Genomic DNA, 57,301 nt, shown 5'->3' with positions numbered 1-57,301 from the left:
CTTAGGGGCGGGTTTGGGTCGTAACAAGGCGCTAATCTTTTCACTTAGTGTAAATAGATTTTGCAGTTTCTAAGCGCTAATCTTTTAACTTCAAGTGATACTTCAACGCACACTATTACAGTGCGTGAAATTTTGCTCCATCCACTCCCATCAGTTGGGTAAAGAGCAAAACACTGCTTATACTGGCTACTCATCTTACACTTAATGAGTAACTCATTTAAGCTCGCATTTCTTGGATAACGTGACTCTTGAATGTTGCTTTATCCAATGATGCAACATTATTACAAGTAAAATTACAGAGTCAATCCGCGCAGCTCAATAGTCAAGATCATATCTAGATCTATTGAGGGCTTACTCATTTTACAACTCCAAACTCACCAATCAAAACTACTTAGCATGCCGCTAACCATAGCACACACATCATTTTTTATTGTGCCAAACAAGGTAACATAACCACGTCGACTTTGAGTCATGTTTTCTTACTTTGGCTCAATTAAGATCTGACCTAAAATCTCTAAGACTTTCTGCTCATCTAAAGAATAGGATTACATTGTTCACATTTGAACATCTCTACTAAGTCTAGGTCAACCAAATTAACTTCCATACGCTAAGTCAATTTAGAGGGAAATTTGCATTCGGATTAATTTGATTAGCATAATATAATTTTGCTGCAAAAATCTAAATTAAATAGTAATAATATTACACAAGTCGCAAGATCGAAAATCCACTATGCTCATAATCATCTCTTGTTCCACAGGAGACAATTATCCAAAATTTAATTTAATTCATGTGCAAAATATTAGTTTTCGAGGGTAAATATACAAAGATTTCTCTCAACCAAACAACCTCCCACTGACTATGGCATGTCTTAAGTATGATAAAATATTCTAATTCCATACAATAGCATCTTGATGTAGATTCACAATCAACTCACGCTATGTTACATTTAATAATGGAATTTAAATAAAAATAATTAATCATGTTATTCTAATCACAACATATTAGAAACTCTAGGCAAAAAATAACAATATGTGGTGTTTAATATTCAGATTATGTCATAACAGAAAGCATATCACTTCTGAAATTTTATGGTATTTTTAGGAATTTTAAACAATAATTAAACACACAAAAAATCAGAAATAAATATTCCAGATTCTGGGAAAATGCAACAATCATACCAGTAAATACTAAACCATCATAGTAGTCTACAGTAAAAATTTCAGCCCCAGAAACTTAGTCATGCAACACGAGAAACATTTTAAAGCAGAAATATTGAATTATTATTTCAAGAAAAATATTTTTTATTTTCATAAAATTTTGAAAATTTTAAAATAGATAAAAAAAAATGTAATTCTGAGTCTAACAGTACCAACCACACTTAAAACAAAGCTATAACGAATTACTTATGACCATTTAAAGGAATTTCGAATTTAAAAAAAAAAAACAAAGAGAACCTTAGCATCCAACAGCCAAGCCGGCGCGGAAAATGGTGTAGCTCGGCTCGGCCAGCGCGTGACAGCACACATGGTGCGTGCGTGAAATGCTCGCCTGGCTCGTAATGATGCGTGGCAGCACATGGGAAGCGCACCTGGCGCGGGATGGTGAGTGGCATCACGTGGGAAGCATGCCTAGCGCGTGATGACGCATAGCAGTGCGTGGCTGCGACTGACGATGTCATCTGGCGCGTGCGGCTCACGCGTCGCCTTCCGGGTGTTTTCTAGTCCAATTTTGGTACTGTGGAACTCCATTTTCCAAAATAAAAATAATGGTGGTCTCAAAAATAACATTTAACAAACACAAATAATGAGGTGTGTCACACACTCTCTCTCTAATGAGAGTGGAAGTGCAGAAACTCTGCACTTCATCTTCTTCCTTAAGCCATCAAGAAACCAAAACAAACCCAATTTAGGGTTTGATTTTTCTCATCAACCGTAAGTCCAAATCTAACAAATAATATATGGTTTCGAAGGTCTTGAAATAAGGATTCTAAAAATGTAAGATTTGTAGAATATAATTAAAGCATGTAAAACCATCATGCATGTAAAGTTTTGGGAATATAAAATGAATCTCTATTTTTCTTAAAATCTAACCGTTAGATTTTCATGAAACTTTGCAGATATGTTCTACATGAAATGTACTACAACATATGTAATTTTCAAGTTGATTGGAGAAAGTTCAAAAAAATATTAATTTGTCATGCATATATCATGTATATATATATATATATAATTATATACATATTTTAATGCACAAAAAACAAGCACGAAAATACCCATTTATGGCTCTGATACCAATGTAAGATATATATATATATAACGCAGCGGGTAAAAGGATTCAAACCATACCTTAAGTGATAGAATCCGAAACGAAGAACCTTGTGGATAAATCACCTGCTTCACAACCACGAACTAAGAACACCCAGCAATGGAGTGACACCACAGTATGAGTATTACGCACTCTATTCACAGTGCAAAGGCTTGATCGATTTTCATATGGGAGAGAGTTAGAGAGAGAGTATGGAAAAAAAAGTTATGGGTAAAAAACATATAATGTATCTGATGTCCTCTATATTTTTATTTTTATTTTTGATATATAATCAAATATATAACCTATCTATCCATTTATCAATATCTCCTAAGGATAGGATAGATGTAGATAGATAGAGGGTTATCCTAACAAATAGGATAATTAGGAAATCAAATTCAAATTACATGGGTAATTTGAATGGGCCATGGGTCATGCCACAAGGGCGCCCAAATCCGGATCCAATACCCGGCCCAATTTCAAACATGTATTTAAACAAACCTCAGTAGGTGTATTTGTAATTTACCCATAATGCATCTATAATATTCCAATTAATTTGAATTATCTTTCACTATTTCTCACCTAATTTATAAACCAAACATAAAAAAGTCATCTTTCTTATCCAAACACGGAGTGTTAGCGTACATGTATTTACTTTACAACAACTTTCAAGACTACCATTGCAGGCGTTAAAAATGTTTGACGGTGAAAGAAAAAAAAGGGCAAAAGGAATATAAGACGAAGACATAAGCAGACAAAAAACAAAACAACCTCCTCTAATAATATATATTCTATGGAAACCGGTTTTCCAAATATCGAAATATTTACCACTCCAGTAATGTTAACACCAAATATTTCAAGCAAACTAGGGAATGTGGTGCCACTGATGTCTTCAATTATGAAGCATGGTACACTTAAAGAACTTGTATTAGCAGTTTATGCTGCAACAAGCTTCTTGGAACCGTGTCATCATAGTCGTGCTTGCTTGGAACTAGGTACAAAGGCAACCCAGAATACTCAGTCGGCGCAAAAACGAACAATGGTTGCACATCTTTCCACATGTTCGTTCTTAATGCTGTTGGAATTCATGATTTTTATAGGCTTATTTTGGCCCAAATTTGAGTGGGGTCCATACGTCCTTTGGGGTAAGTCCAAAGAGGTGACGTGTTCCTTGTCGCATAGCAAGTCACACGGTGCAAATGGTTCGTCAAGACCAATTATGAGTGAATGGGAAGTTGATATCGTTTTCAGGTTCGTGGAATGGATAATTAAATAAGTAAATATGGGTTTCCTTGAAATGGATTGTCCCACATTAAAACTTGAAGAGAACTTATATGTATATATAAGTTTTAGGTGGCAACACTTGGGTTGGGCCCCAAGGGTCACCCCAAGTTTGTAGAAGGGAGAAATTATGGACAAAGTGAACTTTAGCTCAAACCACCACACATGCACTGCCGCCGCCACTGCCGACCGTCCGACCGGCCGAGCCATGTCGGGCGTGGGTGTGGGTTGTGGGTTAGGTCGGTTCTAACATTAATTTTTTGGACAAAATTTATTTGAATTTTTCCAAAAATTCTTGCGAGAAAATTATTTTTTAAACAAAATTATTTCAATTTTTTTCGTCAAATTTGAATTCAAATTTTCTATCCAATCAAACCTCCTTCGGTCCAATTTCCAATAGATTTGAAACTGCACAGTTCAAACAGATTCAAACAGTTCCAGCAGTTCGGACAAATCAAACAATTCCAGCAGATCTATTCAAATTTGAACTGCACCTGTTCAATTCGAAATTGTATATGTTCCGTTTGAATTTCATACCTATTCGGCCCTATAAATACCAGTCCATTTCCAGCAGTCAAGGCATTCCGAATTCCAGCAGTCAAGGCATTCCGAAAATCAATTTATTGCCGTCATTTTGCTCTCTTGCATAGATATATTCTTCATATTATTTTAGGAAAAAAATTCAGAGAGTAAAGAACACAGATTTTGTTCGTCGTACAAATTGTTTGGACTGCTACTACAATCTGTGTAGATCATTGTATCCTGAGAGATAGACGCACTTTATCCATAAGCACCAAAGTGGGGCGAATCTGTCTTAAGGACAGAGGGTCACACACTTGACTTGATCTATTTTCGTACTTATTCATTTTGGTAAAATAAATTCTGTAAGTAATTTATTTTTATTTGTTTGATTAGTTTCAAGTTATTTATTTTACACAGAAGATTGTTCCAACAATTTTAAGACAAATTCGAATTATTCTGTTTAAACAGAATTTTTCGTTTGTTTACTTTTCTTCTTTTCTTCTTACAAAAATTAATTTTCTGTGCGTTTACAAAATAATATTCTAGTTGGAAAAATAAATAGTAGTAATATACTGTTTGACAAATAGTAGTGATATACTGTTTATTTTCTTTGACAACTAGTAGTAATATACTGGTAGTCATTAACAATTCAGAATATTTATTTGTGAAGTCAGCCAGAAATTAATTTTGGTTTTTAGAAATAATTTCTGAGTTTTCATTAATTAAAATTCTGCTTTCAATATTTTAATTTTTAAAGTGCTACAGAAATATTTTTCTATGTGGAATTAATTTGTTTAAATAAATATTTTGTTTTCAAATTAATTGGAAATAAAAGTTACAATTCTTGTTTCTTTTATTTTTACATAATTAAATTCTGTGATTTTGGTTTAATTTTCTGTGTAGTATAAAATTCTAATTATAATTTTGTTTAATAATTTAGATTCCGTGGCTACTGAAACTAATGCTCAAACTAGTACTACTATGGTGGCTGCAATTGCTCCAACCCCCTCTCCTGTTGTGACTGTGCTAGTCAATCATGGTGAAAAGCCAGAGAAGTTCTTAGGAACTGATTTTAAGAGATGGTAGCAGAAAATGTTGTTCTATCTTACTACTCTCAACCTGGCACGTTTTCTCCATGAGGATCCTCCTACTCTAAAAGAAGATGAAATCGACCGGCAAGTGGTTGTTGCGGTCGATGCCTGGAAACATGCTGATTTCCTTTACTGGAACTTCATCTTGAATGGACTTGACAACACATTATACAACGTCTACAGTCCTATCAAGAAGGCAAAGAAACTTTGGAAGTCTTTGGAGAAAAAATTTAAGACAGAAGATGCTAGCTCGAAGAAATTCTTAGTAGGCAAATTTCTGGAGTTTGTGATGGTTGATTCTAAGACTATGATCAGCCAAGTTCAAGATCTCCAACTCATTTTGCATAACATTCATGCAGAAGGCATGTCTCTCAGTGAATCCTTCCAAGTTGCTGCCTTAATTGAAAAATTACCACAAGGCTAGAAGGAATTCAAGAACTACCTCAAACACAAGCACAAAGAAATGACTTTGAAAGAATTGATTGTGCGTTTGAGGATTGAGGAGGACAACCGCAATTTAGAGAGGCGGGCTGGTAAGCATCCAATTGAGTCTAAGGCAAATGTGGTGGAACATGCTCTAAATGCAAAAAAACGAAAGTTTTCTGGAGAAAGTTCCTCACAAGGCTCTAAAGGAGGGGAAACTAAAAAGTACAAATTCAATAGCAAATGTTATATTGTGACAAAAATGGACATTGGGCCAAAGATTGACGTAGCAAGCGCAAAGGCAAAGGAAGATCAAGTAAGAAGCTTGCTCAAGCCAATATGATCGAAGTGGACAAAATTTTCAATGGTGTTAAGGACATAAATATTTCTGCAGTTGTTTCCAAGGCAAACTTTGTTGGAAATCCCAAAGAATGATGGGTGGACACTGGTGCTACTCGCCACATCTGTGTCGACAAAAAGATGTTCACATCTTATTCAGTGGTGCACAATGGTGAACAACTTTTTATGGACAATTCTTCGACTTCTAAAGTTGAAGGACAAGAAAAGATTATTTTAAAGATGCCATCTAGAAAGAAACTCACTCTCAACAATGTGCTGTATATACCAGACATTCGCAAGAATCTAGTCGCCGAATCTCTGTTGAGTAAAAATGGGTTTAGGCTAGTTTTTGAAAGTGACAAGTTTGTACTTACCAAAAACGGGATGTATGTAGGAAAAGGTTACATGTTTGATGGCCTTTTTAAACTAAATGTAATGACTATTGTCCCCTCTATTATTAATAAAAATATATCTTCTTCTTACTTGCTTGAGTCTTCAAATTTGTGGCATGATAGACTAGGACATGTTAATTATGGATCTTTGTATAGATTAATTAGTATGGAATGTTTACCTAAATTTGACATTGATTTAAATCATAAATGTGAAATTTGTGTTAAGGCAAAATTAACTAAAACTCATTTTCATTCAATTGAACGAAGTACGGAGCTACTTGAATTAATTCATAGTGGCATTTGTGATTTTAAATCAATTAAAACTAGAGGTGGGAAAAAATATTTTATCATTTTCATAAATGACTATACTAGATATAGTTATGTTTATTTAATTCGAACTAAGGATGAAGCTTTGGAAACTTTCATTCAATTTAAGAATGAATATAGCGATCCCGGGTTTACCCTTGTTGGACAGTGATCCGGACATGTGTCCGTGGATGTTGGTAGTTGTTTATTATTTTGTTTACATCCTTTTTACTTCGTAATTGAGTTATAGGATGTGTTGGGCTGGTTTGTTACAGGTTGGTTGAGTTTAGAAACCAAAACTAGTTGCCCAGGTTTTGGCCTGTACGCTCGAGCGGGGGTTTTGGCGCTCGAGCGGAGATTACACCCATTCAGTATTTTCCTGTGCAGCGTTGTACGCTCGAGCGTGGTATTGGCCACTCGAGCGGGGTTGTCTGAGTGCCGCTCGAGCGTAGAGTTGGAAGCTCGAGCGGAGGCCTGGTTCTGTATAGATGCTGGGAGAGTGCATCCGGCGCTCGAGCGGAAGTTTGGACGCTCGAGCGGGAGTCTGTGAGTGACGCTCGAGCGGGGTGTTTTACGCTCGAGCGGGAGACTGGGTTTAAGTCCCGAATTTGTGACTTTTCAAATCACTTTTTACTTTCTCTTCTCTCTCTTACTTTTCCAAAATCACCATTGTTGAGCCTCTCACTCTAGAACTCTACCTTCTCTCTAGGTTTTGATCTAGTAGGAGTGATTTGTTCACCTTTGGCCTTTACAAAAAAGTTGTTGATCGTCGAGGGCTACATTTTAATCTGAAAATCTCGGGTTTTGGAGCACGTCGAGTTTTGTCGTCTTCTCCTTTGGGACTCCGAATTTGAGGTAGGGATATCCTACTCCTCTCTATGGATTTTGTCTTTAAATTTTGGCATTTTGAGATGTTGGGGTTGATTTGGTAATTTTGTAAAAGTTGGGGGCTTTTGTGTAATTTTACAAAAGTTGGGGTTTTATTCATAATAAACCTAAATGCATGTTTGGCATAGAGAAATGGAATAAATGTTAAGTCATTGATGAAAATGGGACCTAAGGGTTGAAATGTTAATTATGGGAATTGACCTAATTACATTGTTTAATTAATTGGGATAATTAATTGTGAGGAATGAGGAAATGAAATGTTGATTGAATATCCATTGTGCATTTATTTTTTGTTTAGAAATAACTGCTTTGGGCTATCGGTGGAGGATAGTCGTGATTGTTGTAGACAATGCATGATGATTAGGCAAACTGAAACTAATCAAGGGAATGTGTCATGGAACTTGACGGTTGATAGAATACATTAATTGTATGTATTGGGTGATTGTATATAGAACCAATGTGTTTGTATACGTTATGTGTAGAGGAGGAGATAGGGGATGTACTCCGCGGTTTAGGGGAAGATAGGGGATGTACCTCTAAACCGGATAGTGTTGGGAGAAGATAGGGGATGAACTCCGTAGATACAGCTCATATGCTTGTCTAGAGAAGTGAAGATAGAGCTTATATGCTTATCTTTGTGAAATGTGGATATAGCTCATATGCTTATCTGTGGATATTGTGGTTATACATATCTGTTGTAGAATGTGGATATAGCTTATGTGCTTATCTGAGAATGTCGATATTGTTGTTATACATATCTGTTGAGAATGTGGTTAGTGCTTATATGCCTATCCGTTGAAAAAGGGAATATGAAAGGAAACTTGGACTCATAAGTCGTATGACATAAATACGTGATTTATATGATTGTATCAGAGTTGGCCATCTATCAATTGCTAATATTTTAGTCATTGTTCATGGTTGGTTTAGTATATTTCTACTGGGCTGTGGCTCACCCTATATGGGAATATCATTTTCAGGTGCAGGTAGCATGCCACCTCCAAGGACATAGCTGGGAGGCTAGAGGCGGACATACTTTTGTCGCTTAACTTTTGATGTATTACATGTAACTTCAAGCCAAGGGCTTAATGTGTAAACGAGTTAGTACCCTTTTGTTGTAACCAAGTGTTAACTTGGAAAGCTGTAAGCCCGTAGGGCATTTTGTTTTGATGTTAACATGTAATACCCATGTAAACGGAACTCTAATGTATAAAAGAATGTGCTTAGTTTATATATAAATGCATGTCTTATCTGATGGGTTAATGTTGTTATTTTGAGGGCGTTACAACTTGGTATCAGAGCGTACCGGGTTCGAATACTTTGGGTACGTGGGAAGTGATTAGGATCACAATGGGTTTGTCTCGCTTGATAGAGATTTAGATGTAGTACCATATGCTATGTGCTTATTTGATAACATGCTTATGTGACTATGTGGGTATGGGATTTAATTTCTGGGATGTTGATTGGATCCTTAGGTTTCTGGGAGTCTTGTTGGAAAAGCACTTGATCAATGCTATTTCTAACCGGAACTCTGGTAACGCCTCGGGACTATCATTATCCGGAAATGAAATTCGTAAGTGCTTATGTGTTTATGTGCTTACGTGGAGTGAATTACAGTTGTCCATGCATTAGGACGTGAGTGTTTAGTTTCGGCACATTTGTGAATATGCTAACGTTCTGTGTTACCTTTATTAGGATGTCAGGACGAGGAAGAGGTGCTAGGCGTGGTAGACCTGCGAGGCAGGGGGTACCGTTACAGGGTGAGATTCCGGCAGTACAGGAGGGAGTTGGTCAGGCCAATGTGGCTGAGCCAGTGGGTCAGCAGGCTATGGGTGCCTTGGCCAGAGAGATAGCAGGAGCTTTAGGTATTCTTAGAGCTGGGAATCAGGCAGCTGAGGCAAGGCCTTCTTTCTTAAAGAGGGAATTTTTCCGGTCTAATCCGGATGAGTTTATCGGGGATCCGAAGGAGCCACTGAAGGCTGTTGAGTGGCTAGAGCAAATGAGTAAGACGTTCGAGATGCTTGGCATCGAGGACGGAGCACTGAAAGTGACCTTGGCATCCTTCCAGCTGAAGGGAGATGCGGGTCAATGGTGGAAGTACGAGAAGGCACGTGTTGGTGGTACTTGGGAGGCGTTTATAAATGCTTTTCAGGAGAGGTTTTTGTCTACAGCAGCTAGGGAGAAGCTGAGGGATCAGTTTAGCCGGCTTAATCAGCAGGGCTTGTCAGTGGCCGAGTTTGAGGCTACTTTTACCAGTCTGTCCAGGTTCGCACCTGAACTGGTGGCGTCTGAGGAACGCCGTTGCTATGAGTTTGAGCGGAAGTTGAGGCGGGGCCTCAAGTTGAGGGTTGGTGGGTCTTATATCCGAGAGTATAGACACCTAGTAGACGCTGCAGCTCATATGGAGCTCATGATGCAGGAGGAGGATGAGGGGCAGAGAGGCTCCAAGAGGAGCCAAGATAGTCAGGGTGATGGCAGGAGGCAGAGGGGTTCTAACCCTCAGCAGTCGCAGGGTGGTGTTGCTAGATCGACCTTCCCAGTGCCGAGTGCAGGCTCCGGGAGAGGTGGTCAGGGGGATTTCACCTGTTACAAGTGTGGCCAGCTGGGTCACAAGGTTTCTGTTTGCCCGCAGAAGGGTGGGGGTCAGAGAGCTGCTTCTTCTTCAGCTAGACCGCAGAGTCAGAGTTTGGGCAGGGGGCAGCCCTTGTCTTGTTATCAGTGTGGACAGCCTGGACACCTGAAGAGGTTTTGCCCACAGTTGAGTGCCACTTCGGGAGCGTCTGGTTCTAGGCAGACGCAAGGTTTTCAGCCAGCTCAGTCTGTGAAGGCCTCGAGGGCCAATCCGGGAGCTTCGTCATCCCAGTCTGTGCAGCAGTCTTTTGCTCCGAGAGGTGAGCAGGTAGACCAGGGGCCTACGGGGCGCGTGTATGCTGTTACCGCACAGGATTTAGTACCAGCTCCATCAGTAGTGAGAGGTACTTTTCTGTTTTGCAACTCGGTTGCTAATGTGTTGATAGACACGGGTGCATCTCATTCTTTTGTATCTGCTGCATTTGTATCTGTTTTGGAATTGGAGTTAGCACAGTTAGCATCTCCTATTTGTGTGGTATCGCCTTTGGGTGGTGAGTTGATCCTGAAACAGGGTGTTAGAGGATGTGACATTGAGGTCGCCGACTATAGGCTTCCTTTTCCGTTTGTTGTCATGCCCATGAAGGGTTTTGATGTTATTTTGGGTATGGACTGGTTATCGTCATACCGGGCTGTTATTGATTGCTACCGCCAGAGGGTCACGTTATGTACCTTGAGCGGGGAGTGGTTCCATTTCTTGGGAGACTGGGTTGGTAGTGTTTTGCCACCGGGGTATGATTCGCGAGGGCGAAGTGAGCTTAGTGGTCTACTTGCTAGCTTTGAGAGTAGTGAGTGTGTTGAGACTCTGATTGTGTTGCCGAGGGTGGTTTATGAGTATTCGGATGTCTTTCCCGAAGATCTTGTTAGTTTGCCACCTCACCGAGAGATAGAGTTCTCTATTGATTTAGTGCCCGGCACGGCGCCGATTTCTATGGCACCTTACCGTTTTGCTCCAGCAGAGTTGGTTGAGTTGAGAGTTCAGCTCCAGGAATTGCTAGATAAGGGCTTTGTTCGCCCTAGTGTTTCGCCGTGGGGAGCACCGGCCCTCTTTGTTAAAAAGAAAGATGGTGCCTTGAGATTGTGTATTGACTACCGGAAGTTGAATCGGGCTACGGTTAAGAATAAGTATCCTATGCCCCGTATAGATGATTTGTTTGACCAGTTGAAGGGTTCCCGTTGTTTCTCTAAGATAGACTTGAGATCGGGTTACCACCAGTTGAGGGTCAAGGAGGAGGATGTTCCTAAAACGGCATTCCGTACGCGGTATGGCCATTATGAGTTTCTGGTGATGCCATTTGGGCTTACCAATGCACCGGCAGTCTTTATGGACTTGATGAACCGGATTTTCCGAGAGTTCTTAGACCGATTTGTGGTCGTCTTCGTGGACGACATTCTTATCTATTCGCCTTCAGAGGAGGAGCACGAGGGACACTTGAGAGTGGTGCTTGAGTTGCTTAGAGCCCATAGGCTGTATGCCAAGTTTGGGAAGTGTGAGTTCTGGCTGAGAGAAGTCAAATTCTTAGGCCACGTGGCATCCGGGGAAGGGGTGTCTGTTGATACATCCAAGGTTGAGGCAGTGCAAGATTGGGCACAGCCTAAGAGTGTGTTTGAGATCCGCAGTTTTCTGGGATTAGCTGGGTATTACCGTCGGTTTGTGAAAGATTTCTCCAGGTTAGCATCACCGTTGACTAGACTGACTCGGAAAGGAGTCAAGTTTGTGTGGAGTGAGACTTGTGAAAAGTCGTTCCAAGAGTTGAAAGTTAGATTGACCACCGCTCCGGTGTTGATTATTCCGGAGAGAGGGTTGGGTTATGCAGTTTATTGTGATGCCTCACGAGAGGGTTTGGATTGTGTGTTGATGCAAGAAGGGAAAGTGGTAGCTTATGGCTCACGTCAGTTGAAAATACACGAGAAGAATTACCCCACACACAACCTAGAGTTAGTGGCTGTGATCTTTGCCTTGAAAATCTGGAGGCATTACCTTTATGGTGAGAGGTTCGAGGTATTCTCGGATCATAAGAGTTTGAAGTATCTGTTTACCCAGAGAGACTTGAATTTGAGGCAGATGAGATGGATGGAGTTCATCGAGGACTATGATTTTGAGTTGCATTATCATCCGGGAAAGGCCAATGTTGTGGCCGATACCCTTAGTAGGAAGACCATTAGTGATGTAGCTTGTATAGCCATCCGAGAATGGGAGATGTTGGGAGCACTTGGCGAGTTTGATTTGCTACTGGGCGAATCTGTTGAGGCTGCGGCCTTGTTTTCTGTTGTTGCGCAGCCTACTCTTGTGACTAGAGTGTTAGGGGCACAGAGAGGTGACCTTGAGGTAGAGTCCCTCCGAGAGACGATCTCCAGTGGGAAAGTTGAGAAGGGTTTGACGGTGTATCCCGACCTGAGTGTGAGATACCGAGACCGTTTGTTTGTACCGGAGGCTTGCCGTGAGGAAGTACTTCAAGAGTTTCATCATTCGCGCCTTGCGGTGCATCCGGGAGGTACTAAGATGTACCAGGATTTGGGTCGCCAGTTTTGGTGACGGGGTATGAAGAGAGATGTGGCTGTTTTCGTGTCGAAGTGCCTTACTTGCCAGCAAGTGAAGGCCGAGCATCAGAGGCCAGTGGGTTTGTTATAACCCTTGCCTATTGCCGAGTGGAAGTGGGAGCATGTCACTATGGACTTCGTTGTAGGTCTTCCGAGGACTCAGCGGGGTAGTGATGCTATTTGGGTGGTTGTAGACCGGTTGACTAAGTCGGCGCACTTCATTCCTATGCGCGTGAGAGATTCGGTGGATCATCTTGCCGATTTGTATATTCGGGACGTAGTGAGATTGCACGGGGTCCCAGTGACGATCATCTCAGATAGAGATCCTCGTTTTACTGCTAGGTTGTGGCAGAGTTTGCAGAGTGCCTTGGGTACTAAGTTGACCTTTAGTACGGCTTATCATCCTCAGACTGATGGGCAGTCCGAGCGTACTATTCAGATCCTTGAGGATATGCTTCGGGGTTGTGTCCTGGACTTCAGTGGGACGTGGGAGAGGCACTTACCTTTGGTAGAGTTTGCCTACAACAACAGTTTTCAGTCTAGCATCGGTATGGCACCGTTTGAGGCCTTGTATGGCCGACCGTGCAGGTCTCCAGTTTGTTGGGCCGAGGTGGGTGATGCACCTTTGTTGGGTCCGGAGTTGGTTAGGGAGACGACGGAGAAAGTTGAGCTTATCCGTAGGAGGCTTGTTACAGCCCAGAGTCGGCAGAAATCTTATGCTGACCGTAGGAGGGGGCCTTTGGCGTTTGAGGTAGGTGATCATGTCTTTCTGAAGATATCACCTAGGCGAGGCTTGATGAGGTTTGGGAAGAGTGGGAAGTTATCCCCTCGGTTTATTGGTCCTTTTGAGATCCTTGAGAGGATTGGTGAGGTTGCTTATCGGTTAGCCTTACCGCCGCAGTTGTCCGGAGTGCATGACGTGTTTCATGTGAGTATGCTTCGGAAGTATGAGCCAGATCCATCACATGTGTTGGATTGGACCGATTTAGAGGTAGATGAGGATGCCTCGTATGAGGAGAGACCGGTTCGGGTCTTGGATAGGCGGGATCAGGTCCTGCGTGGCAAGACCATTCCTTTGGTGAAAGTCTTGTGGAAACATCACGGAGTGGAGGAAGCCACTTGGGAACGTGAGTTGGAAGTCCGAGAGAAATATCTGGACTTGTTTGTTGATATGTGATCTTGTATTTAAATTTTGCATTTTGTTGAACTTAAGAGCTTTTATATATGTCTTAAGTTGTGAAACATTGAAAATGTTTTGGTTTATTGGAAGTATGTTTTGGAACTTGCCTCATATGGAAGTTGAATGTGACATTGTATATGTTGAATATATTGTTGAAATTGGAAAGATAGTGCATAATGTTGATGCATGTTGGAAGTACATATGTTGTTTACATATTGTGAAATGTCTCTTGTTAAAGGGATGGGATGACCGGTAATGGGTCGAATTGTTGAATGCTATAGTGTAACATTGTTTAAAATGGAGAAAAACTTGTTTTTGCAAACTTGTGCTAAATTTCGGGGACGAAATTCTTTAAGGGGGGGAGGTTATAGTGATCCCGGGTTTACCCTTGTTGGACAGTGATCCGGACATGTGTCCGTGGATGTTGGTAGTTGTTTATTATTTTGTTTACATCCTTTTTACTTCGTAATTGAGTTATAGGATGTGTTGGGCTGGTTTGTTACAGGTTGGTTGAGTTTAGAAACCAAAACTAGTTGCCCAGGTTTTGGCCTGTACGCTCGAGCGGGGGTTTTGGCGCTCGAGCGGAGATTACACCCATTCAGTATTTTCCTGTGCAGCGTTGTACGCTCGAGCGTGGTATTGGCCGCTCGAGCGGGGTTGTCTGAGTGCCGCTCGAGCGTAGAGTTGGAAGCTCGAGCGGAGGCCTGGTTCTGTATAGATGCTGGGAGAGTGCATCCGGCGCTCGAGCGGAAGTTTGGACGCTCGAGCGGGAGTCTGTGAGTGACGCTCGAGCGGGGTGTTTTACGCTCGAGCGGGAGACTGGGTTTAAGTCCCGAATTTGTGACTTTTCAAATCACTTTTTACTTTCTCTTCTCTCTCTTACTTTTCCAAAATCACCATTGTTGAGCCTCTCACTCTAGAACTCTACCTTCTCTCTAGGTTTTGATCTAGTAGGAGTGATTTGTTCACCTTTGGCCTTTACAAAAAGTTGTTGATCGTCGAGGGCTACATTTTAATCTGAAAATCTCGGGTTTTGGAGCACGTTGGGTTTTGTCGTCTTCTCCTTTGGGACTCCGAATTTGAAGTAGGGATATCCTACTCCTCTCTATGGATTTTGTCTTTAAATTTTGGCATTTTGAGATGTTGGGGTTGATTTGGTAATTTTGTAAAAGTTGGGGGCTTTTGTGTAATTTTACAAAAGTTGGGGTTTTATTCATAATAAACCTAAATGCATGTTTGGCATAGAGAAATGGAATAAATGTTAAGTCATTGATGAAAATGGGACCTAAGGGTTGAAATGTTAATTATGGGAATTGACCTAATTACATTGTTTAATTAATTGGGATAATTAATTGTGAGGAATGAGGAAATGAAATGTTGATTGAATATCCATTGTGCATTTATTTTTTGTTTAGAAATAACTGTTTTGGGCTATCGGTGGAGGATAGTCGTGATTGTTGTAGACAATGCATGATGATTAGGCAAACTGAAACTAATCAAGGGAATGTGTCATGGAACTTGACGGTTGATAGAATACATTAATTGTATGTATTGGGTGATTGTATATAGAACCAATGTGTTTGTATACGTTATGTGTAGAGGAGGAGATAGGGGATGTACTCCGCGGTTTAGGGGAAGATAGGGGATGTACCTCTAAACCGGATAGTGTTGGGAGAAGATAGGGGATGAACTCCGTAGATACAGCTCATATGCTTGTCTAGAGAAGTGAAGATAGAGCTTATATGCTTATCTTTGTGAAATGTGGATATAGCTCATATGCTTATCTGTGGATATTGTGGTTATACATATCTATTGTAGAATATGGATATAGCTTATGTGCTTATCTGAGAATGTCGATATTGTTGTTATACATATCTGTTGAGAATGTGGTTAGTGCTTATATGTCTATCCGTTGAAAAAGGGAAAATGAAAGGAAACTTGGACTCATAAGTCGTATGACATAAATACATGATTTATATGATTGTATCAGAGTTGGCCATCTATCAATTGCTAATATTTTAGTCATTGTTCATGGTTGGTTTAGTATATTTCTACTGGGCTGTGGCTCACCCTATATGGGAATATCATTTTCAGGTGCAGGTAGCATGCCACCTCCAAGGACATAGCTGGGAGGCTAGAGGCGGACATACTTTTGTCGCTTAACTTTTGATGTATTACATGTAACTTCAAGCCAAGGGCTTAATGTGTAAATGAGTTAGTACTCTTTTGTTGTAACCAAGTGTTAACTTGGAAAGCTGTAAGCCCGTAGGGCATTTTGTTTTGATGTTAACATGTAATACCTATGTAAACGGAACTCTAATGTATAAAAGAATGTGCTTAGTTTATATATAAATGCATGTCTTATCTGATGGGTTAATGTTGTTATTTTGAGGGCGTTACAATGAAGTTGAAAATCAACTTGGTAACAAAATTAAAAAATTAAGAAGTGATAGAGGTGGTGAATATAAATCACCTTTTGGTGAGTTTTGTAAAGAACATGGAATAATTCATCAAACCACCGCTCCTTACTCACCTCAGCAAAATAGAATTGCTGAAAAGAAAAATAAGACTTTAAAAGAAATGATGAATGTCATGTTAATAAGTTCTAGATTACCTCAGAACTTGTGGAGGGGACGCAATACTTTCTGCTAATTATATACTTAATAAAGTATCCTGAAAGAAAGTGAATCAAACGCCTTATGAAATGTGGCATGGGAGAGTACCATCCTACAAATACTTAATAGGTGGGGATGTTTGGCTAAAGTAGTTATTCCTAGTCCTAAAAAAACTAAGATAGGTCCTAAAAATGTTGATTGCATTTTCATTGGTTATGCCATGAATAGTAGTGCATATCGGTTTTTGATTCATAAGTTAGAACATTCCGAAATGCATGTAAATACTATTATTGAATCTCAGAATGCATCATTTTTTGAACATATATTTCCAAATAAGACTGAACAAGAGACTAGTACTAATAAAAGATCTTACGATACTATTACTAGTCATGATCAATAACAAGATCAAGAACAAGAGCAAAAGATAGATCAAAATGAGGAAGAGGAACCTAGGCGTAGTAAACGTGCTAGAACCTCAAAATCTTTTGGCCCAGATTTTCTAACCTTTTTGTTAGAAAATGAGCCTTTAACTTTTAAAGAAGCTATGTTTAGTACTGAGGCTCATTTATGAAAAGAGGCTATAAATAGTGAAATTGAATCCATCTTGCAAAATCACACTTGGGAATTAGTGGACTTACCACTAGGTTGTAAACCTCTTGAGTACAAATGGATTTTCAAAAGCAAAATGAAAGCGGATAGATCAATTGACAAATACAAGGCAAGACTTATGGTCAAAGGATATAGACAAAAAGAAGGTCTTGATTACTTTGACACATACTCACCAGTTACTAGAATAACATCTATTAGAATGCTAATTGCCATTGCATCTTTGTACAATCTAGAAATTCATCAAATGGATGTGAAAACCGCATTCTTATATGATGAGTTTGTCACGACCCAAACCCGCCCCTATAAGTTCAGTGTTATAACCGGTCAGTAATCCTTGAATTACTAAAGGCCTCTGAACAGAATAACATATAATTAGGGGCTGTGGAAGCAAATATACAAAAATTATACATAGTCCATTGAGCTGTTCAGACATAAATGGGACAAATAATTTTAAAAATTGAATATATATATATATACAAGTGACGTCATAGTTACAGTAATCTTACATCACTAAAACGGGACTTAGCCCAGTGTACAAATAAACAGAACTTGTTCTATACCAAAAAGAAGACAAAGTCTTAAACATAAGCCATTAAGACTTGACCCGTTCATAAAAGGGAACCTCCTTAAAGGCACAACGGCTGGCTGACAAAACTGAGACTCCAGGTCATCAACTCTGAGCCTGGTCATGCGCCTGGTCACCTACATACATAAATATAAACAGTAAGTGGAAGCCCAGTGAATAATAACAGAGTGAAGGTTTAAATGAATGATGTCTGTAACAGAAACAAAGTCTTATACATAACTAAATTCAATTCGGAACAGAATCATATACATGGTCTTATTATAGTTTGCAATTCATACATTTCTCAAGGTCATTTGTGGTACATCCATTAGCATTGACAAATTCAATGACCCGTAAAGGGACGATCATAAAGGCATTCCGATGACTCATGTGCACAAAGACATTCCTAATGACCCATAAAGGGACGGCCATAAAGGCATTCCGATGACCTTTAAAGGGACGGCCATAAAGGCATTCCGATGACCCATAAAGGGACCTGATGACTCATAAAGGGACACAAAATATCACAAAATGCTATGAATGCCACAAGTACATTTCAAAAACTTGGACGATCATTCATTGATACAAAATATAGCATTTCAGAAAACTAATCATTTCATATCATCAGAAAATAAATAAAGTTAAACATAACTTTACGGAGTTATTACTCACAGATGACTCCAAGTAAACAATAAAGCAAACAAATCTGATAACTTGTGGCGCATAACCTACACACTCGGAATCATTAGCTTAGTTCTTTCTTATCTTAGTGTGTTGCTACTTCTTATCCTTATTCTTACGTCTTAATCTAGGCCTAAGAATGTCTAGGATGCTAAAATGCACTTGAAAACACTTAACAGAGTTTGCTGAAAACAGGGGTATTGGTCGAGCGCAACTTCCCTCACTCGAGCGAACATGTAAAAATATGAGTGGTCGCTCGAGCACGAAGTCCTTCACTTGAGCAGTCTGTAAACTATGCAAAAATACTGGTTGTGTGAATTTTTCGCTCGATGGTCGCTCAAGCGTGTGACTGAGGTCTTTGCTTGAGCACAACTTTTGCTTCTCGAGCGGTCTGCAAAACATAAGAACTTCTAGGAGCTTGCATTTCACACTCGAGCCAACTTTTGGTCGCTCAAACGGAAGTGCAAAATAAAGGTGGTCGCTCGAGCGGAGGTTCTGTTGCTCGAGCGGAGAGGCAGAATTCTGGAATTTCCAGATCGCTATTCAAGATGTCAAGTAAGAGTTTAAAGCTCCAAACTCGCTCCTTTGGGCCAAAAACTGAAGGGAACTTGTGTAAACATGCAAAATATCAAGAATTCAAAACCGTTTCACAAAATCAAAGCCCAAAGGTAAGCTAATTAGGCAAAATCAAGCTTGAAATGTTGAAAATATAACATGCATGCAATGAATTAAATTCAAAGCCTCCAAATCATAATTACATATAGTGGAATGATGGAAAACAAAATGGATTCCCAAAACTATGGTACAATTGTCACATGCAAGTGAAATTTTTGACAATTAAACTTAAAATATAGGAAAACATGCATGCATGCATGAATTGATTCTTAATTCCAACCTTTAGCTCAATTCTTGTATAAATTCACCCATCTCACTTGAGTCCAAACATTAACCAACTAAATTACAAAACTAAAAGATAGAATTCCTTACCTTAGAGGCTTAATTGTGTTCTAGATGTCCAAATACTTGAATCTTGAAGGTCAACACCTAGGATTCCCTTCAATTCTTCTTCATCTCCTTGGTTTCCAAGCTCATACTTGATCTCTCTCTCTCTCTCCCTCACGTTGGAGTCAAAAAGGTGAGAAATGAGAGTGTAAAAGGCTCTAAGGCTTAACATTAGCCTTATGTGGGCTTCACTAATGAGATTAATTCACCTTAATTAACTTAGGCTAGATAATGGGTTTAATTAATCTAATTTATTTTGTTCTGAATCGAATTTCAATTTGACCTACCACAAAATTCTAAAAATGCTAAACAACACATAAACCAAGTCAATTTCTTGATCAAACGCCGATAAGACCTTCAATTCACAAAACGAAACAAAAATGCAAATATATATTTCTACGAGAGATAGATAGAAACTCAAATAATGCAATACACATGTAATTAGCTCATGATTTCATCTTAACTACTTATTAAGCACCCTTAATCACATGTTTGAAACTAATCACAAGTCGGGGTTATTACGAAGTTAGATGAAGAAATTTACATAGAACAACCAGAAGGATTTCTGTTCCAGGAAAAGAAAAAAAAGTGTGTAAATTGATTAAATCATTATATGGTTTAAAATAAGCGCCAAAACAATGACATGAGAAATTTGACATGGCAATGATGTCAAATGAATTCAAAATTAATGAATGTCACAAATGTGTTTATATTGAAAACACAAACAAAGGTTATGTAATAGTATGTCTTTATATAGATGATATGCTCATCATAGGTAGTAATAATGACATGATTAAAACTACCAAGAAAATGTTGAATAAGCATTTTGACATGAAAGACATGGGGATTGCTGATGTAATACTTGGTGTGAAAATTACCAAAACATCATAAGGTTATGCTTTGTCACAATCTCATTACATTGAGAAATACTTGACAAATTCAGCAAAGATGATGATCATCTTACTTAAACACCTGTGGATGTTATTTTGTTTCTTTCTAAGAATGTACAGAAAAGTATTTCTCAATTAGAGTATACCCAAATTATTGGAAGCTTAATGTACTTGATGAACTGCACTCGCCCGGATATAGCTTATGTAGTAAGTAAATTAAGTAGATATACGAGTAATCCAGGAGTAGAACACTGGAAAGCAAATATAAGGATTCTAAGATATCTCTGATTTACTCATAACATTGGGCTAAATTATACTAGATATCCAACAATACTTGAAGGATATTGTGATGCAAATTGGATATCGGATACTAGAGACTCAAAATCTACCAGTGGGTATGTCTTTACTCTTGGTGGGGCGGTTATACTTGGAAATCTTCCAAGCAGACTTGCATTGCTAAGTCTACTATGGAATCAGAATTCATAGCTTTAGATAAAGTTGGGAAAGAAGCAGAATGGCTCGTCACTTCCTTGAAGATATCCCAATGTGGCCAAAACTGATGCCTGCTATATGCATGCATTGCGATAGTCAATCAGCAATAGGTAGAGCACAGAGTCATATGTATAATGGTAAGTCACGACACATTCGTCGTCGACATAACATCGTGAGACAACTACTCTCTAATGGAATTATTTCCATTAAATATGTGAAGTCTAAAGATAACATAGCGGATCCACTAACCAAAATGTTAGCAAGAGAGTTAGTTGAAAATTCATCAAGAGGAATAAGACTTAAGCCTATTAAATAAGAGTTACCACAACGGCAACCCAACCTAGTTGACTGGAGATCCCAAGATCTAAGTTCAAAGAGACAACCGAGTTGTGTATGACTCATAAGGATCACTAGGGAGTCAAACTCCTACCCATTTCTATGATGAAATAGTGATGTCTACTGCGTTTCAAGTTAAGTAATTCTTTTAATGATTCTTATATCTAGGAATACTTAGTGGGGTATGGCAGGATACTCTTCATAAGAATCACCTATATGAGTGTGAACTAGGTCGGTTCTATGAGATTTATGAAGGGCTACAATTCTCTAGAGCACTCATGAAAGACCAGGTTGTTCAGGGCCAAAATGAACATAATAGTGAGAACGAAACTGTGTCTGGTAATATACTGTGTGAGTTCTATTGTCTTGATTTACACAAATGGCTGAACAGTTCAAGACATCATGTTCACTAATTAGCTAGTAAATCCGATAGTGTCTCACAAGAGAAGGTTCAAAGCCAAAAGCTACCTATCCTTTGTAGAATATTTTCAATTTCTATACTCTCTGTATTTATATCATGTTATTGCATGTTCTCTCTGTCAAATTCCATTCATGTGGGGAATTGTTGGAATTCATGGTTTTTATAGGCTTATTTTGGGCCAACTTTGAGCCCAAATTTGAGTGGGGTCAACACGTCCTTTGGGGTAGGTCCAAAGAGGTGACGTGTTCCTTACCGCATGGCAAGTCATGGTGCAAACGGTTCATCAAGACCATTTATGAGTGAATGGGAAGTTGTTGTCATTTTTTGGTCCGTGGAATGGGCAATTAAAGAAGTAAATATGGGTTTCCTTGAAATGGATTATCCCACATTGAAACTTCAAGAGAACTTATGTGTGTATATAAGTTCTAGGTAGCAACACTTGGGTTGGACCCCAAGGGGAACCCCAAGTTTGTAGAAGGGATGAGTTATGGACAAAGTAAACCTTGGTTCAAACCACTACACACGTGCGCACGCGCCGACGCCGACGCCGCCGCCGCCACCATTTATCCGATCGGCCGGCCGAGCCAAGCCGTGCTGGGCCAGGCCAGGCGCAAGTATGGGTTGTGGGTCGGGTCAGATAGGTTCTAACATTAATTTTTTGAACAAAATTTATTTGAATTTTTTCAAAAATTCTTGCAGGAAAATTATTTTTTGAACAAAATTAATTCAATTTTTTTTTCGTCAAATTTGAATTCAAATTTTCTGTCCAATCAAACCTCCTCCGGTCCAATTTTCAACATATTTGAAACTACACAGTTCAGACAGATTCAAACAGTTCCAGCAGTTCTAACAGATCAAACAATTCCAGCAGATCTGTTCAAATTTAAACTGCATCTGTTCAATTCGAAATTGTATCTGTTCGGTTTGAATTTCATACCTATTCGGTCCTATAAATACCAAGCCATTTCCAGCAGTCAAGACATTCTAAAAATCATCTTCTTATCTTCCTTTTGCTCTCTTTCATAGATATATTCTTCATATTATTTTAGGAAAAAAATTCAGAGAGTAAAGAACGCAAGTTTTGTTCGCTATACAGATTATTTTGAGTGCTATTACAATCTGTGTAGATCATTGTATCTTGGGAGATAGACGCCTTTTATCCGTAAGCACCAAAGCAGGGTGAATCTATCTTAAGGACAGAAGGTCACACACTTGACTTGATCTATTTTTTTACTTATTCATTTCGGTAAAATAAATTCTGTAAGTAATTTATTTTTATTTGTTTGATTGGTTTCAAGTTATTAATTTTACACTGAAGATTGTTCCAACAAATGCCAAGCATATCTTTAGCTCCACAAAGGAATTGGTCAAAGATCGTGTTTAATTCTTCAAATACATACTCCTACTATTATCATTCTATTTTAATTTACATAGAACGAATATTTGTAGGCCTACTCTTACAACTCCTTCCCTTGAATAGGATCTATGTACTGATGAGGAATTAGACGATATGCCTATGAGTCCAATGGTTGGTACTTGAACACATATAAATTCGTGTCGTCATTCTTGGCAAGATGGATGTATTACGTCCTTTCTGTTTAACATTACATTGGATGGATGAAAAATTAGTAAAATCATCTCCAAACCGTCCTTTATTCAAAACATGTTGTTCAAAAGAAATGTTAACCTTCATCTGCTTATTATAGCCCCTTCACTTCTTCAACCATTATATGATGGTAATAATGATAAATCAAAATTGTTTCGACATTATACTCGAGTGTACAATGCAACCAATGCTTTTACAAGTCTTGGTGCTACATTAGATCCAAGAGTACTTACTGGAAGAGGCCCTACATCATTCACTATCCATGGAGAATTGCGACATCGAACAAGATCACTACTACCACAATCAGGGCAAGATGCCGCTTATGCGCAATTGTACATTTATGATCCTGATTTAGCTTTAAAAGTTCTCAATTGTAGAAATCCTCAATTAAGAAGGGATGTTCTAAAAACTATTCAAGATAGTTTATTATAGGTTAATGCATTCGTTGCTAAATTTCGCCAGGCTCATGCAATTTTAAATCAAGTAGCCTTAACAGGACGAAATTTACCTGCTCTTCTCCACTACAGTTCAACAGCAGATCGATGACGGTATAACCCACCAACTACATATGAGATTGCAGTTGTAATACCAGGTGATGGAACCAAGGTTAGTGGAATGAGAGATGTTATCTTACATCTAAAAGGAAATAGTGAGCTAATGCAAATCAATGAATGTCACCCAGCATATTTTCCATTACATTATGTTTTATTACTTCCACATGGTGAGCTTGGATGGGAACCTGAGATAAAACTGTGAGATGTTCAACGTGATCAGCCTTCAACTGATCGGCTTACTCAAATGGATTTTTATAGTTATCATTTATTTGAACGGCCCACAGAGTATTCAACAATTTTAAGAGCTAGAAAATTGTTTCGATGCTTGGGCCACAACTGAGCAAAATAGGTTGACTTACTACAAGCTTAATCAAGGGAAAATCCGTGCCAAACTTTACCAAGATTTGACAGATATTGATCGAAATGACCTGCGACCTAATCAAATTGATCAAAGGTTTGTTTTGTCATCCTCATTTCCTGAAGGTCCTAGACACACGTTTGAAATCTTTCAAGATTCAATGGCTATCACACAATACAACCAACTCCAGACATTTTCTCTCCATGACTGCAAATCCTAATTGACCAGAAATTACTTCAGCATTATTACCACACCAAAAACCTACTGACCGTCCTGATTTAATTGCCCATGTTTTTCAGTTGAAGAGAAAGTGTTTGATGAAGGAGATAGAAACAAATCGAGTGTTTGGTAATAAAGTTGCACATGTTTTTACAATTGAACTCCAAAAAAGAGGCCTTCCTCAATGCATGCAATTCTATTCTTAAGGGTCTAGACAAAATTCAAACATATGCTCAAGTAGACAAATTGGTTTGTGTAGAATTTCCAGATCCAAAAGATGAACCTATGCTTTTTGAAACTATCAAGTGTTGTTTGGTACATAAACCATGTAGTGCTCAAAATCCACAAGCACCATGTATGGAAAATAGTAAATACACTAAGAGATACCCTCGAGCGTTCCTAAAAACAACTACTATTGATCAAAATGGATATCCTATCTATCGTCGTCACAATAATGGTCAAGTTCATATTGTGAGGGGGAAAGAAGTTGATAATAGAGGCGTCATACCATACAATGCATATCTTTCTAAACGTTTCAACTGTCACATAAATGTGGAAGTTTGTGCCGGAATGAGATGTGTCAAATATATACACGAGTACATTTACAAGGGTTATAATCATACAATGATGGTGTTGGGATTGATAAATGAGATCCAACAATATCTCGATACGAGGCATATCGGATCTCTAGAAACTACTTGGCAAATATTTGGTCATCCATTGCATGCAGAGATACCAACAGTTGTATGCTTAGCACTTTATTTACCAGGAATGCACCGCGTCTAATCTTGATGAATCATTAAAAGCAATTGTTTCTAGAGCTGGACAACAAATGTCAACTCTTACTAGTTTTTTTGCATGTTGCGCTTCTATGGAAGATGAATGTCCATTCACTTACCAAGAATTTTCACAACATTTTGTTTGGCTTAATTCAGAAAAGAGATGGAAACCAAGACAGCAGGGATATGCAATCGGTATAATGTACTTTGCTAGCCCTAATTGTGGTGAGAGATTATATTTGCATTTGCTATTAACTGTTGTCAAAGGACCAAAATCGTTTCAATGCTTACGCACAGTCAATGATGTTTTGCATGATACGTTTAAATCAGCATGTGTTGCAAAAGGACTTTTAGAAGATAATGAGGAATGGATACAATGCCTCAAAGAGGTTGCAGCTATTATCAATTAAGGAGATTGTTTATATTATTCTTACTCAGTGCTGTCCACTACAACCATATGCGTTATGGAATCAATTTTCAATGCATATATGTGATGATCTTGCACATAAGATTCGAATATTGATTACCATTTCTGAACCAACTGAAGCTCAAATTGAAGACTGTGGTCTATATCTTTTGAATCAAATGCTCCAAGAATCAGGAAAAAATTTAATTGACTTCCCGTCAATGCCACAACCTTCTATAAATGGGAGTGTAGAAATTATTATTGATCACCTCAATAATGATCAACGAATAGCTTATGATGCAATCACTTCCTCAGTCTTTGAAAATCAAGGAACTATGTTCTTTTTGAATGGAAGTGCCGGAACAGGAAAAACGTTTTTGTACAATACGATTGCATTGAGGTGTCGCAGCCTTGGCCATATTGTTATTACCGTGGCTTCATCTGGAATTGTATCATTGTTACTGGTAGGAGATCGCACTACTCATTCAACATTTTACATTCCGTTAGATGTATTGGAAAATTCAATTTGTGGATTTAGCAAGCAACTATTACAAGCAGAATTATTTAGAGAAACAAAACTTATAATCTGGGATGAAGTTCCTATGCAATATAGACATTGTTTTAAGGCAGTTGATCGCACACTTCGGGACACTTGTAATAGTGAAAAGCCCTTTGGGGGTATCACTATAGTTCTTGGTAGAGATTTTCGACAAATCTCACCAGTTATAACCAAAGGAGTCTGTGAGCAAATTGTGAATGCATAATTAAGACACTCTTTTCCATGGAAAGATATACATGTTCTATCTTTAAATTTGAACATGTGCTTGAATCATGCAAATCTTGGAAACGCTAATTTTGCAAAATTCTTGATGGAGGTAATATTTCTTCAAACTTTTTCTCTATTATATGTTGCTTTTAAATTGACGAAATACATTTACGTTTATTTACTTTATTTGATTTTACTTACTATTTTATTTATTTATTTTTATAAATAGATTGGGACCAATCCTCAAGAAATTGTTAAACTTCCATCAACAATACACAAATGCCAAGATCTAAAAGACATAATCTCAGTAGTTTATCCGCAACTGCATGTGGCAATGACATCGACTACCACATTTTTAACTGAACGTGCAATTCTTTCTACATGGAATGATGATGTCAGTGCTATCAATACTGCTGCATTGAATATTTTTCCGGTAACACATACTTATCTGGCAACAAACGAGATGTATGAAGATGATGAAATTGATCGTACTATAATAAATAGATATCCTAATGAGTATTTAAATTCATTAGATCCTCCTGGGCTACCAGCTTTTAAGGTAGAGTTGAAAGTGGATTGTCCTAAAATGTTGTTAAGAAATATTGCACCAAAAGATGGACTGTACAAGGCACAAGATTGATGGTTTCTAGATGCAATACTTGTATAATTGAAGCTCAAGTTTTAACTGGAGAAAAATTTGGCAATTTGGTATTCATACCAAGGATATCCTTGACACTGTCTTCTTCATAAATGCTTTTCCAAATGACAAGATGTCAATTTCCAATTCGATTGGCATATGCCCTGACCATTAATAAATCTCAAGGACAATCTGTGAAATTTGTTGGAGTTGATTTGCGCACACCAATGTTTAGTCATGGGCAACTGTACATGGCCCTAGCTAGATGCACATCTTTTGATCGTATAAGTGTCCTCCTTCCCAATGATGAGCCAGATTCTACTACAAACCTTGTTTATCCTGAAATTTTGTTATAGTGTTACTTATGGATCAAATCACTTTTGTCAAAAGGTACAATTTATTTATTGATAAATTTGCTGCTATTGATTACAAATTATTATTTATAAAATATTTTACTATATATGTCGACTTTTGTAGGATTGGGTTAAAAAATATATAGAGCTCAAAAAGATAAATGCAACTAGATTGCTTCGATGGGGATGTAACAAGGTAATTTCAATTTGAAAGTATTTTGATATATATATATAGAGAGAGAGAGAGATTTTCTTTTACTAATATACTAACTTTTTATTTTCATAAATTAGTAGATTGTCGTGCATGCTCCTAACTGGGGATACATACAAATTGATACAAAGACTTTTTAGAAAGTGATGAGGCGCTCCTACGAATTCTAAGAAAAAATAAGTTTGAAGATCATATTTATTTTTGTGAAAAGCATACATATGCTAGCTACGATCCAAATTTTGTAAAGGTTCTTATCGATGTAAATTTTATTACTTACAATAGTTTTGTAAAGCCTTTTATCTATGTGAAATTTATAACTAAGTTTAAATGTATGTTTTCATTTGAATTATTGGCTTATGCTATGAGTTTGTTTTTGTAAATGTAACACACTAGGTGATATAGTCTTTTTCGTTTTTTGTTTTTTTTTCCCTAATATGCTCTTGAATTAGGTTAAAGAAAACTAATCATATCTTTATTTGGTTGAATTTGAATTTTTGCTTCCTAATATTGGTTGATGTGCTTAATTTGCTGTTTTACATTTTCTTTGTATTACAGAACATTGGCTGGTGTGCATAATTTTTTATTTGGCATTTTTTTTGTATTGCAGAGCACTGACTGGTGTGCTTAATTTGTTGTTTATTTTTTTCTATTGCAGAGCATTGGCTAGCGTATTTCGTCTGATTTGTATTGTTTGTGGGACTTACATCTTGTTGTTTGTTTAAAATCTTATACTTTTGTCGTACTTGAATTTTACGTAGCATTTATGTGTTTACTTTTCACTATTTTCTTTACCTATAAATTTGCAAAATTTATGTTTAAATTGATTTATTTACCATTTTATTTATTTAATTTTCACTATTTCATTTATTTAATTTTCTGCACAATAAACTGACCACCAAACCATAAAAATTGGTAGATTTCAACCATTAGATTAAAATTGATGCAAACCTATAGCCATGAGATCTCTCTTCTTTATTTTAACCAAAGCTCAATATCTAAACAAATTGGAATATAGAAATTTATTTGGGTATTGTTATTTGCTAGGGTAATAAAGTGATTATTTTTTGTTACAAATTGCAGGTGTGTTAAATAAACAAAAATACTACAATAGTAAATATTTGGTGATCCTGTCTTTGTTTGCATTTGTGCCGTCACTATTTTTCACGTTTTCACATTTTCTTGGCCAAGGTAATAATTGTGTCATCATTATTTTTACATTTTCTTGATAAATTGTAGCAATTTCCATCACATTGCCTCCACCACTACTAATCATAGACCATACCATTTTTTGCCATTTAAATTTCTATTTGACAAACAAAAACACAACTCTATTTTTGCATTGAGAATTTGAGTTCAAATACTATATCAATCACAATAATATTATTGAAACTTGTTTATTGTTAAAAATAAAAATTTATAGCTAAACTTATTGTTAAATTCAATTGGACAATTTTTATATATTTATCGTTAAGTTTGCACTACAGACAAGGAAGGTCTAATTTTTTTTATTAAGTTACATCTCTCTAAATTTTATAATTTTTCAAAATATTAAAATTGAGTGAATCTGAAAAGTGAAAAATATTTCGATTAAAATATTAAAAAGTTCACTAAAAATTTAAAAACTATTTTTGGAAACTCCAAAACTAAGTAAGTTTTGAATTTTAAATTTGCAAAACTTATTTTTAATATATACAACCAAACACAATTTTAAGTTTGACAAACTCTTTTCAAAAATCTAATTATAAAATTCATTTGAAAATTCAAAACCATACGGACCATCTATTTATATTTTCACCTCAATTTTTTTTTTCAATAAATTGAATAAATTACATTTTAACCCAATAATTTTATATTCAATTACATTTTCATTCCAACAATATTTTCACCATGCCTTCAGGCACGGACATACCCTAGTTAATATTTTCACAAATAATTAATGAAATGAATTATTTGTTATGTCATTAGAATTTGAAATGGCACAATGTAATTTTCATAATTATAAAAGATAATTAATATTTTAAGCAAATCTCAAGATATATTCTTAATTTATAGACCATATATTATTTTAAAAACAAATACAATCAATAAATGAATGGGTAAATTACAAACATCCCCCTGAAGTTTGGGTCATTCTATTTACACACCACTTTCCCTCTTAAGGCAAACCATTAATTAATTTATTTTTTATTACAATTTTAACCTTAAGTAAAATGACTATAAAGGACAAGTAATGACACACCCCATTTATGTATTTACCATAAAGGACAAGAATCAATATAATATAAATCATCAATTTCAAACTTGTTCCTTACGTATCTTCTCTATCAAGAATCCAAAAACCCTAAAACTAAAATCAAAAACCCTTCAACAAATAATCAAAAATATAGTATTATTGAAGATTTTGATTGGATTCAATGAAGGATGCATCTAACAATTCTCATTCGGAACAATGGACCAATGAAAAGGTTATTTTTTTGTTGTTTTCGTCTTCGTTTTCGTTTATGAGTGGTAAATCGTTGTTCGGTTAACCAAAGGTGTGATATATCATTGTTCGACAAACTACAATCGAACAACTTACATCTGTTCAACATACTACAATCGAACAAGTGCAATTTGTTCGGATTACTACGATCGAACTTTTTCATTTAACTCAACTCTGTACTGCCAAACAGTTATAAATTTTTTTTTTTTTTCAGAACTATGCATCCATGGAATGCAGTAATGTTGGATCTGGGGGTCTTATTGACTACACGAGTCAATTTATTACTAATGAGGTAGTCTCATGTCGAAAATTAGTATTTTTTTCTTTTTGTTTTCGAATGTTTAATGACTTTGTTGAATTTGACTTGTAGGTTTTCAAGAGCAAAGAAGAATCGCTCAGTTGGGTACGAGACGTTGGAAGGAAAAATGGGTTTGTGATTGTCATCAAGACATCGGACTATGGTGGTGGCCATAGGACACCAAGGATATTTCTTGCCTGTGAGAGAAGTGGTCAATACAGAGCTCATAAGAAATTAAAAGGAGATGATTCAAGCAAAAAAATTGTGAAGATAACGGGTACAAAGAAATGTGGGTGTCCCTTTGAGTTGAAGGCTCGTAAGTTGATGGTTGATGATGATTGGATGGCAGATGTAGCATGTGGAATGCATAACCATGCTCCTGCAAAACATTTTGAAGGACATTCATTTGCAAGGAGATTATCTGAGGAGGAAACATCATTATTAGTGGATATGTCCAAAAGAATGGTCAGACCGAAAGAGATTTTGGTTACAGTGAAACGAAAGGATGCTTTGAATGTAACCACTATGAAAACCACTTACAATGTACGTCATAGGAATAATGTTATTGAGAAAGCTGGGAGATCACAAATGCAACATTTGTTGGGTGAGTTAGAAAAGCATAATTACATTGAGCGACATAGGTGTGACAACAACACAATGACTGTCACAGACTTGTTTTGGGCACATCCTGTCAGTTTAGATTTGCTCCGTTCATTTCCAAAGTTGTTGATCATGGACTGCACATATAAGACAAATCGATATCGTTTTCCTCTTCTTGAGATAGTTGGTGTGACATCCACTGATATGTCATTCTCCCTAGCCTTTGCATATCTCCAATTTGAGCGGATTGATAACTACGTTTGAGTGTTAACTACATTGTGTAGTCTCTTGTATGACATTGCTATTCCTGAGGTGATTGTCACAGACAGGGAGCTTGCTTTGATAAATGCTATTGACAGGGTATTTTCTATATCTCAACATTTATTATGCCGATGGCATATTAGTAAAAATGTACTAGCAAAATGCAAGAAAATGTTTAAGAGTAAGTACGAATGGGACAAGTTTATCTCTTTATGGAATTTCTTAGTACTCTCCTCAACTAAGCTTGAATACAATGAACACCTTGCTAGGCTACTTGCAGATTTTGATACATATCCTGAGGCAGTGCAATATGTGCCACAAAGTTGGTTAATTCCATAAAAGGATAAGTTTGTTGTCGTATGGACAGATAGTTGTATGCACTTCGGGAATGTTACAACCAACAGGTAATATATATTTGTCTACCTTACATTATGATTTTGATTATTTAAACTTCATTATGTTAATTATTTCCATTGTACACAGGGCTAAAAGTGCACATGCAAAATTGAAATGGCAACTTGGTTCTAACCAAGTAAATTTTGAGTGTTCTTGGACCAAGATCCATAGTTTACTTGAGTTGCAGTATGTTGATATTAAGGCATCGTTTGAGAAGAGTTTAACCGTTGTACAACACCAGTTCAAACCATCCCATTTTAGAGAGCTCCGAAGCAATATCTCTATTACTGCATTAGATCATGTCTTAGAGGAGAGTAAGCGAGCGAATGATGTTGGCATTGATGCTTCAGTATGTGGATGTGTTGTTCGACAAACACACGGGTTACCGTGTGCCCATGAGATTGCGGATTACATCTGGCAGGGTCGTCCAATACCACTTGATAGCATTAACCCACACTGGAGGCATTTGTACTATGAAGTTTTCAGTATTAGAGAATAGTTGTCCCATGGTTTTCTTTTCTAGCTCAAAATGGTCGTGGCAAGATGATCCACTGTCTCCTTTTAATTCATCACATTGGAGACATTGAGTAGGATGATAGTCTAGGGAGTATAACTAGATGGTTTGAGGCTTGCAAGGTAGGGGCATAATTTGTCAGTTTTTCATCTTCTCTTCGCAGATGAATAGTATTTAAGACATCTAGAGTGCATTTCTCATCTGCTTCAAGTCAGTTTCAAGTTTACGATGGAAAGGAAGAGCGAGCTCATCCCAATATGGGAAGTAAGGAATGGTCAAGAATTGGTGACCATATGGAATTTTCATTGTTTTCATTGTTTAATTTCTAGAGGTTGGGATTTAGTTGCAGGAAATGAGAATCATGAGCCTCTTATATATTACTCATCATCTATTCTTTAGAATGAAGATACTGCTTGTTAGTATTTTCTATAGTTATCTAATCCAACAAAAACAATTATGTTAAAAACGTAATTGATGTACCAACAAGCATATTAACTAAATATAATATTTAGTGGGTTCCATGTTAAAAAAATAATAATAATAAATAAATAAATAAATAAAATGTTCGACAGTATCTGTCCGAACATACTGTACATGTTTGGCAATCTACAACCGAACATGTTCGACAGTCACCACCCGTACAAAATTGTGTTGTCCAAAAATCAACTGCCGAACGAATTTAGGGTTCGAATACCCAGTGTCGAACGATTCACTCAAATACAATTCACTCAAATACAAACTTCATGCCAATGGAGATAAGTGCATAAACCCCTAAAATAAATAATAACTCACCTAATAAATCTCCAATGTGAAGTTCCAATTGTGTTGAGCAACACTACTGACGACGTCTTGATGAGTGTTTTCAACAATGGTGTTCACCGGTGTGAATATAGAATGGAGGGGGAGATGAATATTGTGGGTGTGGGGTGTGTAGCTGTGTGGGGGCAAAGATGAAACTTTGTGTGTATATTGTTGTGGGTGGGTGTATGAATAAGGATAAATATATAAATTTGTGATGTGTGATGAGAAAAATATTTATTTTTGGTGCGACTTTAGAAGTGGTTTGCCTTGAGAGGAAAAGTGGTGTGTAAATAGAGCCTCCCCTGAAGTTTACTTAAATTACAAATTACTCTATATAGTTCTAAAAATTACATTATGCCTCCTAAAATTTCTAATTTCATAACAAATAGATTATTTTATTAATAAATCATCAAGTTAATTAATCATTTTTAATAATGTTAAAATTTTATTTCAATTAATAATTCAGATAATTTTATTATTGTATAGATGAACAGTTAGAAATTTTATTTTTTAAATCAATTCAGTTAAATAAAAAATTCTAACAGGAAGACACTTGTAATTTTTCAAACCACATAAGACAATTCGTATTTTAAACAAACCTCAGTATGTGTATTTATAATTTATCCATAATGCATCTATAATATTCCAATTAATCTGAATTATCTTTCACTATTTCTCACCTAATTTATAAACCAAACATAAAAAAAGCCATCTTTCTTATCCAAGCACGGAGTGTTAGCGTACATATATTTACTTTACAACAACTTGCAAGACTACCCTTGCAGGCGTTAAAAATGTTTGACGGTGAAAGAAAAAAAAGGGCAAAAGGAATACAAGACGAAGGCATAAGTAGACAGAAAACAAAACAGCCTCCTCTAATAATATATATTCCATGGAAACCAGTTTTCCAAATATAGAAATATTTACCAAAATATTTACCGCTCCAGTAATGTCAACACCAAATATTTCAAGCAAACCAGGGAAGTGTGGTGCCACTGATGTCTTCGATTACGGAGCATGGTACAGTTAAAGAACCTGTATCAGCAGTTCAAGCTGCAACAAGCGCATGCCTAAGTTTGCCTGCTTTGGCTTAATGGAGGATCGCGCTTAGTCAACTTAGTCAAGATGCATGCCATCGCTACCATTGCACCCAACTTAGAGTGACCACGAGACATGCAGATTACACCACCAAGGAGAATTAGCCCATTGGCTATCAATTTACTTGAAGGCCTTCTTGAGAGTTTCCTTTCACTGCCTTCACGGGCAATTTCGCAACAAGACGCACTTGTTGCAGAGGCTTCCGGAAAAGCTGGGCCAGATGTATTGGTTTTGGTATCTAATCCCATCGGGACCTACACATTAGAAATTAGAAATAAATAATATATATAATCACAATGAATACACAGAAACAGCATTCTGCAAAGAATGCAAACTCACTTGAAGCTTGGTAATGCTTGGTAACAATAATTATTAAATCCTCAATATACCAAAGGCACTGGTAGTCCTATCGTTAGATGTATATAAAAAGAGTGTTATGACAACCCAGCCACCGCGTCTTTGGCCAGGAAGGTGTAAGTGAAGACATAGAATTGACCCATCAATTGAGCTGATCATCATGTCTGGTCACATCAAGTTGTGAATTCCTGCTGGTTGTGAACCTAAGTTTGGGTTTGAAATGCACCAGGATGATCCAAGTCCACTATTTCTCAAGCCCAGAGTGCTGCAGGCAATAGTAGAGTAGTAGTTGATGCCATAAACTCTCTACTACATAACCACGTTTATATCACACGACACAATGAAACCAATTTGAGTCAACATTTTTGCAATGAAGTTCCAAAAACTCACCATAACCTCATAACCTGTAGTTAAATATGAAGGAAACAGAAACCCAGTCTCACGAAGGCACTGGTAATCTTATCTTTAAAAATTCAGAATAAATGTTGTGTAAACCTGACGACTGCTACTTGACCAGGAAGGTGCAAGTGAAGGCATATAGAACAACCAGTAGTTAAATATAAAGGAAATAGCAATGACCTTCTGAATGCGAGTGATTGCAGTGTCACCCAAACTTGATTGAGGACAGTTGGCGGAAGGGTATTTGCGCAACGCATTATCCATCTTGCAGACGTAACTCCAAATGCCCTTTGCAAAGGCCAACTTTGCCACCTCAACGTTCAAACCAGCATCTTCCTGGTGCACCATTTTGATCTCACAAGCATTTCTGCCAGGTACTGTGACAAGGAAATCACACAAAACTACCAAAGCCAAATCAGAGCCCAGTCACCTTATGAGAGGACAAAAAATAGATTTTAACGATGACAAGCACCCATTTATACTACATTGCTACCAAAAAGCCAACTGAGGTTAAATGTGCAAATGAGTTGAGTCAACCAGAATTTTTTGCTGTTCAACTTGGCTTGCTTGAAATTTGTCATTGGCCAAACCCAATCTAGAGCATTTTTTCCTTTTTTATTTATGAACAGGACAGACAAGCCAGTCTTGAGATTGAACCAAGCTCAAATAACTTCATCAGAACTACCACTCATGGAGGTTTAATTTCTTATGTGCTAAGCAAGCTTCTTCACTCAACATTCAATTTGTGCCGCTATCATGGTTATAAAAACCAGCTGGTTCGTATCGGATTTTGGTGCCTCCAGTGCAGATACTGACTGGTTTACCACTGGGATTAAAACTTGCATGCGAACAGGCCAATTCAGTTCGTCAAAGTACTGTTTCTAAAGTTTTAATTCAAAGAAATAAAATAACTCAAATACTGCCCACGCGGGACTATAGTTTTATTGTTTCTGTTCCACTGATTTTGAATCGTTAATTTTCATGAATAACTTCTAGTCATGTTGCATGTAGATATTATTCCATGCAAATGCTTTCTAACATCTGGCATCACGATAGAGGTTTGTGTCAGGTTGGAAATCTTGGTTACCTTGTGAGAACAAGTGAGTTTCTCCTGAAAAATATCATTAAGGGGAACCTCTCACCAACTATTATTGCTCATTGCTATTTTATCTCTTTGTTATAGAGCCTTTTTTGTACTTTTATTGCTCATCATCCTGTTTTATACCGTGTTTTATGATCTTGCATCAAGAATCATCCTATTGATCTTGATAACTCAATTCACTGCACTCAAGAGGCTGTAGTGCATTTTGGCAATAATTGATTTCTACATATCATGTTTCGAAGTGCAAGTTGGACACTTGAATCCGAAGTGCTCGAATTCAAATTTTTGTGCTCCAACTTGAGGGGAATGTTGAAGATTATTCCAGACCAAGCATTGTGCAGACCTGGTTCTCATATATTTGAATTAAATGATCCAATAATAGAGCGAAACATGGGATTGTTTGGAAGAATCATGGTCACGAAATTTGTTGAAGAGATTGACCCAATAAAATACTCCATGATTTGAATGTTTTACATGTTTATACACATATTGTATTTAGCATCATATATATATTTGTGTGGCTGATTATAACGAAAATGTGAGAAAGTAGTAAGAGAAGATGTAGAGCCCTTTCAGGGTTGTGTTGTGGATGTAGGCTATGGTGGCCAAACCATGTTATACATTTGTTTCTCGCTTTTTCTCTTTCATTCACTTCTTCTATTTCAAGTTTTAACACAGCATCAAAGGTAATAGATCTTGTGTTTGAACCTGACCACTTACCCGACAATTATAATACTTACATATATTTGTCCCACTTATGGAGGAGAGGAGAGTTTGCCCACGTGAGGAGGCTTGTTAAGGATACTAATAAAGTTATTCCTCACTCTCACAGCTTAAGCTTTTAGATGAGTCAATGATCAACAATTTAACAGCTACATTTATTTATCACAATTTAAATTAAGTATAGTGGTTGAAACAAATGTGACCAACTCACTATAGAGCAGTTTACCAGTTCTTTTAATAAAGAGGAGAATGAGTGGGGTTACTCAGAAACTTGCCTTTCCTGATTTGCCAACCAGATCTAAACAATTCAACACGTACATACTTCTTCTGTCTGGGGGCCAAAGGATGTTCACATTCCTATTCATGGTGTAAACAAAAAATTACTTCAAATAAAGATCAGATAATCATCACAGGAGCATATAATAAAACTTGCACAAGTAAAGAAAAAGTTTGGAAGATAGAGCATACTCCAAGATAAAGCACTGCATCTATTTGAAATGTTGGTCCATGGATTTTATACAAAAATAAATAAATAAATAAATAAATAACTACCATAGGGTGCCCATAGATATAATATAATGGGTGTTGGAGGAAAAAAAAAAATGAGCAAAGGTATATTGATGTGATGGAAGACATGTATGATGGGATTGTGACCACAATTACATCACATGCAGGATAAACTAGTGAATTTCCAATCATAGTAAGATTGCATCAAGGATCAGCTTTGAATCCGTAACTATTTTCCTTAGTCATGGATGAATTAACTAAACATATTCAGGATGATGTTTCATAGTTGATGTTGTTTGTAGATGATATTGTTGGTAGATGAAACTAAGGAATGAATTTACACTAATTATAAATCTAGACAGAAGCACTCGAGTCAAAAGGGCTTAAAATTAGTAGAAATAAAACTAAATATATAAAATGTAACTTTAGTAATAATAGAAATATAAATAATGGAGAAGTGATGATTGAAAACATTAAGATAATGAATAGTTGACATTTGCAATAATTAAGCAAGAAAGGATATCTTCTGATGTTACATAAACTAGGAAATATTGACCATCACTAGATCTAACATAATGCAATCTCATAACAGAGTTCTGCTCCCATGTGATAGAAAATATTGAACCAATATTGGTTCTAACATAATGCGTTCTCCTATTAGAATCTTGCTATATGATAGAGAAGAGCAATAGCATTGGAGTCTTTAGAAAGGAGCAGGGGTGATATAGAGATAAAAGCAAAGACATTCAAAACATTATGACATATTACCTGAATATAAAGTTTAGCAATACTTTAAAGCAGACAAGTCACACAATCATGGATGGATTTTATGGGTACTAAAAAAAAATGGATTCATTTTACGAAAAGATACCTTACTAAAACAGTAGGAGGTTCCATCTTTTGCTTCCCAGACTCTCCAAGCTAATATGTACTCTCTTGGTGTCAGAAACGGAAACTTTTTTATTGTTCGACCAATTTCAGTCCCATTACTTTCATCAACCTGCAACTGCTCATGCTCAATCAGGGTTTTGTCCCACTTCTTTCTATAAGTATTATTCATGTAGAAATCTCTCAGCATCTTTGCAGAACAATTCTCAAAAATTGTCACACTTAAATATTTCAGGGGACCATCCTGCATGCAAAAAGACATTTTAGCCAGATTTGCTGGACCAATAGTGAGAAAGTAAGCAACAAGTACCAACATGAACAAGAATTATTACGTTCATTTAGTCATTAAAGTTAAATCTAAATCAAATTGGTGAGATAAAACTCACAAGCCAATCGAAGAAACCGTTATACTGACATATATGTCTAGTTGAACACACACTCGCAAAGAGCTTTCATTTAAACATTACGAAGAGGTTGTCCCACATGACTGAGACATTAGTACTGAAATATTTTAGTGCTGAAAATTGTAGGCACCAACTCTTTAAAAATTCAAAGATAAAACTCTATCTGTAGCGATTTTAAAACTAGCACGCACAAAACAAATTTAGCATTCAGTAACAAGTATCTCTAATTATTTTAATATATTTATATAAATCAAACACTGTATGGGAATGGAACTTATAGAGTGAATACAGTTCAATAATCTTTCAATGTTAACTAAAATACTTTACCCACTAAAAAGTTGAAAAACCAAAAGGTTCATTCTAACACTTTTATTAACTACACAATCTAAAGATCATAACCGTGGTTTCCAAACAATTAGTGCTTGGGAAAACTTGAAAATTAAATCTCTCTGTATTCCACAGGGATTAAGAATAAAAGCAGGAACCTTTGGTTTACAGCATTTTGCACTGTAAGCAAGAAGACTGTTACGTCTGTCTACGACATTATCCCATTTCTGATACCCAGGGGACTTCTCATCCAAATTGTCAATTAAATTCTTCAAATCCAAATCTGATATGATCCCGGAAATTCTGCAATAAGAAACAGAACTTCAATGCTAGCTAAACAACCAAATGGATATTTCTAATTCACAATTGTGAATGTATCATAATGGCATAAATACACTTAGTAAGGCCAAGTAAAACCAACCAGTTTGGTTGGGGTCAAAAGGCATTCCGATTTAACTCTGACACTGTTGCTATTCATTTTTGCTGTATTACAGTCAGTTGGGAACTCATACAGGCTGGTATGCATCAAGAGAAAAGTAGAACTCGGCTCAAGTCAGCAAGATCGTAATCCTAACTACTCAATGTCAGCTACATAAATCTTTATTGTTTCATCCTTCAATTGTATATAGAACCATTTTATTCTAGGGGCTCTGTGTATGTTGATGGGCTATGTTATTCTTTAGTTAGGTGAAGTTTAACCATGTGTCTTCATCTGGGTTTATGGAAAGTTTCATTTTTAACAATGAATTTTATATCTCCTGTCTTCTTTATCCATAAATGTATTTTTATGTTTGGATGAATGGGGCCAGAGAAGATTACAACATTGACAGGCCATATATCAATAATGACCTCAATCTAAATCAGCAAAAGGAAGGATGAAATATAATGAGGGTACTCTACTGAATTTGATTGTGTGGACAATCAGATTGAGGGGAAAGAAAAGAAAAGAAAAATACTATTATTTTGGTGTTCCACCAAGTATATGAACAGTCCGTTCGGGAATAATAATGATATCTTTCATTCCAGAAGTCATTAAATCTTTCCTTATCCAATGCCTTTTTAATCCTCATCACTTTCCAAATATCTCCATCCACATTTGGAGAGATTCAAAAAACAGCTTTGCTACAATCTCACCCATTTACAGCTCCAAATACACATGAATCTCTCCAAAATTGGTAGGTTTGGGGAGCAACAAAATGGAGATAATAGTTACAAGTATAGGCCTTATCTTTTAATTATCCAAACAAGAGATGAGATATCTCATTCTCTCCGTATCTTTTCTTTTTTCACCAAACCCTCAATTCATACAGGCTGTTATGCAAATCAATGGAATGCGCATGAGACATTTGTGGTGCAGATGAGCTCATTTGCAATTAGCTTCCTCATTTTCCATTTATATGATGTTTATCCTTTCTAATTAAGCCTTTTCCCTGAAGATAAGGATAACAAAACAAGAATAAAAAATAAAAATAAAAAATTGCAGAAAAGTCTGTGTCTGTGTTTGTATAAATTAATTTTCTTAGTTTTCTGGAAGACCAAAGAGATGATGATAAGCATTTGGGATTGGAAGGAGGGAGTTTGTGAGAAGGGTTGAATAAACAATCCGAGCTTCTCATAATTTGATGTTAGATCAAGTCAATCAGTTGAAGCCCAATTTAAATTCCTCAGTAATTTTTTGAAAAATAAAGAAGGTTCTAAGGGCACCTCCAATACTCTAGACTCAAACCTATATCAAACTTCCAAATTTTGGCAAAAATCACTCAAAATACCCTCGGCTCCTTGACCCAAACTTACACAAATTGAGTTTTACTCAATATTTTTACTTAAATTAAGGAAGACTCGAATGTTATCACAAAATTTTTAGGGTTATTTTGTGGCTATAAAATTTATCAACTGTTGCCATTAGTGAAACGTCTACACAAATTTATGTATAATATATGAGTTTGTCCATTGGGGCGGCTAATATCAAACAAAGCTTTACTCAAATTTCCACTTAAATTTGAGCAAAATTTTGAGTAAGTGTAAGAGGTGGAGATGGCCTAAGCTAAACCTAGATATGTATGTAGACACACACAGAGAGAGAGAGAGAGAAGGAAATCAAAATAAAAGAAAATGAGTGAGCACCTAAAAGAGAGAGAGAGACACATTAATTCATTACATAGAAGAAGATTACCGGATTTGGGAGTTGGCAGAATGCGAAACGGTGGGATTCTTCAATTTCAAGTCAGTGTTAGGAGAAGGGGAGACGACAGAACTCAATCGAACATTGACGAAGGATGAGGATGAGGATATGAACTCCAACCAAAGCCTAGTTTTCACAATCAATTGACAAATCGATACGAGGAGTAGAACCACCAAAGTATTAGTGGCCCATCCACCTCCACCTCCACCTCCGCTTCCGCTTCCGCTTCCGCTTTCCCTCCAAAACTCCGGTGACAATCCTCCGCCCAGCATTATTCTCCAACGTCCTCGTCTTGTCCTCTTTACAAACAAAAGGTTTTACCAGACTCTACTACTAGCATCGTCGGAGCTCTTCTCTCACGCGAGGCGACGGTGCCAAATTGAGCAAAAGTTGCACATGATAACGCGATTAGGGGGTATTTGGGAATTTGCAATATTAGCAGGCAATTTATATTTTTTGTGTTATAATTGAATTTTTTTTTTTTTTTTAGTTAAATATGATATTTATGGGAAAAAAAAAAAAGTGAAATAATTATAGGTTTGATGTGATAACGTCACGACCCGAACCCGCCCCCATGGGTTAAGGACGTAATCGGCCAGTAATCCTGAGATTACCTACGGCCTCAAACCAAAATAGACATAAGTCAACAGAGTAGAGAGGCCAAACGGAAGTTATAATCAAAAACTTTGTCCATAGAGCCGTGCTTATATGCGCTTCAAAACAAACCAAACTCATATACGTTAATAACCCACACTTCGAAAGTACAGTACCATAAAATTCCTTACAAACAGGATCATCTAATTAAGTTAACCCATGACAGACTATTTATAATTATACATAAAGTCCTTGCCGGCAAGACAAAATATAATTACATAGCAAAAAGGCAAGGTTAGGTCTCAAGAGTGAGACGCAAGGCTGATTTCCTCAAAACTTGTATTTTTCCTAGCAGACTTCACTGGGGCTGGGTTTGGACTTCCCTTAGCTCACCTACAAACACATGAACGAACGTGAGCGATAGCCCAGTGAATAGTATCAAATACAGAAGTCATATAAACAATATGAAGAACAACATACTCCAAACGGCCTTGGGCCCAATTCATATTCCTACTTAACATATGTACATTTATACAAAGTTTAGATCAAGTGACTGTAGTTCTAAACATATTGGCCTTTGGCCCATTCTGATTTCCATCTGCGTCAAAACGGCTTTCGGCCCATTCATTTATGTCAAAACGGCCTTCGGCCCGATCATTCTTGTCAAAACGGCCTTCGGCCCATTCATTTATATCAAAATGGCCTTTGGCCCATTCATCTGTGTCAAAACGGCCTTCGACCCACTCATTCATGTCAAAACGCCCTTCGGCCCGTTCATTCTTGTCAAAACGGCCTTTGGCCCATTATCTCTGTCAAAACGACCTCTGGTCCATTCATTTATTCGTATCAGGCTTTTGTCCACGATTCTAATTAGCAAATTCATAAGGCTTATAAGAGAATAACAATTGGACATTCACAAGCTTTTAAATATTGATATTACTCACAATGATCGGCTTGTGGATTTGCCCTAGAGCTTGACCCTACACATTTCATGAACACAAAAAGGGTCACTAACAGTTCAACCCGTTCTTTGCTTCACACGTTCCTCATTAGGCTTTATTCATATCTCATTAATTCATTTACAATGCTTAACATATGCCTAAGAGTGCTTACAGGTGAAAGAGAACGGAAAACAGAACTCAGAATGCAAAAACAGAATCTCAGAAAACAAGGTCCCCGCTCGAGCGTGGACTTCCCCGCTCGAGCAGACCCTTAGGTCTGCAAAAGTACTGGTTGCCTTCAATTCCAGCTCGAGCGTGAACTCGGCCGCTCGAGCGTACTGCCTGTCTACATAGCTCCCCGCTCGAGCGGGAACCATGTCTGCAAAAATGCTGGGAGCTCGATTTCTCCGCTCGAGCGGCACTTCCCCCGCTCGAGCAGAAGTCAAAATTCTGGAAATTCCAGATTGTGTTCTTGAGCTTCAATTCAACGCTCGAGCGGAAGTCAAAATTCTGGAAATTCCAGATTGTGTTCTTGAGCTTCAATTCAATTTCCCAGCTACCATTCTTGCATGCAAAGGCTCAAATCTCAAATATAATCATACTAACATGGTTCCTTTGCAAGATTATAGCATTATGAAGTTCAATTTCTTGATTTACCTACATGCATGTCCGAAAACATGACAAACTCATCACCCATATAACAAATTCATGCATTCAAGCTCATGTCATTAATTATTCGAACATGCAAGGCCATCTTGACTTCATTTCCATTTCAAAGATGCAAATGGTGCCAAAACTCAACAAAACCAAGCCTGCATGCATGATCAAACTTCAATTTTTGCTTAATTGACATGGTACATGCCAGATTATGCAACTTATGGCAATTCAACAGAATTTTTATGCATGCATGGTCATATCTCATCAAGACCGATTTAAATCATACTCTTAATCACAAAAAAATACTTGAGCTCACAAGATTGCGCGTTCAATTCATGAATTCAAGAGTCAATGGCTTACCTAGAAGCTTAATTCTCACAATTTAAGGTAAATTCTCGAGCTAGCCTCCAAGATCACCAAGCTTTAGGACCAAAATCTCAATTTCCTTCACCCTCTCTCTCTTAGCCGATCCTCTCTCAAGTCTAAGAGTTTTTCATCAGCCAAATGAAGCTTAAAGAAGAGAAATGAGGGTGTAGTTGACCCTTAATAAGCACCCACTCAACATTATTTTATTATAAAACAATTGGGCACTTAATTTATCAATTTAATCAGTCTAAATTGACCAGAATAAATTTTCAATTAAATTTCACCGTAGGCTCTAAAAATTATGTCAATCACAGTGGCGTAATCAATTTCGGGTTCTGTGGCCGATAAGGCCCTCAATTTAATTCTCGAAGGGGACTATTCAAACAGATGTTCCTACGGTGAACAGATACGAAGTCAAAATCACATATTATCACATAATGGCGCACAAAATCATGCTAAACACATAACCATAAACAAATTAAGGACCAATTTAGCATAATACAGAACAGGGGTATCACAGATAATTTGTCTTATTAGTTATTTTAATTTATTTTGTCTTTTGTGAATTTTAGTTCAAAAAACCAAAAAAACAAACCTTTGCCAAACACTTCTAGGGGTGTATGCGGTACCGTTCAGGCAATTTGAGAATAAAATTATAAATTGAATGGTTGATTAGTGGATTAATAGATTGATAAATTGTAATTTGGGCAGTTTTTGACGAATTGGCGAATTGGCGAATTAAATAATATTTTGATTAGTAATTATTATACATTTACATAAGGGGTACTTTTTCATAAATATCTTTTTATGTACTTATGTTCCATTTTTAATTCATATTATTTTCTTGTATTCCAATAAGTTGAGTGACATAATTATCAAAATATTCCTAATAATATTCACATTTTCAGTGTGAATGTTCCGTGATGTGAATGTTCACACTATCAGTGTGAACATTTACAAATATAAATGTTCACAACACCCATTCAAAAAATATTGGGCAAATTACATATACTTCCCTTGAGGTTTGGCTAAATTACAGATACCCCTGAGGTTTCGAAAATTACATCCCGCCCCCTAAGGTTTGTATTTTTATTACAATTTGCCCCCTGAGGTTTAAATTTCATAACAAATTACCCCTTAATTTGTTATGCAAATATAGCATTAAGGGAGAAATTTATAATTTCTCAAATCTCATGGAGGTATTTGTAATTTAGCCAAACCTCAAGGGGGTATATGTAATTTGTCCAAAAATATTTATAAGGATAGAAATGTCCATAAAATACTTTAAATAAGTGAATTAGGATTTGATAGATCAAATATTCAAATAATAATATCTTATGAATTAATTGGGATACAAACATTTGAAAAAAGATTTTCTAATAAATCTCCCTTTACATAATATATAACATTAATTTGTATAATATGTTTTAGATATATAACACAAAGTAATTTTATATAATATTTTCATATAAATAACCAATAATTTATAATATATTTTATATTTTAAATCTCTCATACACTCATTTTTCAATTAATATTTCACTAGAAATTAAAAAATATATATGTATTAATTATAACGGAACAGAACAGTTCAGTTGGCAAATTATAAATTTTAAAATTTAAACCGCAATTAACAATTAGAACAGTACAAATTAATACAATTTTAACGAATGAAGCGATATTTTACACCGCCCTAAACACAATGTGGGATATTATTAGAGGAAAAAAAAATTGTGTTTGGGAAGATAGTTGGGTTTTTTGTAATTGGATGTGATGTTTGTGAGAAAAAGTGAAATGATTATAAGGGTTGATGTGATATTTTGTTTGGATTTATTTTTGGAAGACTTATTTATAAGTCATTTTTCAGACACTTATGCTAGGCCAAATCTTATGTAATTTCTTATAGAGTCTTAAATCCTATTTAGATAAGAATGTATTCCACAAGATCCTACATAAACGTAACGTGACATGACATTTACATAAACGTAACGTAACGTGACACCTACATATACGTAACGTAATATTTATATAAACGTAACGTAACGTGACACCTATATAAACGTAACGTGACACATACATAAACGTAACGTAACGTGTCACGTTATGTTTCGCAAACTTAATGAGTTTTTATTTTTTTAAATTGAATGTGAAAATGTTGATGGCTTATGTTGGTGTCACGTTACGTTTCATATAAATATGATCTATGGTAACATTCAATTTCCTATGTAGAAAATTAAATGTTGCCATAAATTATAAGTGTCACGTTACGTTACGTTCATCTAGATATGAGGTGTACGCAACCATTTTCCATTTAAGATATTGAGAAATGTTATCAATTGAGTCAAATGAAGACAATGTCCAAAATTAATGGCTAGTTTGTCACAATTGGAACTACAAGGACCAACTTGATAATAGTAAAGACATAAAGCTATGTTACTGGAATGTGGATTGTTTGTAAATTTTGGAATCACCCACAGTCAATTAGTTAGACCCAGGGGTGGTAAAAGAAATATAATATAGCTAAAAGAGCATTATTATTGTTATCGTCCAAGTAGAAAAGAAGGCAAGGATTCACTGTTGGGTAATAATAAGCAGTTTGTATTGGACTATAGCAGAGTGTAAATAGTAATAATCAACAGTAAAGTAACCAACAGTGAAAAGTAAACCACAAAACATATGAGGTAGCACCAAATTCAAGCCAACCCAAATCGAATCTACACAATTGGGGCAAAATTTTTACAAAATTGAATCCAAAAACACCAAAATCCATACCGTCCAATTATGGGTCTTGGCCAATCGCCTCGCAAGCGCATGAATGCAGCATGCAACATCGGCTCGAGGCCGAATTGCTGACGTGGCAGAAAAAATCTCTGGAAAAAAAATAAAATAACCCAAAAAATAAATAAAATCAATTTCCTATATAAGAAATTGGATGTGTCATAAATCATAGGTGTCACGTTACGTTTATGTAGGTGTCACGTTACGTTACGTTTATGTAGATATGTCACGTTACGTTTATGTAGATGTCACGTTACGTATAGGTGTCACGTTACGATTATGTAAGTGTCACGTTAGGTTACGTTTATATAGACATGATTTATGGTAATATTCAATTTCCTATATATGATTTTACTATTATTTATGATATTAACAACTAATATTAAGGGTAAATGTGTCAACAAACTTCCCATAGGATTTATGGGAACATAAATTTTTTAGTAGGACCATATATAGCATAAGTCTCCTTAATAGGACTTATAAATATTTTTTTTTTTATTTTTTTATTTTATAAAATATTTATCCTGTAATAAAAAAATAAAAAAATCCAAAAATTAAATTGTCAAACACCGCCAATATATACCCATTAGATGTGGACTTTACCCCGTTCCTTGGATAAAATATAATTGCTTGGATAAAAGACTTTACCCCGTTCCGTGACGATGTTAACAAAACAAAATTTTATTTTTTAACTGTTAAAACCTACCATCACCTACTCCACCTACTACACCTACCACCACCTACTACCACCTACTACACACCTACCACTACCACCTACTCCACTACATCTCCTATATAAGGAGCCCCTCACCATTTGTAATATATAAGATACATCAATCAATAATACATCAATTCTAACATGGTATCAGAGCAAGGTTAAGAACTTAGTATTTTTCGCTTCACCGGCGGGCGGCAACCTCGCCTTAGCCGCCCGCCGGACCTCAACCTAGTCCGCTAGAATTTTTTACACATACCTTGAAATTTCTTCGAGTCCACCACCTTCACGCCCAACTCCTTCGAGTCGCTGTCCTTGACTCACCCAGTCAACCCATCACCACCAATTTTCTTCCTTGAAGCTTCCTCTGTTGCCTCTTCTCCCTCTATGGTCTCAAAATATCACTTCCAAGCAGTCCAGCAGTGTATTGCTTCTCCAAATCCAGCTGCAATTCCCTCTGCTTCTCTGCTTGGAGGAGGCTGCTGCTTTCTTAATTGTCTGGTTTTTGCTCCACTTTCACGTCGCCCTTCACACCCATGAGCTTGTTGAATTTTTCTTGCCGTTCACGATCGGAAAACAAAGCAGAATCCCAGTGATGACCAGACTCTTCAGCAGCGGTATTCTTTTTATTCCCCGCTGCAACTCCACAACCGGGCTGTCACCGCTGCAACTCCACAACCGAGCCATCATCACCGACAGCCCGAGTCTGCCACGCTCTCTGTGCATCAGCAAGTTGAGAACGCCGATGAGTGTATGGTTTTGGAGAGGCTCTCTATGATATTTGCTTCCGTACACTCAAGCTCACCACTCCTAGTTTTGGAGATTTGAACCATTTGATTTCTGCCACCATGAGTGGTGTCACCTGTTGCCTTTGGTTTCCTGGTCAGCTGTACTCTGATCTCCGCAAGCTTGCAGTCGACCTCATCCCATTCCCAAGGCTCCACTTCTTCATGGTTGGCTTTGCACCCATTTTCATCATATTCATTATTCCCCTTGTTCCCCACTCTCTCAGTATATATATATATATATATATAAAACCCATCATACACTCTGTGTGTGCGTGGGCCAACCTTCTCCACTCATTTATTTTATTATTATTTTGTACAAACCCATACCCACTTTAATTCATACCTCCTCACTTTTTAAAACGCATGCTGATTCACGCTACCCCACTTTACCTTTATTTATTTTATTTTATCAAAAAAAAAAAAAAAACAAATCCATTCTTTAGAAATCTCTCTTAGATTCTTCTCTCCGCAACCCAATTCATTTTCTTATTATTATTAGAGAAATGACTTGAACCCTCCTCGGGCCACCCAATTCACTTTTCTTATTATTATTATATACACTTTTCCATTCTAAAATATTCTCCACCCATAACCATTCTCACATTTTCCACCGCCCAACTTTTTCTTGAACCTCAATTTTTTATCTTTTCTTTAAAAAAAAAAAAAATCATTCCATCTAATTTTTCTGCTCAGTCTTGTACCTTCAAGCCATTCGGATTTTCACAATACACTCATTTTATTTCTATCGGGACTTCGCCCTGATCACAATTTTACACCAAAAAAAAAAAAAACAAACAAACAAACAAACAAACCAACCAACCACAACACAAACAAAACAACCACATCCACCGGCGGGATTTTTCTTCTCTACTCTGCCGCCGATCTCTTCTTTTTGCCTCCGTCCTGGGCGGCTCTTGACGGTGTTGCCTCCGTGTTTCCCACGCCACCGAGCACGTTCACTCCCCCCTGCTCCTCCACTGCAGCATATGGCGGACCTCCAAATCGGAACATCACGGTGGCCTTCCGCTTCAGCTCCTTATTTTCCGCCTTTAGCACACTTATCTCTGCTCACGCATCCTTATACATGCGCTGGAGCAGAGCCAGTTGGGCGTTTAACTGCTGCACCTCATTTGTCCTACTCTGCAGCCGGTGTGACAAGTTTGTGACCGCCGTCATGGTCTCTACACATGACTTCAAAGTATACTGATTCGCCTCAATATCTGATTGCGCTGCCATTCTTTGCTCCACAGACCGCATAGGAAAGGTCAACGGAGCAAACTCAGGGGCGCTTGGTTGAGGTTCACGGGCAACCGCACCAATTACCTCTCTTGTGGACTCGTTGAGGTCGGGAAAGAGAGTGAGCAGACTACGGGACGAAGAGGCCATGTTATGGGTTGCTGAGTGTTTCAGAGAAGGGTTGGTTACAGAGTGTTACAGAGTATCTCTCTCAAGACAACGAAGAGTTTCTCAGAGGTTTTTTAGCCAGTTTTTTGTCTTAGCCTCTGCCTCAGCCTCAGCATCCGTCTTGGTTAAATAGCCAAGGCAGACACGCGCATCGCGCGCCACTTGACGCCAGATGACAAAACGGGCGCGCAAGCCAATGTGGTGACGCGCCTCGCCATAATGTCTGGCATATCTTTTTATGACTTGGGCTCGCCTTTTGATGGCACGCCTTTTTATGGATTGGGCACGCCTTTTGATGGCACGCCTTTTGAAAGATTGGGCACACCTTTTGAGGGTGCGACTTTTTAAGGGTCCGACAAGACTCTATAAACTGTCCCGACATTGATTCCGGTTAGCTCCTTTATGGGTCCGACAAGACTCTGTAAACTGTCCCGACATTGATTCCGGTTAGCTCCTTCATGGGTCCGACAAGACTCTGTAAACTGTCCCGACATTGATTCCGGTTAGCTCCTTCATGGGTTCGACAAGACTCTGTAAACTGTCCCGACATTGATTCCGGTTAGTTTCTACAAGGGTCCAGCAAGACTCCGTAAACTGTCACAACATTGTCTGCTACAACGATCCGACATGACCCCATAAACTGTCTTCTACATCGGTCCAACACAAACCAGTGTCTTCTACATTGGTCTGCCATAACCATACAGTCTTCTACAACGGTCTGACACGACCATACAGTGTCTCCTATCCATTTTTTATTTTTCAGATTATTTTCTTGTTTTGTTACTCTCTCCAAACTCAAGTTGGTTAGTTCCTATCCCCCTTGAGTTTGCGGGGGGCTGTTAAAACCTACCATCACCTACTCCACCTACTGCACCTACCACCACCTACTACCACCTACTACACACCTACCACTACCACCTACTACCACATACTCCACTACATCTCCTATATAAGGAGCCCCTCACCATTTGTAATATATAAGATACATCAATCAATAATACATCAATTCTAACATTATACTTACTCCACCTACCACCTCCACTTCACCTACTCCACCTACCACCTACTACCACCTACTCTTCTATATATATAGGAATCATTGTAACATTCAATAGACAACAATCAATAATATCATCAATACATAATTCATTCTCTCTATTTCTCTATACATCAATTTATCTATATTAGAAATTGAGAGAGATTAAGAGAGCAAATATTAGCTCTATGTTTTTGATGTATATTGCAACCAAATGGAACCTCCATTATATAGGAGATGTTTTACAAGACAAAATGATGAACAAAGGAAATATACAAATGAAAGGCCACCGAAAGATAGCTGAAAGCAAAAGGAAAAGAAGGCGTCTATCTGTGCTAGGCTAGCAACAACTATCTATACAGATATTTAATATAATCTATTAAATATACTATCTACTATTAGCAGCTGTAGATCTATACAGATTAATATAGTATTAACTTATAACATATTATAGGTATAGTATTAACATCCCCCCTCAAACTCAAGGAGGACAAACATCAACCAACTTGATTTTGGAGACAAGGTCAACGAAGCAGCCAGGAGAATGAGCTTTGGTGAAGATATCAGCAGGTTGATCAACAGAAGAGATCGGATGGAGATGGACAGTACCATGAGTAACGTGTTGCCGAATAAAATGGCAGTCAATCTCAATATGCTTGGTGCGATCATGAAAAACATCATTGTGAGCAATTTGAAGAGCACTGTGATTGTCACAAAAGAGGGCAGTAGCGCTAGAGGGAGTAACACCCATGTCAGCAAGAAGCCAACGAAGCCAGAGAAGCTCCTGAGTAGTATCAGCAAGGGCACGGTATTCGGCTTCGGTACTAGAATGAGCAGTAAGAGATTGTTTCTTACTGCGCCAAGAAATAAGAGAATCACCCAGAAAAAAGCAAAACCCAGTAGTAAAGCGGCGGTCAGTAGGATCGCCAGCCCAATTAGTATCAGAGAAAGCACGAAGCTGGAGAGAGGAGCTGGCGGAATAATGAAGACCATGAAACATGGTGCCTTTGAGATAGCGAATGATACGAATATAATGCAGCATAATGTGTGGTACGAGGAGCCGACATAAACTGGCTGGCAATATGGACGTCATAGGCAATATCAGGACGAGTAACAGTGAGATAGACAAGACTGCCAACCAGCTGACGATATAGAGTAGCATCAGAGAGAAGAGTGCCATCAAGAGGTGTAAGACGACTCTGAGGCTCCAGGGGAGTGGAGGCAGTCTTGCAATCGGTAAGACCAGCACGGGTGAGAAGATCAGATGTGTACTTAGCCTGAGAGAGAAAAGAACCCGTGGAATCATGGAAGATTTCAAGACCCAAGAAATAGCTGAGAGGACCAAGGTCTTTCATCTTGAAATGATGGCTAAGAAATTGTTTAAGATGAAGAATACCATTGACATCATCACCGGTGATAATCATATCATCCACATAAAGAAGAAGCAAGGTGGTCCCTTGAGCAGTTTTGCGGATAAAAAGTGCAGTATCATAAGAGCTGGAGGTGAAACCACAGTCATGAATAGTAGAGCTGAACTTGGCAAACCAAGCGCGGGGAGCTTGTTTGAGACCATATAAAGCACGTTGAAGTTTGCAGACTTTATGAGGTGGATAAGTAGACCCAGGGGGAGGTTGCATGTAGACCTCCTCAAGAAGAACACCATTAAGAAAGGCATTTTTCACATCCATTTGATAAAGATCCCAGTGTCGGGTAGTAGCAACTGCAATAAGGCTGCGAACAGAGGTGAGACGAGCAACAGGAGCAAAGGTCTCCTCATAGTCAATACCATATTCTTGATTGAAGCCTTTAGCAACAAGGCGAGCTTTATAGCGCTCAATAGAGCCATCAGAACAGGTTTTGATTTTGTATACCCATTTACAGCCAATGGCAGTCTTGCCAGGAGGAAGATCAACAATGTCCCAAGTGTGAGTTTTGTCTAAAGCCTGTAATTCATCAGTCATAGCTTGCTGCCAAAGAGGATTAGAGCGAGCCTCCCGATAGGAGGTGGGTTCATAAGTAGAAAAAGCAGTAGAACCAACAATAAAGTCACGAAGACGAGTAGAAGGTTGGATTACCCGGTGTGGTCGAGCAGGAGGAGGAGGAGCCAGAGGAAGAGACTCAACAGGGGGTGAGGAGTCCGAGGGAGCAAGAGCAGGACCATCAGAGCTGGCAGGTGTTTGAGAAAGACCAGTAGGCAAGGCAGTCTCAAGAGAGTCAGGCATGGGCAGTGGAGGAAGCTCATCAGAAAACAGATCTGCAGAAGGGTTAGTAAAACATAGAGAGGGTGAGGGAACGGATAAACGGAATTGAGAGAGGGAGGAAAACATTGTGTATTTCCAAAAGACCACATGACGAGAGATACGGAGACGCTGGGAGAGAGGATCCCAACAGCGATACCCTTTATGTTCAATACCATACCCCAAGAAGCAACAAAGGCGAGAACGAGGTTCAAGTTTGGTACGTTCATGAGGTTGGAGAAGAACAAAACAGGCAGAACTAAAAACCCTAAGGGAGTCGTAAGGGGGACGGGTGCCATGTAAACGCTCATATGGAGTGTGATTATGAATGACCGGTGTAGGGATACAATTGATAGTGTAAGCAGCAGTGAGAGCGGTTATAGCGATCTCGGGTTTACCCTTGTTATACCTTGATCCGGACATGTGTCCGTGGATGTTGGTAGTTGTTTATTATTTTGTTTACATCCTTTTACTTCGTATTTGAGTTATAGGATGTGTTGGGCGGATTTGTTTCAGGTTGGTTGAGTTTAGAAACCAAAACTAGTTGCCCAAATTTTTGGCCTGTACGCTCGAGCGGAGGTGTTGGCGCTCGAGCGGGTAATACACCCATCCAGTATTTGTTGTGCAGTGTTGTACGCTCGAGCGTGGAGTTGGCCGCTCGAGCGGATCTGTGTGAGTGGCCGCTCGAGCGTAGGGTTGGGAGCTCGAGCGGAGGCCTGGTTCTGCAAAAGTGCTGGGCGAGTGCATTCTGCGCTCGAGCGGGCGGTTGGCCGCTCGAGCGGAAGTCTGTGAGTGGCCGCTCGAGCGGGGTGTTTTACGCTCGAGCGGAGACCTGGGTTAAAGTCCCGAATTTGTGACTCTTCAAATCACTTTTTCACTTTCTCTTCTCTCTCTTACTTTTCCAAAATCACCATTGTTGAGCCTCTCACTCTAGACTCTACCTTCTCTCTAGGTTTTGATCTAGTAGGAGTGATTTACTCACCTTTGGCCTTTACAAAAAAGTTGTTGATCGTCGAGGGCTTCATTTTAATCTGAAAATCTCGGGTTTTGGAGCACGTTGGGTTTTGTCGTCTTCTCCTTTGGGACTCCGAATTTGAGGTAGAGATATCCTACTCCTCTCTATGGGTTTTGTCTTTAAATTTTGGTATTTTGAGATGTTGGGCTTGGTTTGGTAATTTTGTGAAAGTTTGGGGCTTTTGTGTAATTTTACAAAAGTTGGGGTTTTATTCATAATAAACCTAGATGCATGTTTGGCATGAAAAAATGGAATGATTGTTGAATCATTGATGAAAATGGGACATAAGGGTTGAAATGTTAATTATGGGAATTGACCTAATTACATTGTCTAATTAATTGGGATAATTAATTGAGAAGAATGAAGAAATGAAATGTGTCATGGAACTTGACGGTTGATAGAATACATTCATTGTATGTATTGGGTGATTGTATATAGAACCAATGTGTTTATATATGTTATGTGTAGAGGAGGAGATAGGGGATGTACTCCGCGGTTTAGGGGAAGATAGGGGATGTACCTCTAAACCGGATAAGTATTGGGAGAAGATAGGGGATGAACTCCGTAGACACAGCTCATATGCTTGTCTAAAGAAGTGAAGATAGAGCTCATATGCTTATCTTTGTGAAGTGTGGATACAACTTATATGCTTATCTGTGAATGTGGGATATTGTTGTTATACATATCTGTTGAGAATGTGGATACAGCTTATATGCTTATCTGTAAATGTGGGATATTGTTGTTATACATATCTGTTGAGAATGTGGATATAGCTTTTATGCTTATCTGAATGTGAGATATAGTTTTTATACATATCTGTGGAAATGATGATAGAGCTAGCATGCTTATCTGTTGAAAAAGGGAAAATGAAAGGTAACTTAGACTCATAAGTTGTATGACATGAATATGTGATTTATGTGGATGTATCAGTGTTGACCATCTATCAATTGCTAATATTTTAGTCATTGTCCATGGTTGGTTTAGTGTATTTCTACTGGGCTGTGGCTCACCCTATAAGGGAATATCATTTTCAGGTGCAGGAAGCATGCCACCTCCAAGGACATAGCTGGAGGCTAGTGGCGGACATACTTTTGTCGCTTAACTTTTGATGTATTACATGTAACTTCAAGCCTAGGGCTTAATGTGTAAACGAGTTAGTACTCTTTTGTTGTAACCAAGTGTTAACTTGGAAAGCTGTAAGCCCGTAGGGCATTTTGTTATGATGTTAACATGTAATACTTATGTAATGGAACTCTAATGAATGAAAGAATGTGGTTAGTTTATATGTAAATGTATGTCTTATCTGATGGGTTTATTGTTGTTATTTTGAGGGCGTTACAGCGGCTTCACCCCAAAAATTTTCTGGACAAGAGGAAGAGAGAAGGAGGGCTCGAGTAGTGTCAAGTAGATGCCGATGTTTTCGTTCAGCACAGCCATTTTGTTGGGACGTACCTGGACAGGAACAATGAGGTTGAGTACCATGACTCCTAAGGAAGGAAAGAAAGTCAAAATCTTTATATTCCATGGCATTGTCGGAGCGAAAAATCTTGATAGTTTTAGAAAATTGGGTTTTAACCATTGCAGCAAAATTGTAATAAAGTTGTTTGAGTTCAGAGCGATTTTTCATAAGAAACAACCATGTAAAACGAGAAAAATCATCTATAAAAACAACAAAATAACGTGCGCCTCCCATAGTAGGAGTAGGAGAGGGTCCCCAAATATCAGAATGAATGAGATCAAAGGGCGCAAGAGAAACAGAATCACTTTTATTAAACGACAAAGCAGGTTGTTTTGCAAGTTGACAGGACACACAATTGAAAGCATCAGAACTTACAGTACCCAAATGACCACTAGAAATTAAAGACTTCAAACGACCAACAGAAAGATGGCTCAAACGATAGTGCCACAGCTGAAAATGAGATAAAGGAGGAGCAGTGGTAGCAGTGGTAGGAGCAGTGATTTGAGAGGAATCCGGAACATGAAGATGGATAAGTTCGTAGAGACGTCCTTGCTTACGGCCTATCCCAAGAGTTTGCCTGGTCCGAGGGTCCTGCACCAAAAAACCAGTATGGGAAAAGGTAACAGTTAGACTATGCTCACATAATTGACTAATGGAGATAAGATTTAAAGTGAGAGCAGGCATAAGATATACATGGGATAAAGATAAGTGAGAGGTGGAAACAGACCCAACATGACTTACAGACAGAAGAGACCCATCAGCAGTATGGATAGAAGGAACATGAGGAGTCGAAGAGAGAGGAATAAAAATAGTAGGATCAAAGGTCATGTGATTACAACAAGCGGAGTCAAAGTACCAGGAAGTGTTACCTACGGTGGTAGACAAAGCAGGAAGTGTTAACAGCTGAGATAACAGAGAGGTGTGAGCTTAGAGAGCAAAGAGAGAGAGAATTACAGAGAGTGTTGTAATTCTTACCATTTTGTTCAATATATTGAATCCGCTGCCCGTGGACGTAGGCGACTTGCCGAACCACGTTAAATCTTGTGTGTTATTGCTTGTTTGAGTTCCCTGGTGTGCCCCCGATCCGCAACAATTGCTCTCTTAATCTCTCTCAATTTCTAATATGGTATCAGAGCACAGGTTTTCTGCCTAGCCTCTTCTTCCAACATATTTTTTCTGCAGATTGCATTTCATCTGTATCCCTTTTTCGTCCATCTCTGAAATACAATTTTCACCACACCAGAGCCTTCGTCTCCTTCGGACGATTCCAACGCCACCAATTTCAGCCCAATTCGACGTTACACGCGCTCTCACGTGCCACTTCTGTGAACGGCGCGTCGCCTGCCTCCGTCTTCCGCCTCACACGCGCTCCACGCGTCCTCCACACTGTCCCGTGCTAACGTGCACTGCGCACTACCTTGCTAACGTGCGCCGCGTGTTTTTGACGTCAGCACACGTCAGCCCTCTCTGCTACCGTGCACTGCCTGGCCTGTTTTGCTAACGTGCGCCGCGCCCTTTCTTGCTAACGTGCGCCGCGCTCTTTGCCTCTCATTTCTGTGCCTCTGTGGTCATATTTTGGGTCGTTTCACTCCTTTTCCCACTAATTTCGGCCTTCTGAATTCACTGGTAACCTCGGTTTTTTCAGATTCTACCTCCATTAATTATACCCGTAATTCTTATCAATTGTACCTTATCTATTGTACAACTTTTTAACCACTGTATCTATAATTATGTTTTGTGTTTTAATTTTTCAACAATGCTGCATACCCTCAGTGGGGGTCGCATCCCCAGTGAGGTGTCGCGCCCCCACTGGCCGAAACCCAAAAAAAAAAAAATAATAATAATTTTTTTTTGTCCAATTATAGAGTGCCACCTCACTGGGGGTTGACCCCCAGTGGGTGTACGAGGCATTTTTCTTAATTTTTTTGGTGCATTTTAGGAAATGGACAGAAATTGAAGATTTTAAAAGGGAATTTTAATCTTTTGAAATTTATAATTTAAAAAGTTATTAGAAATAGGGCGCTGATTGAGGGCCCGAGGCTTCGGGGCTCGAATGCCCCGAAATGCCATTTTAGGTAAAAAAAAAAAAAAAAAAAAGGAAAAAAGAAAGAAAAAAAAAACAGTTTCCAAAAATGGAAATTAGGGGTATTAGGGCCAACTTTTTTAGGGCCACCAATCATTTTCCTTAGAAATAATAGCAAAAAAATCTTACATTAGGTCAAAACTATAATAAAAAAGGTAAATTACACATTATTCCATTTACGTTTTGCCACTTTCTTTTTCGCCTTTAAAGTTTTTTTTTTTTTTAACTTTGTCCATTTATGTTTCAAAGTTTTTCATAATTTATTCTTAAAGTTAACTTTTATTCAAAATTATATCAAAAATATCACAATAATTGATACATAATATAAAAAAATATATTATTATATTAAAGGTTAAATTTATGCCAAAGGTGTGAATAATACATAATAAAATATTTAAAACCAATTGTATTCTATCTATATATTATATAAGGAAAATTAAAATTTTAAATCACAAGTCTCGTGGGAGCTCCAATATCTCAATTTTAATTTTTTAATT

At 37.6% G+C, this 57,301-nt stretch overlaps 3 protein-coding genes across 6 annotated transcripts; 2 read left to right on the top strand and 1 right to left on the bottom strand.

Annotated features, from left to right (window-relative positions):
• The first annotated feature begins 25,379 nt into the window (after positions 1–25,379).
• On the top strand, positions 25,380–26,189 carry LOC145813823 (uncharacterized). The gene has a single exon (XM_082909936.1). It carries the CDS (start codon positions 25,380–25,382, stop codon positions 26,187–26,189), a length of 810 nt encoding a protein of 269 aa, XP_082766062.1.
• Positions 26,190–26,525: 336 nt separating this feature from the next.
• Positions 26,526–31,928, top strand: LOC145813822 (uncharacterized). The gene is made up of 5 exons (XM_082909934.1): positions 26,526–26,750; positions 30,089–30,166; positions 30,245–30,978; positions 31,057–31,132; positions 31,617–31,928. The coding sequence occupies exons 1-5, from the start codon at positions 26,526–26,528 to the stop codon at positions 31,926–31,928; spliced, it is 1,425 nt and encodes a 474-aa protein (XP_082766060.1).
• Positions 31,929–33,443: 1,515 nt separating this feature from the next.
• Positions 33,444–41,152, bottom strand: LOC114320299 (uncharacterized). Of its 4 annotated transcripts, none has more exons than XR_014356899.1 (7): positions 40,723–41,152; positions 38,708–38,852; positions 37,802–38,062; positions 36,699–36,780; positions 34,779–34,999; positions 34,182–34,464; positions 33,444–34,096 (listed from the first exon to the last, which is right to left on the bottom strand). XR_014356899.1 is itself a non-coding variant. In XM_028267448.2 (6 exons), the coding sequence occupies exons 1-6, from the start codon at positions 41,001–41,003 to the stop codon at positions 33,815–33,817; spliced, it is 1,272 nt and encodes a 423-aa protein (XP_028123249.2). In that variant the 5' UTR covers positions 41,004–41,152; the 3' UTR covers positions 33,444–33,814. The 4 variants fall into 4 exon arrangements, 2 of the variants coding, with proteins under 2 accessions (XP_028123249.2, XP_028123250.2); XR_014356900.1 differs by having other exon boundaries at positions 34,779–34,975; XM_028267448.2 differs by lacking the exon at positions 34,182–34,464.
• Between the last annotated feature and the right edge of the window lie 16,149 nt (positions 41,153–57,301).

This window comes from Camellia sinensis, chromosome 15, assembly GCF_055761805.1.
Source record: "Camellia sinensis isolate YWXY chromosome 15, ASM5576180v1, whole genome shotgun sequence".
Taxonomy (NCBI): Eukaryota; Viridiplantae; Streptophyta; class Magnoliopsida; order Ericales; family Theaceae; genus Camellia; species Camellia sinensis.
This window is presented reverse-complemented; position numbering and strand designations above follow the sequence as displayed.

Bases quoted from the DNA above. Each gene is read 5' to 3' on its own strand.
- LOC145813823 (XM_082909936.1), top strand. From the start codon at position 25,380: ATGAGGAATGGATACAATGCCTCAAAGAGGTTGCAGCTATTATCAATT.
- LOC145813822 (XM_082909934.1), top strand. From the start codon at position 26,526: ATGACATCGACTACCACATTTTTAACTGAACGTGCAATTCTTTCTACA. The intron at 30,167-30,244 runs GTAGTCTCATGT...TTTGACTTGTAG, and splicing joins GTCAATTTATTACTAATGAG to GTTTTCAAGAGCAAAGAAGA. The intron at 30,979-31,056 runs GTCATTCTCCCT...TACATTGTGTAG, and splicing joins GGTGTGACATCCACTGATAT to TCTCTTGTATGACATTGCTA.
- LOC114320299 (XM_028267448.2), bottom strand. From the start codon at position 41,003: ATGCTGGGCGGAGGATTGTCACCGGAGTTTTGGAGGGAAAGCGGAAGC. The intron at 38,853-40,722 runs GTAATCTTCTTC...TTCTTATTGCAG, and splicing joins TCTGCCAACTCCCAAATCCG to AATTTCCGGGATCATATCAG. The intron at 36,781-37,801 runs GTATCTTTTCGT...CACCATGAATAG, and splicing joins CCTCCTACTGTTTTAGTAAG to GAATGTGAACATCCTTTGGC.